General features: G+C 44.3%; 1 protein-coding gene and 1 pseudogene across 6 annotated transcripts; both read right to left on the bottom strand.

Annotated features, from left to right (window-relative positions):
* Nucleotides 1-11353: 11353 nt before the first annotated feature.
* On the bottom strand, nucleotides 11354-15670 carry LOC311525660 (sulfate transporter pseudogene; annotated as a pseudogene). The gene is made up of 2 exons (XR_014714709.1): nucleotides 15053-15670; nucleotides 11354-14070 (listed from the first exon to the last, which is right to left on the bottom strand). The product of XR_014714709.1 is annotated as a sulfate transporter pseudogene (transcript).
* Nucleotides 15671-33469: 17799 nt separating this feature from the next.
* On the bottom strand, nucleotides 33470-69301 carry LOC311525695 (sulfate transporter-like). Of its 5 annotated transcripts, XM_084638008.1 has the most exons (5): nucleotides 59539-59600; nucleotides 55254-55379; nucleotides 45203-46393; nucleotides 39011-39667; nucleotides 33470-36124 (listed from the first exon to the last, which is right to left on the bottom strand). In XM_084638008.1, exons 3-5 carry the CDS (start codon nucleotides 45371-45373, stop codon nucleotides 34613-34615), a joined length of 2340 nt encoding a protein of 779 aa, XP_084494134.1. In that variant the 5' UTR covers nucleotides 45374-46393; nucleotides 55254-55379; nucleotides 59539-59600; the 3' UTR covers nucleotides 33470-34612. The 5 variants fall into 5 exon arrangements, with proteins under 5 accessions (XP_084494134.1, XP_084494135.1, XP_084494138.1 ...); XM_084638009.1 differs by lacking the exon at nucleotides 55254-55379 and having other exon boundaries at nucleotides 59539-59618; XM_084638012.1 differs by lacking the exon at nucleotides 45203-46393.
* Between the last annotated feature and the right edge of the window lie 2788 nt (nucleotides 69302-72089).

Here is a 72089-nt window from a genome sequence, read left to right as displayed (position 1 = left end):
ACTTCTTCAGGAGGGGGCATTGGAGCTCAAACAACCAAGCGGAGAAATTGCTTTACATAATAAACCCTTTGTACACACAGCAAACAGAAGCCACAGGTACAGGATTCTCTTTTAATTTGTTTCCTAGGAGCGTGCACACAAGCAATGTATTCTTTCATTTGGATGCAGACTTGATGGCTCAGGCCTACCTATATAACAGGCCAAAACCAGAACCCAAACGCTTCTGAAGTTTGAGGAAGCTTCTATTTTGATCATCCCAACTATGAATTTTGTGCTTCAGCTTTTTCTTTAACACCGTATAGATATGGCATCTTATATACATTATAAAGGCAGCTCTGTCTATTTCTTCAAGCTCTGTTCAATATTCTGGAGTAGAAACTAGGGAAGGGCTTTGTCTTGGTTGATTAGGAACATTTTTTAATGTGGCCACTGCATCAATCTGAACTTTTTGTGAATGGATTTTTAAACTGAATGGTATACGCACCTCATGCCTCGGATAGGATCTCTTTTTAAACTGAAATAAATACATGAGAGAGAAAAAGGTTATTCTTATAAACAGCAGTGTTAAAAAATTGCAGCATAAAAGTGAAACAATCGGATCAACAAGCTCCTTAATGAAGACATTAACACCCAGCTTTCCCTTAGTTTGGTTAAGCTGCATAAGGCATTCACTAGACCTGGTCTGAAACACACCCAGTTAGCTTTCCACCTGTAACTAGTCTTCATTATCCCAAACCAGGGTCCAATGATTCGCTAATCAAGTGCTAGGATTGGTCCCCACATCTTCCCCTCTTCCCTTCCCCCACCCCCTCCCTGGAAGGTATAAAACCATCGTATTCCAGCTCATGCTCTCCTAGTTGTTACTGAGCGTCAGCTCCTAGGAAAAGCTTCTATATAAGTGCGGGAGTAAATACTAGGTTTCTAGGAGGAAAACACTGAATATTTAATTGAAATTAGACACCGGGCTATAGATCCAACTTCTCACTGTGTTACAAAAACAAACCAGGGTGTAAATGCTGCAGGGAGAGGCTCTGAGCAAAAAGCCCTTAGGGGAGCAGCCACTTCCTGCTGCAACTGGTTTCTCATCTGCTTTACTGAGGGGGAAGCAAATACATATCATCCACTACGACCTTTGTTCCTTAAACTCCCTACAAGGGAAAACTTTAAAGTGCTTAAGGGATTTAAACTAACCCAGGTGCTGCCTGGGCATAGTTAGCAGTTGCACTATTATCAACCTGTTGTAGCTCAGAAAGCTTTAAAGGAGCAGCTTCCCCCGTTTAACATATCCCTAGAGTGTTCATATAATTTTTTTAGGGTAAGTCAGGGAAGAGAGAGACTAGTGACAGGCTGAGCAGCAGCAGAAAGAGTAAAGCTTTGTTCTGATCCGAATCCCAGGGGTCTGATCTGCACGACAGTTCAGCAGGACCACAGGCCTGATCCAGTATGGCAATTCCTATGTAAAGCTTCAGAGAAAGGGCCCTGATGAAATACCCCACAGCCCTGTTGGTGTCCTTCGTGGTAGATCAAGGCAGGGCTCTGTTATAATAGAAATAAAACACATTGCTTTTCGATGCTACTGGACACAGACAGGCCCTGGATCTCTACCTGCCAAGTTAGTGACATAGTCAACTAGCGCCACGTGGGGTTTTCCTAAATCCTGGTCTTGGCTCCCCAACCGTGGAAGGGTCTGCTGACTATACCACGCTACCTGTCGTGTTTGACGCAGTATCTAAGGCTTTACAGAAAGTTCTCCATGAAGGGTTCCTGCCTACCACTTTACCCAGATGCTCCATCAGTCCTAGCAGAGAAAGAGGCTGCCTGGAGCTGACTGTCACACAGGTTCGGTCAGGACTAATGTTCCGGCAGGATGAGTGCAAAGTAACCTTTACACTCTCCCTTGTATCTGCCAAGAAATGCAGGAAGCGAGGGAAGCCTGATTGATTTCCTAGGGCACTGATAATAAGCTAATCCTTGATCATTCCAGTTCAGCCCATCCTCCCAGTGTGTGCGTCCTCTCCTCTGGGATGTTTCCAGCACAGAAGCATCCAGACAGGGAAGGGACTTACGTAGTAACTGATGTCAAAATGGCCAATGCCCTAGAGCTACTTTAAATGCACAACTAAGAGACCCTGAGGGACAGCGAGTAATGTCAGAGCCAAACTACCACAGCATTCAGTACCCACAGCACTTTCCCCGGGATGCCTTACAGCTAATAGGCCACGCGATTTGGGATCATAGCCCAGATGGCAAGTGTCAGAGAGACCCCAGGGACTCCAGTAATTGGCCACTGGGGCACGGCCGCTGTGCCACTCTTACACACATTTGCTGTGAATGGAGATCATTTCCAGGCTCCTCTCTCAGAGATGGAATAAATCACTTCCCAGCTGAGAGAGGCCTGCTCACCCGATAACTCCTGGGGCCAGCCCCCTCTGCGTAATGAGGTTTGTTTCTGAATGGTCTGTCTCTGCATGCAGAGGTGATTCACTGTTCACTTATTAATGTGATAGAGCACCAACAGCAGACTGTTCCCTTAGAAAGGGGCGGGCAGCCCCGCGGGCCGGAAAGGTGGGGGCTGTTCCTCTCAGACACCAAACCAAGGTGAATCTGTCCCCCACCAACATCTAAGGCCTGTGCCATCTCCTTTGTGACCTTGGACTATGACCCGGTCTGTAATTATCATGGAGATTTTCTAAATGGAGCTGAAGCTACCATGCCGTTGTGAGCTATTTAGTCCTTTCCAGGGTCAGTGTGCTGCAGTTCCAAATTAGGATGACCCCTGCTTTAAATTGGCTTCCTCTTGTGTCCAGAGGGATTCTTTTGTTCAGTTTGTCCCCCACCCATGCCAGTGTTACCAGCCTGAGCCTGCTGTTTGTCTGCTTCTCCAAAGCTCCCTGGGTGCCTTCTTCCATGCCACCCCCCCAGTACATAGCACACCCTTCGCAAGAGAAGTCTGCAAGATCAGTCCCCCCTCTGCCTTCAAATTCCTGCTGAAGACCCACCTCTGGCGTGATCCCTACAGCAAGCTGGCCAATTAATAGTAGCTAGGCTGGGTTTAATCTTAACAAAACAATACTCCATCAAGATACAAAAATGTGGGTGCTCATGGCCTTCACCACTTTACCCCTTCATCTGCCCTTCAGCCGCCTACATCCAGCCTCTTTTAGATTGATCTCTTCAGGGCAAGGCTCAGATCACCTGTTCTATTTGCAGAGCTTACACTGTCTGAGCTACTAGAAACAAATCAGTATCATGAGTAAGTTGGGGCTCTCTTTCTCATCACATCATCAGGGACAGGTAGAAATGGAGGATTAACAATAGGGGCATTCCCAGCAGACATAGGCTTAAGCAGTGGTCCCCAAACTTTTTACCTCATGCCCCCCTTTACTGCTGTCCATGCCTGCCCCCAGCCAGGGCCAGGAGCGGAAACACAGCTGCCGGTGGGGGCGGGGCATAGACAGAGATAAGGGGGCTGAGGCTGGAGCCATAGCTGGGAGTGGGGAAGGGGGCAGGGCCAGGGCCAGGAATGGAGCCTTGGCTGGGGGCCAAGGCTGGCAGCCAGGACCATCAGCAAAGCTGAGTGGAGCTCCCTCCCCACCCGCCATGGGGGCTGGCATGGGCCCCAGCCATGCCCCCCTTGAATGTTCCTCCATGCCCCCATAGGGGGTGCGCCCCACAGTTTGGGGACCTCTGGCTTAAAGCCAGTGAGGGACTGGACTAGTGCCAAGCTCAGTTTCCCAAACTTCCCACAGTGAAATCTCATAGCCAGCTCATCTGCCATTTCCCTGACTGTGCAGAGACTTCTTCTTTCTAAGGGCAGCTGTTGGCGCATCGCTGTGAAATACGCATTCAGACAAGTATATTGGACTCTCTGCTTAGGTAAACATCCATTTCCTAAAACAAACCCCTATGTGAACCCCTAGGCTGACAACCAATTCATCTGTATTATACTGCACCAAGCTAGTATTCATGAGCTGTTAGGGCTGTTTGTTTCCTGCTGTGGTTTTATGATCCCAGTGGGTCATAAATGCATTTAAAGTCTAACTAGGAAAATTAGTTTCCCCCATAAAGTGGTCATGTAAGGAAGTAATGGCAGTGCTGTTCCAAAGGGGAAAAGGCTGTGTTCTTGTTACAAGAGACAAGATGCCACTAGTCTAAAGACTTGCTGACTCTTACCCCTCCGCCCCCCCCAGATGCATGGAAGAGCGACCTCATTAGCTGATGTAACCTCATTGGAAGAACTACTCGGTGTTCCTGCTGGGAAAAAACTGGAGAAAAACAGCCCCCTCTGCCAACGAGCCATCCCAGATTTTATGTTGGACCCAGGACACATTGACCAGGGTTCTGGGAGAAGCAGTTAGGATCGTGCAGATCCCCCACTGGTGTGGAAGTGTTCAGTCAAGTTAATTTAATACTGACAGTGCATTACTTCAAGTAGCTGGCTACAGGACAGCTGTGTGTGTGCGGGGGAGTGGGGGGGGAGGACTTTATCAAATTCAGGGGAGGCAATAGACCACACAAACACATTATTCTAATAGAACAGCTAACTGGTCTCCTTTTCTGATGCCTTTCACCCAAGACAGTTTCCTGCCAACCTAGCACCTGGGAGATTGTGTTGAGTTCCTCTGGGCTGGATCTTTCCCAAGTTTCATTCTCCTGTCTCTGATTAAATAAGGCGAGGAAAATGATTGCATGTTGAATGAATGGAAGGTGTTAGACAATTTTTCACAGACATCTCATTAAAGGAAAACTATCATGGTTCCTGACAATATCAGGCCTCACAGCATGTATCATAAGAACATAAGTACTGCCATATTGGAACAGACCAAAGGTCCATCTAGCCCAGTATCCTGTCTTCTGACAGTGGCAAATGCCAGGTGCTCCAGAGGGAATGAACAGAACAGGTCATTAGTCTCTAAGGTGCCTCAAGTACTCCTTTTCTTTTTAAGTCATCATCAAGTAATCCATCCCCTGTCGCCCATTCCCAACTTCTGGCAAACAGAGGCTAGGGACACCATCCATGCCCATCCTGGCTAATAGCCATTGATGGACCTATCCTCCATGAATTTATCTAGTTCTTTTTTGAACCCTGTTATAGTCTGGGCCTTCACATCATCCTCTGGCAAGGAGTTCCACAGGTTGACTGTGCATTGTGTGAAGAAATACTTGCTTTTGTTTATTTTAAATCTGCTGCCTATTAATTTCATTGGGTGACCCCAAGTTCTTGTGTTATGAGAAGGAGTAAATAACACTTCCTTATTTACTTTCTCCACACCAGTCATGATTTTATAGACCATCAGGAGCATCTTAGCTCTCCCAAAACTAAGCACCAGCTGCTAGACCTGTGTCTTCTTTCCCAAGGCAGGAAAGCAGTTTACCCAGGATGCTGCTCACCGCTGTGGTACAGATAAGAAGGAGGGTTTCACTACAGCCTCCCAGCTGTCCCTTGTCTTATTCTGGATTTACGTTAGCCCTCTGTGCTCTTTGACCCTCACATCTCCCAGACACCATGTGAACAGAACACTCCCTTCTCTTTGTGCCGAGGAGAGCAAGATGCTGGGCCATCCTCTGGTCTACTTAAAAGTGTACGCATACTCCGCAGCATTTGTTGGTGTCATACTGGAGGGCCACATACTTTCCTTGCTCTGAGGAAAGATGGGTACCCAGGATTCTGGTGCTATTGCCCAGATCCACCCCATGGTATCTGAAAAGGGCATATATTTGAAAAGCAGCATGATGCTATTCACACCTGAGGAACCCAGACAAGCTGTGGTTTGTGTTGGTTATGGGTAAGGCTACATTTATGTCACAGAGGTCATGGAATTCACAGAATCTGTGACTTCCAGAGACCTCCATGACATTCTCTGCTTCAGCCCCTGGAGCTGCGGAATTCCAGCTCGGGATTCCAGCTCGCAGCCAGTGGGGCCCTGGCAGGGTTCCAGCAACAGGCGACAGCAGAGACAGGTGGCCCCCTGCAAGGTTCCAGTGACAGGTGACAGATGCCTGAGGGGGCCCTCCTCAGAGTTCCAGGGATGGGCCACAGCTTTGTGCCTGGCGGTGGGGGGAGAGGGGAGGGGGACGTCTTGGGCAAGCAGCTGGGGGTGTCCCATTTTCTCTTTGAGAAACATGGCCACCCTGCAGCTCTCAGCTGCTGTGGGCAGAGGGTCCCCCCCTAAAGCTTCCAGCTGCCCTGAGCAGAGAGGGAACCCCACAGCTCCCAGCCACCACAGTGATGGGGGAAACCACGGAGCGGCAGCAGCAAAAGTCACGGACAGATCACGGCTTCCTTGAATTTTTGTTTATTGCCTGTGACCTGTCCATGATTTTTATTAAAAATGACAAAGTCTTAGCCTTAGTTATGGTACAAGTGCTCCTGATTAAGATCTTCACCATGCAGGGAAGGTCAGCTCCCTAGGAGCCTCTGACTTCTTTTCCTGCTGCTCCTTGTGGTAGGTACCCGCCAATCACTTTGTATCGTCATCCATGAAGGGCTTTGTCTCTCCTCATGTGTATGATGACAGGCCTCAGCAGCTGAAGCTTGAAGGCATTTGTTTCCCGAAGAAGTGGCAAGCCCTAAGCAACACTTACAGTATAAACAAGATCTAGCAATTGAGCAAACTCAGGTTTCTAGCTATTGCTTTTGTTTATTTAAAGGAAGGGAATCAACTTGGCAGTCTGGGGTTTTGTTGTTTGGCTTTGGTTGCTGTCAAGGAACTGACCAAGGGGATAGATTAGTGTGTTGGGAAGAGAGACAGGACCACGCCACTCTATTAAATACACCTCCACACACCCCACACACTGTCCTTATCTGCTATTTTTATTTTAGTCTGTCATTTTCTCCCTCACTTTCACTCTGTGTGTCAGCCTGTGAATAAAGCCACCCCGGGCTGTGTGTGGCACTTTACAGCTAGTACAATGGACTGTCCTTTATGACCCATCACTCCGTGCTGTGAAAGAGGGAATAAACAACACAACTTGTACCAAGAATGAACAAACCAACCTTTGACCTCTGAAAAGCCCATCAGCAGCTGGTCCAACCCCTGACAGCCTACCTCCTCTTATCTCTCATTTTGACAGATTGTCTAAAGTGGTGAAAGGAACTAGTACACTCCGTGCATAACCCTACCTTTTTATCTGACTTTCAGGAGGCAGTTCTTGGCTGGTTAGTACCTTTGGAATTTTGTTTCTTTCCCTGATACATTCAGAGCTCATTGACTGTGAGCCAAGGACATTTTGGGTTGTGTGTTTCTCTTTAAGACCCATTTTTTGTGGAACTTCAGTGAATGGCAACATCCTTGAAGGGGATTTTGCCCATAGCTGTGCCTTCATCATGACTAATACATCTGTACTGGTCTTGTTGTCCTATTTGAGAACCCAGAAGGAAATTCTTCTCTCAACTAGCTCAGAATTACTGCACAATCCTCTAGTGTTCACTAAGGAGACGGGGCGTTTCCATGGACCTGGGTGGGAGGCAGGGATTTTCTGCAGACCCTGGCAGGAGCTGGGGCCTTTCCTCTGATTTGTTGTTTAGACCAGTCTGTCCTTCTTAAATTCAATCCTATACATGTTCCTATCATCATCACCCAATAACAGATGCTCCAGGATGTGGGGGAGCTGAATCTATGCAGGGACCACTAACCCCATCCCCTATGCTGTTCTCCAGATCTGCCTGCTTTCTTTGGGCAGGTTTCACCAGGAAATGTCTCCTCAGCCCTCTGGCAACTAGGTAACCCTAGACAAGGGCAGGAGAAACAAAGGAGGTAACTGAAGGCAAACAACCTGACCTCACAGGTGCTCAGGAGGAATGTAGTACTGAGTTCATGCAGACACACTCCCTCTAGCTGCACACCCAGCAAGAGGAGGGAAGGGGAGGGAGTGTTTGAGGTGGGAGGGGCCCTCTTTCCTTTCTAGCCTCTTAACATTATATAAGCTATTACACAAAATATTCCCTGTTGTAGCCAAGTCCCCTACTGATACTCGGGGTGCAGGTGGATCCACGGGGACACTGAGGATCTCCAGACATTTCTCATAAAAGCATGGAGGTTTGTCCCTGACCAGAATTTCCATCCCCCTAATGCCACGCTACTGTGCCTTGCTCTGTGCCCTGCCCGCTGAGGTGGTGAGTGAAGCGATTGCTCTCTGAGAACCATCCCTAGGGAAGGTTTTGTATCCATGAAATGCTGCCGCAGGGGAGGGACTCTGTTGAATTAATGGTGGGTCATTTAAAGGGTCTCCAACTGGATTTTGCCCTTCAGATCCTCCTCACATTGGGCCCTATCCAACTGCCATTGATGTCAGTAAAAAAAACACCCCCATTTGACTTCACTAGGAGTTGGATCCAGGCCCGGTGGGTACAGCATTTGCAAGGATTGTGCTGAACGTATCCATCTGGAAATGTAATAATTTCCCATGCTATTCTTGCTAATTATGATTAGAATTGGGCCCAGTTTTGACCCAAATCTGAACATCAACTAAGTGTATGAGGTGGGGGCGGTTAGATCTATGATTTTGGGCAAGGCCCATCTCCCCGTTTTGCTTACCCTGGCAGTGAAGTCACAATATAAAAATCTGTACAAATATAAATCAGCTAACAAAAGGGCTAATCAGATCTCTGATGTTGCTAAGGAACAATGTCCTGATTAGCCAATGACATCTTGTTCTGATGTTGTCGTGCCTCTGTCTTGTGTTTCATTGACTGAGTGTTGTATCAGTCAGTATCCAGCTGGGGAGCTTGGCTGAAATGTTTGCAGCTTGGAGAAGATTCCTGCTCCCCTACTCCTCTAGCTGAATGTAGCCTGTTAATAAAGCAGCAGCGATGTTTCTATTCTGCCTCTGGGCTCTAAACTCAAGAAAAGTTATACTGTGTTCGTAAAATTCTTTTCAAGTTTATCCCAGCATAAAATTCATTCCTTATGAGAGATCCTACATTTCAAGGTGCCTAAACAAACTATGTCCTGTCTGGTGGGAAATGTCCCCATTTTTCAGTACTTTAAACTCACTAAGTATTTGTTTCTTTAATACATTAAAGGGTCTTACTCTAGCAAAGCAAAACACCCCCACCAAATCAAAAATCCTTTATTTCCTCCCATGATAATAAAAGGAAATAAATTATTTGCAAATTTAACTCAAGAAGTGAATGCAATTAACGCAATTAATAAAGTAAAGGAGTACTTGTGGCACCTTAGAGACTAACCAATTTATTTGAGCGTAAGTTTTCGTGAGCTACAGCTCACTTCATCGGATGCATACCGTGGAAACTGCAGCAGACTTTATATATACACAGAGAATATGAAACAATACCTCCTCCCACCCCACTGTCCCGCTGGTAATAGCTTATCTAAAGTGATCATCAGGTGGGCCATTTCCAGCACAAATCCAGGTTTTCTCACCCTCCACCCCCCCACACAAATTCACTCTCCTGCTGGTGATAGCCCATCCAAAGTGACAACTCTTTACACAATGTGCATGACAATCAAGTTGGGCTATTTCCTGCACAAATCCAGGTTTTCTCACATCCCCCCCACCCCCATACACACACAAACTCACTCTCCTGCTGGTAATAGCTCATCCAAACTGACCACTCTCTAAGTTAGCAGGAGAGTGAGTTTGTGTGTGTATGGAGGTGGGGGGGATGTGAGAAAACCTGGATTTGTGCAGGAAATAGCCCAACTTGATTGTCATGCACATTGTGTAAAGAGTTGTCACTTTGGATGGGCTATCACCAGCAGGAGAGTGAATTTGTGTGGGGGGGTGGAGGGTGAGAAAACCTGGATTTGTGCTGGAAATGGCCCAACCTGATGATCACTTTAGATAAGCTATTACCAGCAGGACAGTGGGGTGGGAGGAGGTATTGTTTCATATTCTCTGTGTATATATAAAGTCTGCTGCAGTTTCCACGGTATGCATCCGATGAAGTGAGCTGTAGCTCACGAAAGCTTATGCTCAAATAAATTGGTTAGTCTCTAAGGTGCCACAAGTACTCCTTTTCTTTTTGCGAATACAGACTAACACGGCTGTTACTCTGAAACCTGTAATTAATAAAGTGTCACTCTAGCAAGATCCCGCATGACAGATTGCAGCTGATGAGAGAGAAGCACAATTCTCATGGCTCTCTACTTGTAATGCACTTATGCCCTCTGGTGACCAGCGTGCTGTTAATGTTAATCATGAACCAGGACCACAGAATAAAATACCCAGGCAGAGTGAGGTGAGGATGTATTTTATTTTATTTTTTCAAAGGAGATGACCAAAGAGGGAAAGAACAGAGGAGGCACTTAGCAGAGACATTATAAATAAATAGGATCCTTATCAATAACAGGATTTCTATGTCATTTTGCGCATTACACTGATCAGTTTACTGGCTCTTTTCAAACGTCCCTCATTATGAGACAGGAGTATCAGAATTGCCAGACTGGATCAGACCCAAGGGCCATCCTATCCAGTATCCTGTCTCTGATGGTGGCCAAGGAGATGCAATAGGAAGATGTGGGTCTGACATTAGGTCTCATCCTGATCACTGTACCCCTGAAGCATGAGGTTTCATTCAGATCCACCATTCAGATCCACTAGACCAGGCTCCCCCACTGGGGCCCGTTGTTCCCCAAAACAGTACCCGGAACCACATACTCACCTCCGTCATATAATTATGATATGTTTTGTACAAAGTATGCCTTGTGGGGTATCATTTTAAAAGTCTTGACCTGTTGAACATTAATATCCTCTTGGATTTTATATGCTATCATTGTATGGGAAGTTATGAAGTTTTGCTATGTGTGTGTTACTGAAATATGTTGCAAGGTTGGGAACACCCACAACCAGCCTTTCAAGTGCAACAATGGAGGAGCCAGATGTGCAGATGGCCCATTAAAGAAATCCACACACCCAAGGACTATCCCAGGAACCACGTACAATCGAGACTTCTCAGTGATAGCACATAGACAATGGAGACTGCTTGACCCACGTCATAGCAAAGGCTCTTTCCAGCAAGCTGGAAGAAGCTATAAAAGGCAGGAAGTGACATCATCCCCTGGCCTCACTCCTCCCTCCCCCCCACACACAAATAAACACCTGGAAGCACATCTGGAGGAAAAAGACTTAAGTGGGGAGGTGGTCCCAGGCTGGAAAGGAGCCTGTGTATTAAGGAACTATACCAACTACCAGAGTGAGAGACTGCTTGATTCAAATCCTGTCTAATTTATAGAACTCAGATTGCGATTTTACTTTTATTTCTGAGGTAACCTCATGCTTATTACTTATAATCACTTAAAATCTGCATGCTTATTACTTATAATCACTTAAAATCTATCTTTCTGTAGTTAATAAATCTGTTTTATATTTTACCTAAAACAGTGCACTTTGGTTCAAATGCTTGGGAAATCTGCTCAGGGCTGGTGTACATCCACTTTCCTTTGCAGAGGTGGTGGACTGGGTAATAAACTTACTTTGGTCAGGCTTCTGACCAAGGCAAGATGGTACAGCCTGGGGGTTCTAGGCTGGGGAGCTGGGATAATTGGCTGGAGCCTCTCTATTGTTGGTTCATAAGTGGCTGGCAAAAGCATTCATGTAACTCAGCTGCGTGTGTCCCTGTCTGTGAATGTTTGTGTAAGTACAGTACCTGACAGAGGTTTGTGGCTTAGCAACAGCATCACAGTATGAAAGGAAACCCAGGCTGGAGAGACAGAAAGCTCAGAGATACTCCAGTTCCAGGCTGCATCCCGGGAAACCCGTCACAATCATATCATCCCATCTTCCCACACCAATACAGTGCTATTCTACTGCTGATTACTGTGATCTCTCAACCCCAGAAATGCTAAATTCTATAGGATCAGCCAAGAAGAATAAAAGCAGAGGGAGGGGAAAGGGCTTAGGCTGCAGCTGAGAACATTCAGGCTCAACAGCAGAACAGATTGGGCCTGCAAGCAAACAGCCAAGGGAAGTTGTGGAGTCGCCCTTGCTGGAGATATTAAATGCCTGGATGCTTACTAGGGATAATCTGACCTCGATGCTGGAGAGATGGAGGAGGGGACCAACTACAGACCTTTCCAGCTCAAAAGCTTCTGTCCATGCTGGGGTCCCCAAGCCCCAAAGAGTGACAGTTTCTCCAGGCTTTAGCATAGACACTTGCTGTAGTGGTGGGAGGCGTTCTCCCATTGCTGTAGGTAATCCACCTCCATCCAACCTACCTACCGCCTCTCATGGTTACCTCCATGAGAGGCAGTAAGTAGGTTGACAGAAGCGCTGTTTACACCAGGGGTTAGGTCGGCTAAACTGCATCTCTCAGGGCCGTGGATTGTTCTCACCCCTGAGAGACGTAGCTATGCCGATGTAGATGTTCAGTCTAGCCCTGTCTTGCTGCTAATGTTCCCTTGGAATGTTCTGCTCGCTCTGAGTGTATGAAGATTTAAAAGGGTTCTGAGGCTCAAACTAGGCCCATCCCAATTTCAAGACAACCCCCATCCCTAACTGCTTATAGAGCTGTCTCAATGTTGGGGTCCTCTGAGATGTTCTGAACCTCATTGTCAAGGAAAGCAGCCCCTATCTCCTCACTGTCCTTCTGCTGCTCTTGGTATTGACTCTCCGCGAACTGCACAGCATCGTGGACACTGTGGAAGGCCAGCTCACTATTTCCTGTCTCACTCTCCCACCCCCCATCCTGGAGCAGGTGACGGATGGAAGGGTTGCAATTGGCCAATAGGACCTGGATGACAATCTCCTTGTAATCATGGCGCATCTCCTTCAGCACACTGAGGCCCACGGTGTCCAAGAACTGCATGGCCCCGCAGTCAATGACTAAGGTGTGCATATCTATTGGCGGAATGGCGGCTGCTGTTGGGTCCTTCTGGACTCCTTTCTCTGAAGGCTTGAGGAAGCTAAACCTGGAGGAGAAGCAGCTGTCACTGCTGCCCAAATTTGCTTTTGTCTTGGATTGAGCCTTATGTTGTTTGGCAGCCACCATGGCAGGATTCACCCCAGTTTTCTGGTAGAGCGAGCTCCTGAAGTAGCTCTTGTTGGGGTAGTAAAGGGAGGAATTGAACCTGAAGATCTTGACATTGGTTATACTGCTGAGCTGCTTATAACTGGTCCTCATAAATTTCGGTATCACTGACCTTGCCCAGAAGGGTGGCCCTGGGCCTCTGGATGCGGACGATGATGCAGAGGAGAGCGAAGCAGACTCCCACCAAGAGTCCAATGTCTGTCAAGATCAGTGAAGAGGCCAGCATGGTGACCCACCAAACCACCGTGTCCACCTTGCTGAGTCGCCACATGCTGGTGTGTCAGCAAACTTCCACAAGCCTCCCCAAAGGCTGGCGATGGTGATCACCCCAGGATGCTGATCTGCAGTGAGTAGAAGAGAGGGGCAATCCACAGCAGCACCAGCAGCAGCACCCCGGAGGTGATCAGCCCCAAGATTTGGGTGTGACATCCTGTGGATTCCTTAAGCAGGGTCTTGGCCAAGGCTGCAGAGTGGCAAAGCAGTGAAAGAAAGAGGGGACCAAATTGCACATGCCAATGGCAATCATCTCTTGGTTAGCCCAGACAGTTTAGCCATGCTTTTTGGCAAAGATTTCTGCTAGGGAGACTGTCGTAGCGAAGCCAATGATAGCCACGGGCACAGCATCAACTGTGAGACTGGAAAACAGGTGCAGGTCTGGTACGGTGGGTTTCTGGAAACCAGTGGGGATGCTCCCACAAATGGCAGATTTGTATTGCTTCTCAAACTTAAAATAATAGGAGAGCAAAGTGCCAGCAATGACCACCAGCAGCTCCACAGGAAATGGGGCCTTCATCTTGTCCTTGTACCGGACATTGATCTCCTTGCCTGGTACAATGACGGCCAAAGCAATCAGGCTGGTGACCAGGTCACAGATGTTGGTTTTCTGAATGTACCGGGAAGATCTCAATCCATGTCAGGATGAGGGATCCCACCCCCTCGTGGCGAGGGATTTTCAACCCAAGGAGATACTTCATCTGAGAGGTGAGGATGGTCAGAAAGGCTCTGGTCACGAAGCTACTCAGGAGGGGTTCTGACAGGTACACAGCTATGAAGCCCAGCTAGAAAACACCTAGAAGGATCTGAAAACAGAGCCAGTTGTACCCTTAGCATTGGTTTTAAAGTCAAGAGAGAGTGACTGAGGCAACGTTTCAATTTGCTGTCACTCTAAAGCTACTGGCTGTTTTATCTACTGGGCTTTCACAAGAGTAAACTGTTATAATACAGAGAATGTTATTTGACATCAGGCTGAGAGCTAGCTAGCCAGAGAGGATTATAGGGCCTGTCTGTGTCCAGTGGCTCCAGAAAGGCCTCCAGAGCCTCTGTCACCATCTCCTGATGGCAAATGACTGTGATCAGTAAACACCGTGGAATCCAAGGGTAGGGCCAGACCCTCAGCCCCTCTTCTGGCAGAACTGCACTGATTAAGTAGCCCAAGGTAGCACTCGGGAGTCCTTAGGTTGCAATAAACTCAATGTAGCCAACTCTACGTTCACTGTTTTCGGCCACCCTGGTGAAGGGGACATGTCAATATCAGGCCAAGGGCAGTAGCAGATATAGCTGGAGCACACTGCACTCCAGCAATCCCCTGCTGGCAAAATGGTCCTTGTGGGAGGAAGCAGGGTTACTGCTCGTGTAATTCAGAGCAACTCTAAAACTGCTCCAAGTTTATGCCAGGAGGCAACCCAGCTCCAGGACTTGGGCATGGAGAGAGGGCTTATAGCCCACTTTCTCCCCCATCTTAGCTTCTGCCCCAAATACAGCTCAAACAGATACAAGGATCTGGTCCATGATATGGGAGAGAAATAAACCGATGTCCCAAAATTCAAAATATTTGGATCAGGGTTTCTAAATCCCCCAAAGCATGAGGATGGTTGGCTCAAGCATTTTGGTTAGAACCTTTCTAACAATCAGCGCTAAGTATCACTGTCATTAATTGTGAAATTTAGTTGTGAATCAAGGCTTGGATTGTAAAGATCCTAAGTTTTGGGGTGTTTGGTTCAGGCCAGTTCCTAAGTGGGGGAGACCACAGTGAGGAATAGAATGATAATGAAAGAACCATACCTGGTAAAGCCCAACAAGGAAAGTTTAGGAAATTGCCACAGTGATTGCATAGCAGCTTCTGTCACAGATGGCTGTCCCGTTGCTGGGCAATGTGGAATTCATTAACGATGCAGAGCCGCTATTACCATCTCCATACCCTGCTAGGCGAAGCCGTCGGTTCACGGTTTCCCCAATCATCAGGCACAGGACACCAAAGGACCCGACAGCATTATGGCGCGAGGTGGCCATGACAAAGTAGATGATGGAGCAGAAGAAGTTGGTGTAGAGTCCATAGATGGGGTCCTGGCTTGATAAGGGGGAGTAGGAGATTGACTGTGGGATGGCAACTATCCTAACCAGTAATCCAGAGATGACATCCCCAAGCAACTGTTCCTTGATTCTGTATCGGGGAAGCCACTCCAGCACTGGGAGCAGTTTGAGGAAGAAAGTGATGACAGTTTGGCGATTCCACTTGCAAGCTTCTTTGGCTTTCTTCAGGATGAGCTCCTTGGTGCTAAGACTTGTGGGCTCATGCTCCTCTAATTTGATATGTATGTGATGAAAAGATGAATCTTGTGGTGCAGAGGAGCTCAGTGTTTCTATGCTCTGCTCAAACTTCTGTGTTGTGGCAGTCTCCATTGCTCCAGGAAGCTTAAGAGAGGACAGCAGGCATACTCATTAAGGTATTTATTTTGGAGTATATATAAGTATGCTCTGCCTGGACTCAGGGGCCATGCACAACACACAAGAAGAGAAATGCAAGTTGCAAGGCAACAATTTGACACAAATCAGTTAGAAAATCATCTTTCCCTGAAGCTGGTTGATCTGTTCATTCTGAATAATGGGCCTGATTTTCCACTGCACTTTGTGTAGTCATTTAAACCAGTGCAAAATGAGTGCAAAGTCAATCTGAAATGCAACCACATCAAAATAGTTGCATTTTACATCCAACAGACCAGGGGTCGGCAACCTATGGCACGCGTGCCAAACACAGCACACGAGCCAATTTTTAATGGCACGCTGCTGTCTGCCGGACCCGGGCAGACAGCAGCATGCCACTAAAAATCCTGCCCGGCCCACTCTTTCTGCCCCCTGCCCACCACTCTCTCCTTGCAGGGCAGGCAAACTCTCCCCTCCCTCCGCCTCTTCCCCCAGTGTGCTGGGTTCCTGCCCCTCCTTCTCTCTCCCTGCGGCCAATCAGCTGATGGCCCTTGCTACCGAGGGGGAGAGGTAAAAGCAGGGGAGAGGTAAAAGCAGAGCCGCAGTGCGCTCTCTGCTCCAGGGACCTTGGGGAAGCGGGGTGGAATCAGGATATATCCCCTCCAGCCCCCTGCCGTGAGCTGCTCTGGGCAGGGGGCTGGGAGCACCCCCATGACCCCAGCCCACCCCCCCAGCCCTCTGCCCTGACCCCTGCACCCCCCTCACACACACCCAGCCCTCTGCCCTCACCCCTGCACCCCCCCCATTCCAGTGTCCTGACCTCTGCACCACCCCCCACAACCCCAGCCCTGACTCCGGCACCCCCCACACATACCCAGCTTCCGCACACCCCATGCCCTGACTCTTGCACCCCCCACATCCGCACTCCCACCCTGAGCCCCAAATGGGAGCTCCTGCACCCCTCGCACCAAATGGGAGCTGCCCAGGTAAGCGCTCCGCACCCAAATCTCCTGCCCCAACCCTGAGCCCCCTCCCTCATTCTAGCTCCTGGCCAGACCCTACACCCCAACCCCAAGCCTGCTCCTTCACCCCAGCCCTGTTCTCAGCACACTCCCACCCTCATCTCAATGCAGAGAGAGAGGAAGAGAATAGGCTAGAACCAGGGAGAAGGCAGGTACCCACTCTATGTGGGCAGGGCCAGGACTCCAGACTGGCAGCGGGCTGAGTGGGGCCAGCAGCCGGGACCCTGGCTGGCAGGAGCCGGCGGACAGAACCCCAGAACGGCAGCGGGCTGAGTGGCAGCAGGCTGAGCCGCTCAACCCACTGCCAGTCTGGGGTCCCGGCCACCGGCCCCGCTCAGCCCGCTGCCGGTCTGGGGTCCCAGCCGCCAGCCCCTTGCTCAGCCCGCTGACGGCCTAGGTGAACGGAACCCCAGGCCGGCAACAGGCTGAGCGGGCCGGCGGCGTAAGATCAGCATTTTAATTTAATTTTAAATGACGCTTCTTAAACATTTTGAAAACCTTGTTTACATACAACAATAGTTTAGTTATATCATATAGAGACTTACAGAGAGAGACCTTCTAAAAAACGTTAAAATGTATGACTGGCCCGCGAAACCTTAATTTAAAGTGAATAAATGAAGACTCGGCCCACCCCTTCTGACAGGTTGCCGACCCCTGCAATAGCTGCTGGTGTAAATGACTATCCAAGGTGAAGGGCAATGGAGAATCAGGCCCAATTCTTGTTGCAAACGTAGCAACAGAGGTTGTACAACATTTTATTTTCCCATGAGAAAATGTCATTTCATTGCAACTGAAATTTCTCATAGGAACGTGTCGATTTTGAGGAAATTTAGTGGGGAGAGGGAGGGGGGAGTTGAAAAGAAGCATTTCAATAAGACCCAAACATAATGGCCAACAGTTTCAGAATGGAGCATCTTGATTTTTCATTTTGAAAGACTTCTCATCTAGAATTTTCTTTTATCAATGGCCAGTGACGGGACACTAGATGGGGTGGGCTCTGAATTACTACAGAGAATTACTTCCCAGGTGTCTGGCTGGTGGGTCTTGCCCTCATGCTCAGGGTCTAACGGATCACCATATTTGGGATTGGGAAGGAATTTTCCCTTGTGTCAGATTGACAGAGACCCTGGATGGTAGGGGCGGCATTGCAACCACCCCTTCAGGGAGGCTAGTCCCCGCAGCCCCACCCCTTCCACCCTAGGCCCCGCTCCTTCCACCACCTCGTTCACAAGAACCACTCCCCTCCCATCCACTGCAGCTGGAGGAGCCCCGGCCAAACTGGCCCAAGCCCCGGACTACACCAGCCGGCCCCAAGCGCTGGACCGACCCCCAGCCATGCCAGTTGGCCCCAAACCACCTCAGCCATGCCAGCCAGCCCCAAGCAGCCTCAGGTTGCCAGCCAGCCCTGAGCCACCCACTGGTCTGGGCTGCCTGCTGGTCACCAACCAAGTCCCAGCTCCAGGGTGCTGGCCAGAGTTGAGCCTCCCCTGGCTTTGGGTGAGAGGGAGGGGCCTCAGGACAGAGCATGGGCAGGGCCACAGGCTGGGTTAGAGGAGATTTAGCTCTCTCTGGCCTTTGATACCTGACACCCATGCAGGGAGAGTTTTGCTTTCCTCTGCAGCATGGGACATGGGTCATTTGCAGGTTTAAACTAGTGTAAATGATGGATTCTCGGTAACACTAAGTCTTTAAACCATGATTTGAGGACTTCAGCAACTCAGCCAGAGGTTAGGTGTCTATTATAGGTGTGGGTGAGTGAGGTTCTGTGGCCTGCAACATGCACGTCAGACTAGATGATCACAATGGTCCCTTCTGATCTTAAAGTCTATGAGTCTATTAAAATAAAATAAAAAAGTCAAAATCCAGACAAAATGTTTCAACTGTCCCAAAATGATTTTTTGGTCAAAAATTTTTGAAATTCTTTGTTTTTGTTTTGATTCGGAGCAGAACAAATCGGAAATTCCAGTTTCCACATGGCTCTATGCATTTCTTGGTTAGCAAATCATTTGTGAACCAGACCTGGTTTCTGTTGATGCTTATTACTTGTAGTATTAGTTTTGGCCAATAATTTACAGCCTGTTAGATGCTATATGGTATTTGTGCTATATGATTGGTTACCTAAATCATGGGCTATTGTGCTTCTCTTCCCTGATTGGGTAAGTGAGTTTTTAAAAAGGAGAATAATGAATAGTGAGTAAGATGTTTTGCTATGAATTGTGATAACATTAGTGAAATTTTTGAGATTTGTGAACATTGTCATGAATGTTCAGCAGTATCTGAATATTCATATATGATACATAATATGAACCCATGAATTGTACTGAGCTGGCCCTGGTGTTTTTATTTGCATAAATATTTGTAAATTGGGTTTTTTGTTAACCATGCAACCAGCTCCACTCTCCTGGCTGCTACTACCTGAGCACCAGAAAAACCAATTCGCAGCCAGCAAACCTCTACAACAGAGGAAGAGAGACCCCTTCTGTCCAAGCAGGTGAAATGAAGTGGTTGTGGTGTTTGATTATGAATCAGGAGTTCATCAAAACATGCCAAGTATTTTTGCTGGAAATTTTGAAAACTTTTTTTTTCATTTTTATCAAATTTTCCTAGGAAAATTTTTCCATTTTTTCCCTACAAAACACCAATACCCCCAAAACATTGAGTGTTCAAAAAAAACCCTTTTGGTTAAAAAAAAGATTTTTGGTTTTTAACTTATAAACAGGAGTAGATTTACATGAAACAAACTGTGTGGTGGCACAGGGGCAACGACAGGGCCCCCCCAAAATACAGGACAAATATCTGACAACCTGCCCCCAAGTCCTGGCCAGCAGCGCAGCAGGGCTCAGGCAGGCAGGCTGACTGCATGTGGTGGCCAGTGGCCCCGTGCCGCTCTCGGAGGCGGCTGGCTGCGGCAGGTCTCTGCATGCCCCTGGTGGTGGGAGGAAGGCAGTTCCGTGCACTGTCCCCACCCCCGGCAGCGCACAGAGACCCACTGCCCCCCTCGCTCCAAGGGGTGCGCAGAGACATGCCAGCAGCAGGGCGAAGGGGGCTCCCTGCCCGCTCTGCCTCCCTCCCTCCGCACCGCTTTTCTCCCAGAAGCAGCCGGCATGTCCCTGCGGCCTGTGGGGGGAGTGTATGTGTGTCTCCACGCGCTGCCCCCACCCCACGTGCCAACTCCGCAGCCCCTATTGGCCAGGAACTGCAGCCAATGGGAGCTGCAGGAGCGGCGCCTGTGGGCAGCGGCACATGGAGACTCCGTGCCCTCCCACCCCCTGCCTAGGAGCTGCTGCCGGAAGCATGTGTGTGCCGGTCACTTTGGGAGCCACCCCCCCACACACACCCCAACCCCCTGCCCCAGCCCAGAGCCTGCACCCCACACCCAAACTTGCTCCCAGAGCCCGCCCCCCACATTCCTCTCCTGCACCCCTACCCCCTGCCCTAATCAAGTTACCTCACTTTATTTTCATTTGTTTCCCAGTACTTATAATACAGGAGGAGGATGAAGAAAAAAAGAATGAAAAACGGGGGTGGGAGTAGAGATAAGAGAGAATGTTCTTCTTCTTGGCTGGGTCCCGAGGGGGGAGCCCCAAAAAATGAAGCTGCGCACAGGGCCCCACTAACTCTAAATCTGCCACTGCTTTTAAAGAAAGGAAAATTCCACCAAAAATGATTTTTTTTTCTGTGAAAATTTTCATTTTTCCAGAAGCTGCATTTCATTGAAAAATTTCATTTCTACAGAAAAATTCTAAGCAGTTCTAGGAAGCATGTACATTCATTCAATATCCTAAGGGCAGGAGGGGTATTCGTTGCACAGCTGCATAACCATCTGATGGGTAAACTCGAAGACTGAACCCTTTTAAATGCCTTTTCCAGTCTCCGAGTTTGTCTATAACAGAGGCGGGCAAACTACGGCCCGTGGGCCACATCCGGCCCGCGGGACTCTCCTGCCCGGCCACTGAGCTCTGGGCCCGGGAGGCTAGCCCCCTCCCCCACAGCCTCAGCTCACTGAGCTGCCGGAGCCATACTCTGGGCAGGAGGGCTGCGAGCTCCTGGGGCAGCGCAGCTGCAGAGCCCGGCTGACCCGGAGCACGGCTGGCTCTGGCCAGGGGGCGCGGCTGTAGGCCGCCAGCCACTGGTGCTCCAGGTAGCGCAGTAAGGGGGCAGGGAGCAGGAGGGGTTGAATAGAGGGCAGGGGAGTTCGGGGTGGTGGTCAGGGGGTGGAGGTGTGGATGAGCGTCGGGACGGTCAGAGGGCGGGGAGCAGGGAGATTTGGGGGCAGGGGTTACGGGGGGGCAGTCAGGAAGGGGGGGTTGGATGGGGCGGCGGGGGGCAGTCAGGGGCAGGGGAACTGGGGTGATCAGGGGACAGGGAGCGGGGGGGTGGATGGGGCAGGAGTCCCGGAGGGACCGTCAGGGAACAGGGGGGGTTAGATGGGGCAGGAGTCTGGGGGGCGCATCAGGGGGCAAGAAGCGGGGGGGGGGGAATAGGGGGCGGGAGCCAGGCCACACCTGACAGTTTGGGGAGGCACAGCCTCCCATAACCAGCCCTCCATACAATTTCCAAAACCCAATGCGGCCCTCAGGCCAAAAAGTTTGCCCGCCCCTGGTCTATAACATGGAAATGTGACAGGCTAGCCTAGCCCAAACCCCAAAGGGTTAATGCAGCAGCCAATTAGCCCTGACCTCTAGAGGCAGCCGAAGGGGGAACAGCTGAGTGTGAGCTGGAGTCCTGCCCAGGTCTGTGTGACTTGTGGTTGTAACTGCTGTGTGTGTTTTGTGACTGCTGTCCTGTTCTCTTTGGACTCTTTATAAATTCCCATAAAGGTGTCCCTGGAGAAAAGGGACTGAATGCTGTTTCCCTGATTTATTTTGCGGCTAGAAAAACAGTGTGCCAGCCCCCAGGGGGTTAGTCCCGAACAACTATTGCTAATTAACTCCATGTGTGGAAGCCCTTATTCCAGAATATAAATCCCTTATTATGAATTAGCTTAATCTATTTTAATCCACTTAGTAAATAAGACTCTCTTACTTCAGAATATGAGCAGCCACTCATGGAGTTAATCAGGAATAGTTAATTTGCTTTAAAGTCACATCTGACTCTTTTCTGGATTAACTTCCATATGTAGCCAAGCCCTAAATCCTGCTTTGTGGTGAGGTGGGTATTGCTGTCTGCTACTTTCCCAGCAGTCAGATATACTGCCTCACACTTGGTGTGGTAGTGGCAACAAGATTAGCAAACACCCTTTTGAGCAGTGTCACCAGGGGACAATGGTCCATGGCAGGCTCCAGTTTTAGAGGGGAGATGTATTTCGCTAACTGTCTCACTTGCTCAAATGGAAATACAACCGCTTTGTGGTTCCCTAAGGCATCTATCACTGCTGCATGCAGTAATGCTACTTTATATGAAAACACAGGCTTTCATATTTTCTAGTCGTTCAGCCGGTCTGACCCAATCAAAGCCAGGAAATTCAGAGCTAGGGCTCCTCAAATTACCCCACGGCACCCAGACATTGCAGGGCTGCACTTCTGAAACCAAATGACACTGTCCTCTAGCTCGCTTTCCCTCTACCCTGTTGCATTGTTTCAGTGCTCTGGCTTCCTTCTGTGGAACCCCATGACAACTTACGTCTGGTCTCATGAGGAGCAGGGGATGCCTTTGCGACAGCAGTGACAGTGTGTTTATATCTCTGTGACCATGAGCTACCTGAAGGGAGATCTTCTGCATCTCCCAAGCTGCTTCCCAACAGCCATCTTACCTCAAAACAGGAGCTAAGAGAAGAGAATGCATGAGGCAAAAAGTTTCAAACCTGTTTCCCGGTCCTCTTCCTGGATTGTATCTTGCTCCCATTGAGAAGAGACCTAGATAATCCACCCGTGCTGTTGGTCCTTTTTATCTGGCTCTGCCTGATCGAAATTATGAAGCCAGCCAAACAGTTTGTATTTTGAAAACAAATAACATTCAAGAGGGATATTTTAGTGAAAACTTGTTCTGCCCATTAGGATGATTGGAAAGGTTTAGACAAATACTCCTAGCGAATGGCAGCATTGCCGATATCAAAAGATTTTATTTGGTAAACAAGGGGAATTGTGCCAAAGGAATCTCTCTCCACCGCCTACTGTATCTTCCATCCAAGTGCTGAAGGAGTCCTCTTAGCTGGCTTTGCTGCTCATGAGCAGTCCTTTCATATACGGGCAGCTTTTGTCTGACTAGTTCCATGCTCACCTTTATTTCATCCTATAGGTACCTGTAAAAATGCCTAATATAGCAGTCACTGACTGTGCTATCCAGGCGTATGTACACCTCTGAGTACAGTATAGTGCCAGCCACCAATTATACAGAGCTAGTACAGTACACCCATGAGAATCCAGCAATGTACCAAACACCCATTGTAAAGTACACCTCTGCTGCTCCAGTAGCGAGTGTACCAGACCCCAGTTAGTCACCTGTACAGAGTCATTAATGCCACACCTTCAGATAGGGTTGTACAAGAAGATTTGCACCGAAAGCAAAGCTCTGGTGACTTGGAGTATTTTGTGAGCAGTTAGGGAGAAGAAGAATGTGTGGGTGGGGTGTGCATGAAAGAGAAGCTGCATTTGGCATGTGTATTTTAGTGACTGTATCATAAGCAACAAGGGATTTTGAAAGAAACATTTCAGTACTGCTCACATACAGGCTTCAGAGATCAGCATGTCCTTATACTTGAAGATGGCACCAGTAGGACAGAGACAGCTTTTCCTAGTGAATAAAAACACCAGCTTCATAAATATTAGCAATGTCCTTTCTCCTCTTGTGATCTGGGCCCACTGCTTAATTTATGTCACACCTTTCATTCCCTGCAGTACCCAACTCTATCCATGTTTTCCATGCCCCACTATTGCCTCTTTCCAGTCTTTCCTCACTGCAGCTAGTCTCTCATAATGCCCAGAGGGGAGGTAGCATGGTCCAGTAGATTAAGACAAAGGACTGGCAGTCTGGAGACTGGGTTTCTATGGCTATGTCACTAGCTTTGTTCTGTGCTTGGGCATGCCACATACAGCCTGATTCAAAATCACTGAACAGCCAAGCTGATATGGGGAAAAGCAGGGATATCAAGAGAGCAAGTATAAAGAGAAGGCTGTAAGGGTGAAAGAACAAAGACCAGTGGGATGCCCTCCACCCATCCAAGAGAGGATGAGAAGGAGGAAGATTACCATCCTAGGATGGAAGATGGATGCAGGTCATTCTCTGAAGGATGACTGTGAAACGTGCCTTGTCATGTGACCTAACCAATAGCCCAGTGCATGGACCCTCCTGTGCATGGCACACTTTTTTGGCCAATCACTGATTTGACTGTGGTTCCTCTCCGGAGAGGTTTTGTTTATGTTGAATTGGACACTTTAGGGAGGGGGCCTTTTTGCATTCTTGGTTGTGGGTGGCTTAATTTAATGTTTGTTTTTTAATTTGTCATGTGTCCCGGTGCCCCATCAATGGGCTTATTAACATTGTTCCATAAAGATGACTGTGTATAAAACAAATAATGGTTTCTTATTATGTAAGAAGTGAAAGGTGCAGACTGGTGAATTTCTCCCACCAGCAAAAGCTTCCCCAGCCCCTTCCTTCCCCTCCATCTCTGAAGTAAATAGAAAACAAAAAGGATCACAAGCTGGTCCTAACCCCTTTCCCCTGTAAATGGCAGGTTTGGAATCCAGCAGTAATTGCAAGCAGTTTCCCCCTGAACAGCTAGTGGTTTTATTCCACAGATAAAGGGCCAATGGAGCTATGATAATTCATACCTACTAAGGAGCTAGCTCAAAGTGTTCACACATGTACATCTCTGTCTTAGGCTCCAGGGAAGCAGGTAGATGAAGGGCTCAAGAGATGTAGAGACTGAATCCCTGTTTCATTGGCTCTATGACAAGAGCAATAAAAGAACTTAAAAAAGAAACCCACAACAAAACGTCATGTGACTTAGGGGTACTCAGCTGACCGAGACGGTAAACACAACCTGAGGAAAGGTCACCAAAATTGGCCGGTTCAAATGACATGTTTATTTTCAGATCCATCTTTTAAAGTTGTTCTCTATTGACACCATAAACTCATTCAATTCCCCATTCTGGGACAGGTTTAAGTGGAGAAGCAGCCAGTACCAACTTGACCAATGCAAGAGAAGACAGGATATTGCCTGTTTGATAGATGGAGTTGTCTTGGTTGAGATACTTGAGTCCACTGTTTTTAAAACAAATGGATAAGACTGAGTTTTCTAAATTTTTTGGTTTTGTTCTAGTTTGTGAGGATGTAACACCAAAATGACGAGCAGTCATTGCAGTTAAAATGCAGCCGTACGGTGCATGTCTCAGGATATATCTACACTTCGGGCTGGGGGTATAATTCCCAGCTGTAGGTATATCTCCTCTAATAGCTTTGATTCAGCTACCATGCTAAAAATAGTGGAGCTGCACTGGCGGGAGGGTCTAGCCACCCTGAGTACGTACCCATCCGCAATGCTAGGCACATACTTGGAGCAGTTAGCCCCTCCTGCTGCTCATGCCCCTGAGGCTATATGCTATTTTTAGCATGTTAGCTTAATCAGAGCTAGTGTGGGTATGTCTCCTCAAGCTGGGACTCAAACCCCCAGTTTGAAGTGTAGACATACCTTAAAATGTATGTTCAGTAGAGAGCCAATACCAGTCTATTTCAGTCTCATGATGGTTTACTTATGATACCAAAACTACACCAGAAAAAGCCATGGTGAGTAGCACTGTGCCTATTACTGATATTTTTTTCAGCTCACTGGCAATTCCAAGAAAATCAAGGAAAAAAATATTTCAGGTTGACCCAAAACCAAAAATTTGCAAAGTTCTTGGGGAATAAAAAAGTTAAAAAAAAAATGTTTGAAGCAGGAGGTCACTTAGTTAATTATGTACCCAGGAGATCTCCCCATTAGCTCCAGGTAAAAAATTTTCATTCAAAAATTTTTCAGCAAAAAATGCCCCTCATATGATTAGTTCCTAGCCAGGCATTTTAAGGTAAAGGTTGTGTCAGTTAAGGTCAAATACTCTGTTAATGTGTATAACTACAAGGTGTGGTTCTATAGACAATGCTTACAGAAAATATACTTGGAATATATACAGAGTTGGGAGTGGCACTGACCAAATCGCTTAATCCCCTCTGTCTCAGTTTCCCCATTTGTAAAACAGGAGCTATGTCTACACAGCAGTAAAACACCATTGGCTGGCCTGTGTCAGCTGACTAGTCACTAGTGCTCACAGGGGTCAGACTGCAAGTCTATAAAACTCCAGCCAGCACTGCAATTTTATAGCCCCACAGCCCAAGCCAGCTGACGCGGGCCACCCAAGGTGGGTTTTGCAAGGTAGACAGACCCCGAGATACCAATTACATCACAGTAACATTGTGAGAATTAAATACTTAGTGTTTGCAAAGCACTATACCCTATAAGTGAGTATACGTTTGTATTCAGAAATTTGGATAACACTATTCCACTCGCTCCTCAGGGGCCATGGATCAGCATTCACGTCCCACGCCCCGACAGTACCCAGCCCAGGCTGGGGAAGCTAATGATCCAACCAGTGGACCAAATTGGGTGATGAATGCACCTGAGGCACCTTGCACATATGCTAAAACAACTCCTCACTCATCTCTTGCAGTGAATTATGGTCCAGTTTGGAGATCTGAGCCTGGTCACATTGCAAAACAACCACCCCATGTGTCATAAATGACCATATCTGCAGAGGAGATGCATAGTGGCATTGCAACATGGAGCACTGAAGGCTGGACTGAGGGGAAAGCTTGCTTCTGTCCATGCAGCATTAGCCAGCCACCTTCAATGAGCTCTTTCTAATACACCATGATTCATGTTCATATCGAACTGTGTGTACATGTTTATATATACAATTAAACATAGGTGATTGTGCTATTACAGTCTGAGTATGAAAATGTTACTTTGTTACTAAATTTTTAAATAATTTAGGAAAAAATTAGCTGCACATGTCATCGCTGACAAATTTGTTTGGGTGGAAATTGTTGTCTAAAGAATAAGGGACCAGTGCTTCATGTAACATTTGTCTCTGTACTTGCTTAATACCCAGATGAAAAGAGCTTAAACATCAAGAACAGAAAAATTATAAACATCCTCTTTTTAAATGTGGACAAAAAAGTTTACTAAACCAGATACAATTCTTGTGTTCATGGTTTCTCCACAGCTACTTTTTCATAAGGCACATTGGCATTAAAACAATATTATCAGTACTGTTTAACAGCTGGAGATAATAGAAAGAGTTTGACACTCTAAAAAACAAACACAAACATTTTTTCTATAGTAAGACAATACTGACGAAATACAACTGACGAAATACAACCTGCCTTATACAAACTGGTATACAAATTGGTAAATTAGTACAGCTTTTTGGTGAAAAGAAAGATGTTCAAACACCAGGTCTTTTCTCTCTTTTGAGAGAACTATGCACAGGCATAGTTTATGTTAACAAGTTACATGTGCAGAATGCAGTCAGACTAGATCACTTAATGGCTCTCCCCAGCTATCTAAATTCTTCTAACCTTGATTTCTGGTAAATGTTGTAGATCATCAGGTCAGTATCAAAACATCCATTGTGCAAATAGTTCATGGTAAAAAAAAAAAGTTATTTGGTTCATAGTTCAGTACAGTTCAAAACCTTCTTGTTAAACATAAAATATTTTTGTAAAGTGGGAAGATCTACTTCCTAAAGAGAAATATTTGGCTACTTGAGGTTTTGTTTACTTAAATTTATCCCAAAATTTGAAAAGGGTAATGATAAACCTTGTCATTTCCACTTAGGAAAACGTGGCTTTGATTTGTTGTGTGATACAAAATTCCAAAAGATGAGTCCAATGAACCAAGAAGCTGGTAAGCTTTTCAGTCTCCACAATGAAGCTTTAGCTACCTTTGACCATTTCCCAGCCCATATTCCCCCCATAAAAGTTTTTCTTCCTAAAGCTAGGAGTTAGCTAATTAAAAAAAAAAAGAGAGAGATAATTTTGGCAGTAAATCTACTTAATACAAGCCTCTTAAATGCACTAACATTTTATATACCCCCAGTTTAGAGAGGCAGGCATCTGTCTGACATTATCTATAGAATACGAAGTGCAAAGATACTAACCACATCATGTCATTAAACAGTATATCTTTGTTTTAAAGAGCAGTTATTTTACCTGACTTCAGGCCCAGTTTTCTATTATTTAATGGCATCAAAAGTATAACTGAGTCAAAAAATTAGTTTCCTGCTCAGGTTGGAGTTTGATTGGAACAGAGAACTGTTCACAGTGTATAAAGTAAAGCACATGCATAATGCCTTGTCTACACTTTAAAGTTTTGCTGCTTTAACTATGCCAATGTAGTTGAAGGTGGCAAAACTCCCCTAGTGTGGATGCAAGTATACCATTATAAAAGCATTTATACCAGTACAGCATATTCTATACTGATATAAAAGGGCCTTACACCAGAATATCTGTGTCTACAGTAGGGCATAACTAGATCAGTATAAGAAAATGACCCCCCCTCATGTTACCTCACATAGATATGCCAGTAAAACCTTTTAAGTGCAGGTTCTCCCACAGTAGTTAATCCACCTCCCAAAGAGGCAGTAGCTAGCGCTGTCTACACGAGGGATTCGCTCAGCTTGACTATGTCACACAGGGATGTGGATTTTTCAAACTTCTGAGCTGAGTCGACCTAACTTTTTAGAGTAGACCTGGCCTTAGTCATCATTTCATTGCCTCTCCAAAAGCAGAGAGGAAAAAAGCTCTAGGAAATGCATTGAAAGGAACAAGCCTACATTGCCTGAGAGGATTCACTCGATGACCTAATGCAGGGGTAGTCAGTAGGTGGACCACAGGCCAAATCCAGACCACCAGACACTCTTGAACAGACCCCAAAATCTTTTTACTTAGTGCTATTTATTTATTTATTTATTTTAATTATTTTCTTGGAGTCTGGACCTCAACTATACCTTGACAAAAAATAATTGACTACCCCTGACCTAAGGGATCTTTTCTTGCTTTAAATTTCTATGGTCTTTTTCTAGCACTAAAAACAATGGAGATCTAGGATCCAAGGCAACCAGAATTCACAGTGGAGTTCAGCACAAGTGAAAGGCAAAAGGGGATTTTTACTGAATTATAGTCCTTGGGTTCCAAACCCTTTTAGAGGTACCTTGCCACCTGTGATGTCTTGATTGAGCATGTTAGACTCACCAGCGTCATATGATGAGTTCTAAACCGTTTGTTAGTAACTCAGACAGCAGCAACAAGTAGATATGGAGGCACCACTGGACGCTTTGGCAGGCTTGGAGTATAACTTTCCATTAGTTGCTGAAACCTGACAGAGAGTGCAGGAGAAATGCAAGCCCAGCAGTCTAGGCTGGTAGAGCTGAGGGTACAGAATTATACACAAATAAATAAGCCTGAAAACAAACAAACCCTACTGTACATAGCACGTATGTAATGAGACACAGTGACCCACAGCAACTACTCGGGACCCTGCATTGTTCCTACACTGACTGTGGAATAAGGCACAGCGCTATGCACACATGGAGAAGCCAATTTCATAATAGACCCCATAATAAAGACACTTATGATTTGACTTTCCTGGGTAACATATTATTTGTGATATTCTACAAAATTTCTCAAATCCTTATGCTGCCGTGTGAGGGTACAAAGTGTTCCCTCTGATCTAAAGATAGGGAGAAATTATGAATAATGGTATGTTTAGAGCTTTGAACTCCCAAACACCCAATAATTTCCTCCCCCTTTTCTTCAGGTGTCATTCATTTCTTCTTTTAAACTCTTCATCCGGCTGCTTTGGATCACAGTATCTAAAGATTTAGCACTGAAAATAAGAACGTAAGAATGGCCATAATGGGTCAGACCAAAGGTCCATCTAGCCCAGTATCCTGTCTACCAACAGTGGCAAATGCCAGGTGCCCCAGAGGGAATGAACAGAACAGGTCATCATCAAGTGCCAGCTTCTGGCAAACAGGGTAAAACGGGTAAAAGCCGTATCTCCAAAGACAATGGGTCTCCTATTCACAGTTAGTCATATGCTACGTCTTTTTACAATAAAACATGGGAAACAAATGCCAGAATGGCTTACGGCCCACATCTTGCAATGAATTAGAAAAAAAAATGGACGGAGCTGCAGTGATTTACAAGGAAATTATTCCACAGGGGGTCATTACAAAGCACAAGACCAGGGTTAACGATGTGGCCATAAATCCAGGATTAAAATTAGTGCCATGTAACTCACTGCAGTACATTTGTCTTTGTTATTAATGAGTAGATTTTATTAATAAGTAGACTGTTTGAGTTTCAAAACATTTTAAACAACTAAAGCATTTATTAGTGCAATACCTACATTAAGAGTAATTGAAACTGCTATAAATAGCAGCTCTAAGTAAAAGCAGAGATTAAGTCTCTTGGCAGGTATATAACTGAGACTATGTGAATATTAATTTCCATAATGCCATATCATTAAAATTAATGTGCTAATGATCTCATAATCCATCATTCATATTGATGATTGCTGTATTAAGGATTTCTGGTATCAGAGTACTAAATTCTCAGTGGGTGTAGCTCAGCCTTGCTCTGTTCAAATGAATATAGGCCAATTCACACCAAATGAGGATCTGACCCACAGTTCTGGAGGTATTATTTACAATTATTGCTACAATCTGGAGTGGAGGATGCATTCCAATATGCTAACTCAAATGATTTCCTCTTTTCTTTTATGTATCACTAAAGTACTAAAAGTCCAACACACACACATATAAGTGGACTTTAGTGCATTAGACCTTCTTCCTCATCAGTAGTGCAACAAGTACAGTAAATACCCTGGTAATTGTGTTTCACAAAACATGTGAAATGGTAAACTCTAATCTTTATTTAGTGCCCATGTACATTTAAATGTATTATTTGTAGTGTTCTAGTTCTCTACCTTTTTTGACATTTATCTATGAACACTTCTGAGTGGGGTTGTGTGTATTAATATACAACCTGCACATAAGCTATGGCATTCAGGACACTTTTGTATTACACAGAATTGTTCAGAAGGGTGTTTTTCTGCTTAGCTATTGTTTTTTGTTTTGTCTCTAATGGTATTTGGGTATACCAAGAGGAAAAACCCATTGTTGTCCATTTAGAAGAATAGCACTTATTGTGTCCAAATAATATGCATTTTAGCTGAACATAAATTAGTTCTAGATGTGTCTTAATCACACTGCATTAACAGCTCTAAACTGTATTTCCTGAGGGTTTTTATGGTTCTGTTATGAAAGTGAATATGGAACAGCTTTGAACAAGTGTTCTGCAATTTTGTGGGAAGCCCACACTTACTAGGAAGTGAAAGTATAGCAAAGGACAATGTTTCTCCAATATCAGCCTGTTCTCCTGAAATATGTTGCTAATCAGTATTTAAAACTAAACAGTTTAACGTTTAACAGTTTAATGGGGGGAGGGGGAGGAATAAAATCAATGTTCCAGTCACACTTTATGGTCCCATGAACAATCATATTGAAAGCAATTCAGCCAAGACTCTGCGTTGGCTGATATTGGGCTCATTCATTTCATTTACTCTCATGCTTAGTTCTTCCTCTAGTGCTTAACCTCTACATTTCTCAATATATGCTGTTTTTTCTTCCTATAATATGTGAACATGCAGAGCCCCCTGCTGGAATGTACAGGCTTTTACACTTAGACATAGTCCTGTCAGTCTCAAGTCTTCAAGTGTCACTGTGCATACGATAAAATTGTTGTCTCTTGACATTAGCCTAAATGTTGTGAGTTATAGAAGCATGCTTAGGTACTAAGCGCTCTGGAGGCTTAACATTTTCCTACTGATGTTCAGACAAGACCTACTGTTTCTTGTTGCAAAACTGATGCTTTATACTGCCAAGGAAGTTTTTCCTGGAGCTTCATGAAAAACTGACTTGAGGAGAGCATGGCCATGGAAACTACGGTGGGACAGCAGGATCTGGTCAATTGCAATTTCTTATCTAAACAGCCACAGGCTCAAGCCTTTAGAACAGATGAATTTTGGTTGTATTTCGCTCTCTTAAAGCTGTGCAGGATTGTAAACTTTGTGGGAAGATCACAAATTGTATTCTACTTAAATCCTCTGAAAAAAGGAACTTGCTTAGTGTAGTTTATTTTGGAATGCATTTTTATACTCTTAGCATTATAAAATAATTATAATCTAATGTTTCATGTATTCCTGAACTTACCTATAGCATTTTATGTTCTGGTCAATCAAGTACATTTCTCTGAAAAAATATTTTTTTTTAAAAAAAACTTTAAACAGTTCTAAAGCTCTTAACTCAGGAACCTGAAAAATCCTCATCCGATCACACCTTGTCTAAATGCCTGTATGCTACTGCAGAAGATTTGAGGATTCTGAGTTCCAGCATTGCCAAGTTTTGTGAGTCTATCACAAGTCTTGTGATATTTGGTGTTTTCTTAAAACTCCTGCTCTTAGAGTCAAGTGATTACACGATCATCTCACTTTCATGTTAAAAAAAAGAAGTTTCAACCCCTCATGGTTGCAGAGAAAAGTTTGAAAATATGGTCCAAGTATACCCTAGCAGCTCAGAAACCAGAAGACAAAATGTATTTTTATGTAACCTCCTAATTTTTAAGCCAATGTCATGATTTTTTTTTTTTTTTTAAGGCATGACTCTTGATTTTTGAATGTCTGGAGTTGGCGATCCTGTGTGTAAACAGAACTCAGCTGAAGATCTGTTAACTGGTTTCCATTTCTTTTGTATTACCCCTTCCCTGTTACATAAACACAGTTACTTTGCATGTGTGAAGGACAAGTTACTCGTTTCTACTGAACAGTACATGAAGTTTTCATTAAAGTTGCAAAATTAGGGATTGGATGGATAATTTAAAAGGCCTTCTTCATTTCTGCTTCCAATATTGTGGTAGCTATGTTGGTCTCAGGCTATTAGAGAGACAAGGTAAAGAAAAGCTGTGGTGGCTTGTCTCTCAAGTTGGGTCAATAAAAGATATTACCTCACCCACCTTTTCTATTTCTAACGTATATGATTCAATCTGCATGACACACAATATTGACTGCAGGGGACAGTCCTTTACTGAAAATAATAGATTAGGTCTAATTCCTATGATTCTGTAGTATAGCATGCTATTGCTCTTAAGTGCTAGGCAAATAACTGAATATAAGCAAATAATTAAATACAAGCATGAGTCAGGCTATACTTAGCCTGCCTTACAGCTTCCAATCTATAATACATTCCTGGTACTGTGCTCTAAAAATCTTTAAATAAAAATCTGTCAAGATTGTCCAAAGGAACTCAACATAAAAAGACAAACTTTCCCAACAAATATACAACCATGTGTGTAAATAAGAAAACCATTGCTCCAATCCTTATCTACTAGATAAGAATAATAGGTGGCAAGGTCAGAGAGTAGGTGGCAAGGCATCTTTGATTAGAAGTGATTATGAGGAGTTACTTATTAAAGCATTTCATTCTGAACTGCCTGTATTGTATATACCCAACCCATGCAAGCTAGAAAGGCATCAAGTTGTATTTCTGAAAACACTTAAACTCTGTGCAATCAGAGGTGTAATCAAAGGCGTATGAACCTACAGAAAGAAAAGGAGTACTTCTGGCACCTTAGAGATTAACCAATTTATTTGAGCATAAGCTTTCGTGAGCTACAGTTCACTTCATTGGATCACTGCATCCGATGAAGTGAGCTGTAGCTCACGAAAGCTTATGCTCAAATAAATTGGCTAGTCTCTAAGGTGCCACAAGTACTTCTTTTCTTTTTGCGAATACAGACTAACAGGGTTGTTACTCTGAAACCTGAACTTACAGAGTACCTGCTCTGCAGATCCCTCTGATAACAGCAATAGAATGTGACAGTGAGATAAACTGTAATGCTTTCCCATTAGGGATGAAAACGCACACCCTCAGGGTCATGCACTCAGCCTGAACTCAAACAAATCAAGGCAGCAAGTCTCAGAGCCTGACTCTATAGATTTGGGTTGTGCTAAAACGCTAAAAATAGCTATGTAGACGTTCCCGCTCAGGCTGGAGCTTGGGCTCTGAAATCCGAGGCAAGGGGGTTCCAGAGCCTGAGCTCCAGCCCCAACTCGAACATCTATACTGCTGGTTTTAGCACCATAGTGTGAGCCCAAATCTGCAGACCTGGGCTCTGAGACTTGTTGCCTTGATTTCAAATCACTCCGATTCCTGAAGTTCTTTCAGTACCTGACCTGCTGCATATGTAACATGCACAAGTCACATACATCAAGGAATCTAATTGTCACTTCCCTTTTCTCAGAGTGAAATTGTAACTCTTTGTGAAAGTCAGGCCCAGGTCCTCATCCAGCAGAAAACTCTCTCCATTGTCATGTCAGAGAACAACCCAACAGAGCTGGGTATCTGTTCCCGCTCACTCATTCCTTGGCCAGCACAAGGACTAAGTGATATGAAGGCAGCATGCCCAGTCCGGGAACTGGGGAGGAAAAGCGTAGTTGCCTCAAACTATTCACTAAGGGGAAGTACTGACAGCTGTCAAAGGAAGTTCAATCCAGAAAGATGGTGGCAGTAATAAGGGCATCAGGGGTGCAGATCTAAATGTTGGGTTATTACTAGGATATGGAGAGCCGAACAGGGAATACACAGGAGGATCATGAAAAACATTGGTTTACCAAGTTAATCATGATCACATTGAGGATGCCTATATTCAGCACTACTTACCTAATCACCCTATCCAGTTGGACAAGATTAAAGCACACTATGTGCTCTACACTACAGTTTTTGAACAATATCCCTGTACTTTGGTGCATTTTACCTGTGTGAGAGCACGCACATTACATATACATCCACAATTTCCCCCTCTGATCCTACACATAGTTGTTACCTTTCCAGCACCCATTTTGCTTATGTGCAGCCAATGCAAAGTCCACAGCCTGGTGCACACTGTGGAAGAGGAGGTTCTGTTCCTCTTTTTTAAAGTATTCTCCCCGGTGCAGGGAACTCCTCACAGAGGCATTACACTGGGCCAGCAGCACTTGGATGCCTATCTCCCCATAATCTTTGCAGATCTCTTTAAGCGTGTGGATCCCAGCTGTGTCCAAGAACTGTATTGCACAGCAGTCAATCACTAGGGTGTGAAACACCAATGGTTCAGTGACAAGCTGCACTGCAACATCCACCTGGCTGCCACCAGAATTCACCATTTTCTCTTTAAGCATTCGCTTTGCTGCCCTTTTCTTGGCTGCCTGCACCCCGGCTGGGTTGACTCCAGTCTGCTTATACAGCATGGATTTAAAGCATTCTTTGTTGATATAGTAGAGAGGTGCTTCGAAACGGAAAACCACAATGCCTGGCTTAGTCTTCAGGTTTTTGTAGGCAGACAGGGATTCATACATTTCAGTCTCTACCACCCAGCCAAGCAATGGTGCCTCTGGTCTCTGAGTCCTCACAATGACGCACAGCATTGAGAAGCAGACACCAATCAGCAGGCCAATTTCAGTACTTAGCAGTGCCGAAGCGACCATCGTGACTAACCAGATCACTGTGTCCACTTTGCTCAGATGCCACATTTTGGGCAGATCCCTGAACTTCTGCAGGGCTCCTCTGAGGTTCACAATGGTTATGACCCCTAGGACACATTTCTGAAGGGAGTAGAAGAGAGGTGCAATCAAAAGCAGAACTAATAGGATGACCAATGCGGTCACCACCCCGGAGATCTGAGTTCTGCAGCCCGTTGACTCTTTGACAAGAGTCTTGGCAAGAGCTGCACTAGTTGTGAAGCAGTGGAAGAAAGAGGGAATAATGTTGCAAAAGCCAATGGCGTACATTTCCTGATTGGCCTTAACTGTGTAACCATGCTTCTTGGCGAACATCTCGGAGAGGGACACAGTGATAGCAAAGCCAATAATGGCTATGGCAACAGCATCCATCGCCACACTAGAAATCAGATCCCATTTGGGTGGCTGGGGTGGCAGGAACCCAGTTGGAATGTGTCCAGCAACACTGGAGCCATAATTCTCCTTCAGCTTCCCAAAATGGGATGCCAGCGTAGCTGCAACAACCACGACCAGTTCAATGGGTATGGGGGCCTTGAGCCTGGATTTAAAGTGATCATTCAGCTCTTTGGTTGGGACGAGGACAAGGAGACACAAGAAGCTGGTGATGAGGTCGCAGATGTTGGTCTTGTGGATGTTTCTGAAGATGTTTATCCAAGTGGTTATGAGGGAGCCAGTGCCATTGCTGCGTGGAATGTCCAGGCCCAGAAGATACTTCACTTGGGACGTTAGGATAGTAAAGGAGGCACCTGTGACAAATCCGCCGAGTAAGGAATCAGAGAGGTACACTGAGACAAAGCCCACCTGAAAGAAGCCCATAGCAACCTAAAGGAATCAACCACACACAATAGATTAGAGTACAAATCTTAGCGTTATGGAATTTAGCAGGAAAGTTAGATAACATAGGTAATACGGCACAATATGTCACTTTGCAGGATATTGCACCATCTGATGAGTGAAGTGAAATGCAAGCCAGAATCCCTACCCACTCAAGATGCATCAGCCTTAAATGGGATGCATAATTGCTAATCAGGCATTGGCTTTCAGACAAGGTCTTCATTTTTTGAACTATTTTTATATTTTTGTTCATTGTTTCTTTCAACTCTCAGTAACAGCTTACAGCATCCTTAAAGGATAAGAGGGGAAGCACAGGAAAAAAGCTTTTTTACATTTTTGGTAAATTTTGTTGCTTCTCCCCCAAATTTTTGAAATCCCCTTGCCTTCAGGCGTTACAGAAGCCCAGCACCAATGCCCTAGTCTCTCTTGCATTTCTCCTCGTAGCCTGCAATAAGTTATCACCCCAGTCAAATACCAGCTTGCTCTTTTCACTAACAACTAACCCATGGCATGTCTAATTCAGCAAAAGAGTACAGAAACTCCCACTATGCCCAGGTTACACAAGTAAAAGCAAATTTTTAAATGTATATTTTTTATTCATATTTATGAATTCTAGTTCCAATTAAATCTTCAGTGCTGTCTACAGTTAGCGCATGATGGAAAGGGCTGGATAGATGTACAGATTCCTGCAGTCCCCTGTATTTACACAGCCACAGTGGTGGTGGCTAAGTGTCTCTGCTTCCCCATTAAACTTTCTGTAAGTTAAACACAGGCCTCCCTTACAACCAAGTTCAGTTATTTCTCCCTTTGAACCCCGCACTAAAAGCCCTTTTCACTGGCCAAACTGGCCTTTTCCCTGCTGTCATCTTAGAAACTGCCATGCCAGGATCCCACAAGCTGCCAGCTATGGTACTTTTACACCTCTTGGCTCAAACAAACTAGTCCCACTTGGTCACACGTGTCATCAGCTAGCGGTGGCAACACAAAGAAAATACAGGCATAGCTGAAAACTGGTCTAACGCATAAGAACTGCATACATTTACTGAGAAGAAGGATGGTCTTGAGGTTAGACACTGGACTGGGACTTGAGAGCTGAGTTCAGTTCCTGACTCTACCACTGACTCCACCACTGACTCCCTGTGTAACCCTGGAAAAGTCACTTGACTCCTCCTTCAGTTTCTTGTCTATAAAATGAGGATAATAATACTTCCTCTCCCTCACTCTTTCTCTCTCTTGCGTACTTAGACTGCAAGCAACCTTGGGGCAGAGCTTGTCTTTTACTATGTGTCTGTATACAATAGAACCTCAGAGTTGCAAACACCAGAGTTACAAACTGATCAGTCAACCATACACCTCATTTGGAACCGGAAGTACACAATCCGGCAGCAGCAGAGACCAAAACAAAAAAAAAGCAAATACAATATAGTACTGAGTTTAAACGTAAACTACTAAAAAATAAAGAGAAAGTTTTAAACAAAGATTTGACAAAGTAAGGAAACTGTTTCTGTACTTGTTTTATTTACATTAAGATGGTTAAATGCAGCATTTTCTTCTGCATAGTACAGTTTCAAAGCTGTATTAAGTCAATGTTCAGTTATAAAATTTTGAAAGAACCACCATAATGTTTTGTTCAGAGTTACGAACAACCTCCATTCCTGAGGTGTTCGTAACTCTGAGGTTCTACTGTAGTTCCTAGCACAAAGGGACCCTGTTCTTGGTTGGGGCTTTGAAGAGCAAACATAACATAAGTAATATTTTAGTTTAAGTGAGGTTCTATTGGCTGGTAAGCAGAGACACCCCAGGCAAAACACAGCTAATTGCTGTTCTATGTATAACATCTAAATCAGGTAAAGTAACTTGACTTGTTTATGTAAAGAAGCCAGAGAGAGTGTTTTGCCAAATACCAAACAGCAATCCACAACTCCACAACCCCACTGCCTCACAGAAACCCAACCCACCACCACCACTCTATCTCAATTACTCAACACTGCCAGGTAGTACAAGATGACATCTTAGGTTTTATATCAAGAGGATTGTCTAGAATGTCAGAAAAATGTTTTCTCTTTCTCTCCCCCACGTTCTGTTAGATGCTACAGTTGTGGGCATTCCAGAAATGAGGGTGTATGATTTTGGATGTATGCCTTCCTCTACAACGCTATGGAACCCAAAACAACAGCATTTTGCTAATGCACAAGAACCAGAAATTAAGCTTGCTGATCTAATTTCAGTAGCTAAACAGTGAAATACAAGCATAACGGTTAAAAAATATTATATTTTTAAATGTTTCCATTTTAATAAATTAAGGTATTAAGGAACAGATTTTTTTCAATTATGATTTTTATCTTTGTAGCATCCCTTTAAAATAATGGTAGGGTTCTGGCTTTGAACAAAAAGTCTTCAAGTTTTACAAGCACCAAATAAAAGCATCAAATACCATGTAAATTATTTTACAATTTGTATTAACTTTCAGTGGAAAAAAAGCCAGCTGATCACACGTGAAATAAACAAAAAGTGGTCTGGATTTGAAAGCTGATGCTGCAAATTTTGTCCCAGTGAAAATTAAAGCCCAAATACAAATCAATGAAAAGAAGTGTTTAGGGCCAGACTGTAAGAAGTGTTGAGTACCTGATAATGTGAAATCAATGGGAGGTGAGCCTTTGGCAATGCTTAGAATCAGGTCCTTATAAAGGGAAATGTTGGTGGACCCTTAACCAGAACAGCAATATGGGACACTACTGCTATAAACAACACTACCACTGTCTCTCAGGCTGGTCTCAGAAGGCTTCAGTAAAGAGTTGAACTATAGCTAAGAGAGGAGAGGAAGAGAATTAGAAGCATTTTCACAGAACACCCATTTACCCTGCCCCCTCTTACCTGATAAACTCCAGCTATGAAGGTCACCGTGGCTCCCACAGTAATTGCATAGCAACTTCTATCACATAACAGCGGTTGTGATGTCTGGTTCACAGCCAAAGTGGTGGTATTTACATAAATAACCATATCTCTCTGAAGGCCACTATGAACACTGGGCTCTACGTCATACCCAGCTCTCTGTACCTCACGATCCACCACCTGTCCCACCATAAGGCAAAGCACACCAAAAATGCCAACTGATATATGACGAGAGGTACCAAATAGGAAATAAATAATGCTGGCAAAAAAGGATGTGTAAAGACCATATATAGGTTCCTGGCCAGCCAACAGGGAATAGGCAATGGACTGTGGGACCAGCAGGATGCCCACTATCACACCAGACATTATATCTCCCAGGAGGTACTCTCTCAGTTTATATTTGGGGACCCACTGCAAGACAGGGAGAAAACTGAAAATCAGGTCTTTAACTTCGGTTGGGGTGCAGCTGCAAGTTTTCGTCACTTTCTTGACCAGAAGTGCCTTCATATCAATGCTCGTCTCTTGAGGCTCCAGGAACACCGTGGGTTGAAAAATGTGTGTGTCATTCTCTCCCTCTGCCATTTCAGATGCTGATTGGACATGGCTGAGTTCCACTTCTGCCGCCATCCTGAAGGCTCCCTACCAACACAAAGATTATCAGGTAAGTTAGTTAACCTTGTGAAGCAAGGAGATTCTTTTCCCTAAGAATCAGGCAGGCACAGGCAATTCTGAAGGGGTTTATTCACGGCACTGGGAAGACTGATAAACAGCTTCGAAAGTATAGTGTTACAGTGATCAATTATATATCTTTTCTTATCAATCCATTTGCATTTACCTTGTACTTACAGAGACAAACATTATTTCAGAGAGAGAGAGAGAGAGAGAGAGAGAGAGAACATTTAACATGATAATGCCAGGAGCAGGACGTACGCATAGAAACTATTCTAGTTACATCATTTATCTGTGACTATCCTTAAGACGAAGGGTGGGGTGGGGGTGAGTGTTCACAGATATCCGGAAAGCTGTGCGAGGGAAACTGTTCTTTCTTACCGAGAGGCTGAGTTACTAGGCAGACATCTGACCATATAAGTTTATCAAGTGTTTACAGCTGCCACTGCCCTTGTATTTCTGGTATTTCTGCTTGTTAGTTACGTGGGTTTCTGTTTCAGCTGCTAACTGAATTTTTAACTCTTGCCTAACAACCTTAAACTAATTTATAGATTATTCCAGACTTTTTTTTTTAATGGGAATTAATTTAATTCTCATGAAAGGCAAAGACTAATAGTACTAGCTTAAGTCAACAATTGTACAAGCAAGGTCTCTGCAAATGTTCCACACAAACCTGTTATGATACAACTCAATCTTGCCCAGCAACATGGGTGGGTGAGATTCTGTGGCCTGAGTTGTGCAGGAGGTCAGACTAGATGATCATAATGGTCCCTTCTGACCTTAGTATCTATGAATCTATAAACATCAGCTGTTATTCCTGTCCTCAACCAGGCATAGGCATGGGCTGCTGGTGCTATCCAACTATATTGTGAAATGGAACGGAAAAACATCCCCAAACTCATTTTCACTTATGACCTATGTCAAGATTTGAACCCATGTCTTCAGGAACTAAAAGCTAGCATAATGCACCCCCTAACTTCTCAGCTTTGTATCTTTGAAGCTACTGCTTTCTCATTACCACACAAGACAAATACCTTCCCTCTGTGGCTTTATAAACCTAATCTGTTTCCTTTTGTTGTCACTAAAATAAACTTTGTTTATGATCAGACAGAGCCTCTCCGTGAATATGACTCTGATTAAATCATAGCTACGCACATACTGCAAGAAGAGAACATACTTCTTTTCATGTAATCAGCCCAACTGTGATATACGCACACCACCCTAGCAACACTTTTTCTTGGAGCACCTTCCCTGATGAGTCCACTCACTGTTGCTGGTCTATTCTATTCAGCAAAATAGAAAGAGTAGGCTGTACTAGCTGAACATGCATTATAATTCAGTTTGTGAAACACACCCCTTGCAACTCAATTTCTGGAATAGCAGTTGAGGTCTAAGGCCTTGTCTACACTACGAAATTAGGTCGAATTTATAGAAGTCGGTTTTGTAGAAAGCGGTTTTATACAGTCGATTATGTGTGTCCCCACACAAGTGCTCTAAGTGCATGTAGTCGGCAGAGTGTGTCCACAGTACCGGTGCAACCATCGACTTCCGAAGCGTTGCACTGTGGGTGGCTATCCCACAGTTCCCGCAGTCTCCGCCACCCATCTGAATTCTGGGTAGAAATCCCAATGCCTGATGGGGCTAAAACACTGTCGCGGGTGGTTCTGGGTACATATCATCAGGCCCCCCCCTTCCCTCCCTCCCTCCGCGAAAGCAAGGGCAGACAATCATTGTGCGCCTTTTTTCTTGAGTTACCTGTGCAAACGCCATACCACGGCAAGCATGGAGTCCGCTCAGCTAACCGTCTCCGTATGTCTCCTGGGTGCTAGCAGACGCGGTACTGCATTGCTACACAGCAACAGTTTATTGCTTTTGGCAGCAGACAGTGCAGTATGACTGGTAGCCGTCATTGACATAGTCCAGGGTGCTCTTTTAACCGACCTCAATGAGGTCAGGGCACCTGGGCAAACATGGGAGTGACTCAGCCAGGTCATTCCCTTTTAAGTTTCGTCTCATGGCAATTCAGTCCTACTGGCAGTGCACTGTCTTTTAATCACCAGCCAGCAGAAGACGATGGCCAACAGTTATACTGCACCATCTTCTGCAGAGCATCTAGGAGATGACAATGGCTAGCGGTCATACTGCACAGTCTGCTGCCAGCAAGATGTATAAAGATAGATGAAGTGGATCAAAACAAGAAATAGACCAGATTTGTTTTGTATTCATTTTCTCCTCCCTCCCTCCGTGAAATCAACAGCCTGCTAAACCCAGTTTTGAGTTCTATCCTTCAGGGGGCCATTCTGTTTCTCGCAAAGCCACCCCCTTTGTTGATTTTAATTTCCTATAAGCCAAACCTGTAAGCCATGTTGTCAGTCACCCCTCCCTCCGCCAGAGCAACGGCAAACAATCGTTTTGCGCCCTTTTCCCTGGATTGCCTGAGCAGAAGCAGATACCATAGCACAGCAAGCATGGAGCCTGTTCAGCTCACCACAGCAGTTATGACCATTGTAAACACCTCGCGCATTATCATGCAGTGTATGCAGAACCAGCACCTGAAAAACCAGGTGAGGAGGCAACGGCAGCGCAGTGATGAGGACATGAACACACTTTTCTCTAAAACCGCGTTCCCCCGCAATTTGGAGATCACGGTGTTAATGGGGCAGGCTCATACCATGGAACGCCGATTCTGGGCCTGGAAAACAAGCACAGAGTGGTGGGACCGCATAGTGTTGCAGGTCTGGGATGACTCCCAGTGGCTCCGAAACTTTCACATGCGTAAGGGCACTTTCATGGAACTTTGTGACTTGCTTTCCCCTGCCCTGAAGCACAAGAATACCAAGATGAAAGCAGCCCTCACAGTTCACAAGCGAGTGCCAATAGCCCTGTGGAAGCTTGCAATGCCAGAAAGCTACCAGTCAGTCAGTAATCAATTTGGAGTGGGCAATTCTACTGTGGGGGTTGCTGTGATGCAAGTAGCCAACGCAATCATTGAGCTGCTGCTATCAAAGGTAGTGACTCTGGGAAATGTGCAGGTCATAGTGGATGGCTTTGCTGCAATGGGATTCCCTAACTGTGGTGGGGCTATAGACGGAACGCATATCCCTATACTGGGACCGGACCACCAGGGCAGCCAGTAAATAAACTCCAAGGGGTTACTTTTCAATGGTGCTGCAAGCACTGGTGGATCACAAGGGACGTTTCACCAACATCAACGTGGGATGGCTGGGAAAGGTTCATGACGCTCACGTCTTCAGGAACTCTGATATGTTTAAACGGCTGCAGGAAGGGATTTACTTCCCAGACCAGAAAATAACTGTTGGGGATGTTGAAATGCCTATAGTTATCCTTGGGGACCCAGCCTACCCCTTAATGCCCTGGCTCATGAAGCTGTACACAGGCACCCTGGACAGTAGTAAGGAGCTGTTCAACTACAGGCTGGGCAAGTGCAGAATGGTGGTAGAGTGTGCATTTGGACATTTAAAGGGTCGCTGGCGCAGTTTACTGACTTGCTCAGACCTCAGCGAAACCAATATTCCATTTGTTATTGTTGCTTCCTGTGTGCTCCACAATCTCTGTGAGAGTAAGGGGGAGACAATTATGGCAGGATGGGAGGTTGATGCAAATCACCTGGCCGCTGAATATGCGCAGCCAGACACCAGGGCAGTTAGAAGAACACAGCAGGAAGTGGTGCGCATCAGAGAAGCTTTGAAAACCAGTTTCATGACTGGCCAGGGTACTGTGTGACACTTCTGTTTGTTTCTCCTTGATGAAAACCCAACCCCTTGGTTGACTCTAATTCCCTGTAAGCCACCCGCCCTCCTGCCTCCGATCACAGCTTGCTTGCAAAGGAAATAAAGTCACTATCATTTAAAAACCATGTATTCTTTATTAATTGATTATAAAAATAGGGAGATAACTCACAAGGTAGCCGGGGTGGGGTGTGGGAGGAGGGTAAGAGGGAAGGAAAAGGACACTTTAAAACTTGTTGAATGCCAGCCTTCTGTTGCTTGGGCTGTCCACTGGGGTGGAGTGGTTGGGTGCCCAGAGCCTCCCACCCCGCGTTCTTGGGCGTCTGGGTGAGGAGGCTATGGAACTTGGGGAGGAGGGAGGGCGGTTAAACAGGGACTACAGCAGCAGTCTGTGATCCTGCTGCGGTTCTTGAACCTCCCCCAGACGCCGGAGCATGTCCATTTGATCCCGCAGTAGCCCCAGCATTTCCTCATGCTTCTCTGATCTTCTTGCCGCTACCTCTCCTCATGTTCATCGGCCACCGTCCTGTACTCTTCTACTGTATCCCTCCACACAGCTCTGTCAGTGCCGGATGACTGCATGAGCTCAGAGAATTAAGTATTTCTAGGATAGCTTAGTGGTTTGAGCCTAAAATTGGCCTGCTAAACCCAGGGTTGTGAGTTCAATCCTTAAGGGGGCCATTTAGGGAACTGGGGCAAAAATTGGGGATTGGTCCTGCTTTGAGCAGGGGGTTGGACTAGATGACCTCCTGAGGTCCCTACCAACCCTGATATTCTATGAAATCTACGAAAAACATTTCCTTGCGCGTGCTTTTTTTTCGCCGCCTTATCTGAGATAGCCTTTGGTAGGGAGGAGAGAGGTTTGAAACATTTGAAGCTGCTGGAGGAAAAAAAGGGAGTGAAGTATTTAAAAAGATACATTTTACAGAACAATGGCTATACTCTTTCACGGTGAACAACGCTATTCACATTACATAGCACATGTGATTTTGGTATAAGGTTGCATTTTGCATCTTATATTGAGTGCCTGAGGCTTTGGTGTTAGAAATCAAACACGCAGGGCTGGGCAACAGAATTCAGCTTGCAGGCTGTTTTCCTGTTAACGTGCAACAGCAGAAACCAAACTAACCCCCTCCCCCCATCCAATTCTCTGGGATGATCGCTTTTCCCGTCCCCCCACCGCCTGGCTGGTATCAGGGAAGATCCCTGGTAGCCAAACGCGAACAGCTCAACGCCAATGGCCCCTCTCCCCACCGCTTGGCTAACTGCAGGGAGGATTTCTTTTCAGCCACAGGCAAACAGCCCAGTAGGAACGGGCACCTCTGAATGTCCCTTTAATCAAATTCCCCTATTTCAACCAGGTTACCGTGACTATCACTCTCCCGAGGATAACACAGAGAGATAAAGAACGGATGTTGCTTGAATGCCAGCAAACACCGGGACCATACGCTGCCAGGCTTTGTCATGCAGTGATACCAGATTACTTGCTACTAGCATGGCGTGGTAAAGTGTCCTACCATGGAGGACGGAATAAGGTTGCTCTCCCCAGAAACCTTCTGCAAAGGCTTTTAGAGTATCTCCAGGAGAGCTTCATGAAGATGTCCCTGGAGGATTTCCGCGCCATCCCTAGACATGTTAACAGACTTTGCCAGTAGCAGTACTGGCCACGAATGCATCCCAAGTCCTCAGGGCTACTTAATCATTAAAAATTGCTTGCTTTTAAAACATGTATTATATTTTAAAAAGGTACACTCACCAGAGGTCCCTTCTCCGGCTTGGTTGGGTTAGGACGGTATGTCAGTGAGGGTAATAAAAAGATCCTGGCTGTCAGGGAGAATGGTGTGCTGTGTGCTCTCCCCAAGCTCCTCCTCCTCCTCATCTTCCCCATCTGCAAAATCCTCAGGCATGGCGGAGAGTACCCCATCATCGGAGTCCATGGACAGGGGTGGGGTAGTGGTGGCGGCCCCCCCTAGAATTGCATGCAGCTCAGCGTAGAAGCGGCATGTCTGGGGCTCTGTCCCAGAGCGTCCATTTGATTCTTTGGTTTTCTGGTATGCTCCTCTGAGCTCCTTAAGTTTCACGCGGCACTGTGTTGCATCCCTGATGTAGCCTCTGTCCCTCATGGCCTCGGAGATTTTTTGAAATGTTTTAGCATTTTGTCTTTTGGAACGTAGTTCTGATAGCACAGATTCCTCTCCCCATACAGCGATCAGATCCTGTACCTCCCGTTCAATCCATGCTGGAGCTCTTTTTCAATTCTGGGACTGTGTGGTCACCTGTGCTGATGAGCTCGCCTGGCCAAACAGGAAATGAGATTCAAAAGTTCCCGGGGTTTTTCATGTACACCTGGCCAGTGAATCAGAGTTCAGAGTGCTGTCCAGAGCGGTCACAATGGTACACTGTAGGATAGCTCCCGGAGGCCAATACCTTCAAATTGCATCCATACTAACCCGAATTTGAAACGGCAATGTCAATTTCAGGGTTAATCCCCTCGTTGGGGAGGAGTACAGAATCGGTTTTAAGAGCCCTTTATGTCGAAAAAATGGCTTCGTTGTGTGGACGGGTGCAGGGTTAATTCGGATTTAACGCTGCTAAATCCGACATAAACTCATAGTGTAGACCAGGCCTAAGTCTTTCATTAGTGTTTTCTTTCTAGTGCAGTTAGGATGCCAGCCAGTTATACTGGAGCTTACTTGTTATCAAAAAGCGGCAATCTTTATCCAAATGGTTCTGTTTCAGCACATGATATAGAACAGGAACACTTTGCATGCACTTTTCCATTATTTTTTTTAAAGAAGAAGAAAGTTTGGATTTCAAGCAAATTATATCCAACCAAAGGAACAGAAACAAGCATCTTAACTGGAAATATGGGTTCTAGATGACATGCTCCCACCAACAGGTTTCTCCTACTGTAGGTTGAACGGCAGATGATATATGAGCAAGGTGACTGTAATAAAAAACATTCTTATAATAAGAACTTACTTCCTCAACTTGTGAAAGCAAAATATCCAAGCAGACAAGCAAATCAAAAACAACCTGAAAGAGACATCTCTAACACGTGTACGCAATTTGGTGCTTACCCAGCAGTCTTCTGCTTCAGAGTCTTTTGCAAACATTACTTCCTTTGCAGATGGCTAGCAAGGATGAATTAAATATTATCGCTCATGTCAAGGTTCCTTCCCTACTCTGAACGCTAGGGTACAGATGTGGGGACCTGCATAAAAACCTCCTAAGCTTACTTTTACCAGCTTAGGTTAAAACTTCCCCAAGGTACAAACTATTTTACCTTTTGCCCGCTGCCACCACCGAACGTCTAACCGGTATTATTTTATTAGGAAAGAGTCCATTTGGAAATGTCTTTCCCCCCCAAACATTACCCCCCCCTTTCCTGGGGAAGGTTTCATAAAAATCCTCACCAATTTTCATAGGTGACCACAGACCCAAACCCTTGGATCTTAAGAACAATGAAAAAGCATTCAGTTTCTTAAAAGAAGAATTTTAATAGAAGAAAAAGTAAAAAGAATCACCTCTGTAAAATCAGGATGGTAAATACCTTACAGGGTAATTAGATTCAAAACACAGAGAATCCCTCTAGGCAAAACCTTAAGTTACAAAAAGACACAAAAACAGGAATTCCCAGCACAGCTTATTTCCTCAGCCATTTAAAGAAATCAGAATCTAATGCATATCTAGCTAGATTACTTACTAAGTTCTAAGACTCCATTCCTGTTCTGTCCCCGGCAAAAGCATCACACAGACAGAGAGAGAGGTTTTGTTTCTCCCTCCCCTGCAGCTTTTGAAAGTATCTTGTCTTCTCATTGGCCATTTTGGTCAGGTGCCAGCGAGGTTATCCTAGCTTCTTCACCCTTTACAGGTGAAAGAGTTTTTCCTCTGGCCAGGAGGGATTTTAAAGGTGTTTACCCTTCCCTTTATATTTATGACAGCTCATATTTTACATAGGGTGAAACTCAGCCAGAAACTGACTTGCTCAAGGCCACAAAGGAGTCAAAGTCAGAGGTGGTATTAGAACTTCGAAGCTTGTAGTTCCCAGTCCTCCACCTTCAAAACCAGATCTCACCTCTTTACCAGGTCAGCTCTACTAATAACAAAAATATTTATCATTTATATAGCAATTTGCACTTTCAATGTGCAGTTCAAACATTAATGAATGCAGAATGCATATTCTACGTAATGTCAACTTCTGAATTAATTAGCAGAAGCATATTTGAGCTAGGCTTGCTGAGAATATACTGCAAGATTCTCACTGGGAATTCTTTCACCTAATTAACACTTTGCACAGAGCTATAAATTGTTTATTACTACTACTACTACTTCAGGATCTCTTAGAAACTGTGTACACGTGGGTGAAGCGGGAGTCAGACTTCGGAGTTTAGACAGCTTGCTTCTCCTATGGTCTGTTACAAGACACCACTCTTTGGAGTTGTGGAGATGGTTCAAGCTGTGGAACTAATTTCAGTTTACAGGGTGCATTATCTACACCTCTCCATTCTGTGTAGGAAGGCTCTTAAGCAGGGGAGGCAGTCCACTGGCCTCTAATGTCATGGTCATTATCATCCATGTCCATAGTTGTGTTTAATAGTCTGTTAATGCAGAAAAACAACTCAGACTAATTGTCTCTAGGATCTTCAGGCAGGATTAGGGTGATAATTTTGACAATGCAAAGAAATTTAAATGGTAAAGTATCTGCTTTCTTGAACTGCCGAAACCTGCCCATCACACCAGAACCCATGATAGCATTTAATCTTCAAAGTGGCCTCCATTTCCAACTAGCAGTATTCAATGCACATCTAAAGTGAAGTTCCAATTAAGAATCAATACATTCTTATTAGTTCAGTTACTCCATATTACATTGCAACATATTTCACTTTGGAACCTCTGTTTTGTATTAACCTCCAGCAATTGCACCACCAAACTTGAGCTATTCCATTGTTCAATAGCAATTGAAGGTTATAATATTTTGATCAATTATATTGAACTGGGTCATTCTCCCTTCCCTTCAAGTATACATTCAAGTTCTTAGAGAGCAGAGTATTTTAGCCACCTGACACCCACTGAAACCAATGAACTAATCCGCTCAGAGTCCAATGCAATTCTAATTTTAGGGGTATATCTTCAAAGTACCAGATTTTTTTTCTGTACATAAAAACAAAGACAAAAGGATGAATAAAAGCCAAGGCCATACTAAAAAGGGTGTGAGGGAAAGGCCTCAGCCAGCTAAATCCTCACAGAGAGATTTGGAATTATTGAGAAACTGAAATAGCTATTTGGTAAATTTCCTCTCTGCATATAAAGAGTACTGGTTGGGTTTCTGCATGAAGTGTCTGTATGGTGGTTTGGGCAGAGGGACAGAGTGGAGGGGGTAGGGAGACGAAGGAGAAACACACACACAGAAAAACCACAAATACTTCATTGAAAGAAGGAACCCAGGTCACTGACAGACTGGGCTAGTCACACTTCTGAATGGAACATCCCACACACACTTATGACAGTGAATACCACAATGTATTCAGCCTGCAGCTCAGCCCAATTTGAGCTTACTTACTCCAATTAGTCTGACTGTGAAGTTAAACTGAAAAGATTTCACAAACTCCACAGCCTACAAACTTACAACAAAAAAACTTCAAAAACAGACTCCAAAGAGAGACTGCTGAATTGGAATTAATTTGCAAACTGGACACCATTAAATTAGGCTTGAATAAAGACTGGGAGTGGATGTGTCATTACACAAAGTAAAACTATTTCCCCATGTTTATTTTCCCCCGCTACTGTTCCTCACCCGTTCTTTTCAACTGCTGGAAATGGCCCACCTTGATTATCACTACAAAAGGTTTTTTTTCTCTCCTGCTGGTAATAGCTCACCTTACCTGATCACTCCCATTACAGTGTGTATGGTAACACCCATTGTTTCATGTTCTCTGTGTATATAAAATCCCCCTACTGTATTTTCCACTGCATGCATCCGATAAAGTGATCTGTAGCTTATGAAAGCTTATACTCAGATAAATTTGTTCGACTCTAAGGTGCCACAAGTCCTCCTTTTCTTTTTGCGGATACAGATTAATACGGCTGCTACTCTTAAATGGTGTTTCCTGCAATGCTAGGTGCATGAGAAATATAACAGAGAAGGAAGACAGAAGAGACTATAGTAAGCATAGCATAAATATTAGGAATAGAAAGACAGACTCATCAGTGTGGTCATTACTGCAACTGGTTAAAAAAATTATTTCACGACCATTTTATGTAAAGAGTCATCTATCCAAGCACTTCCTTGTGTAAGCTTGCTGAACATCTAGTACTTGCTGATACACCCCAGGGAACAAAGACATTATTACATGGAACTAACTGCCTGCAAAAGTCAAACAGACCTAAATAATGTCCATCACCAGTGATTTCATTTTACATCTATTATTATAAAATTGAAACAAAAACAAAAACAAAAAAAACCCACAGACATCTCAGAAAAACCCAACAACCCTTAGCTAAAGCAATGTTAAGTTTGCAATTTTAAACACAAAAATGTATAGAAATGAAAAAATATGGTTCTGGGAGCAACATTAATCTATCTGCATTGCACATGCTGTATTTTAAGGTATACACTGAACAGTGTAATTATCCCAAAGTGCTTCTGTGCAGTGTGGATGAGTTAATGTTGCTGTCAGAATGCTAATTTTTGCATTTCCTGACTGTGTTTAAATATGCAGCCTTAATGATTCATTAATATTGATTTAGTTTGTTTCTGTTTTGTTTTTTCTTTTTTTAAAAAGGGAAAGGGGAGAACAACAACTTCAAGAAAAAGAAATACAAAGTACCAGATGACTGGTAGGTAGCTAATGTAATACTGACTTTTTTTAAAAAGGCTCCAGAGGCAATCCTGGCAATGACAGGCCAGTAAGCCTAACTTCAGTATCAGGCAAATTGACTGAAAGAGCACAGAGCAGAATTATCAGACACACAGGTGAACACAATATGTTGTGGAAGAGTCAACATAGCTTTTATAAAGGGAGATCATGCCTCACCAATCTATTAAAATTCTTTGAAGGGGTCATCAAGTGGATAGAATATACTTGGATTTTGTGAAAGCTTTTGACAAGGTTCCTCACAAAAGACTCTTAAGCAAAATAGGCAGACACAGGATAAGAGGGAAGGTCCTCTAATGGATCAGTAACTAGTTAAAAGATAGGAAACAAAGGGTAGGAATAAATGGTCAGTTTTCCCAGTGGAGAGGTAAATAGTGGGGTCCCCCAAGGATCTGCACTGGGACTAGTGCTGTTCAACATATTCAATAATGATCTAGAAAAAGGGGTAAACAGAGAGGTGGCAAAGTTTGCAGATGAGACAAAATTACTCAAGATAAGTCCAAAGCTGACTGCGAAGAGTTACATAGGGATCTCACAAAACTGGGTGACTGGGCAACAAAATATCGGATGAAACTGAATGTTGATAATTGGAAAATAAGGTACATTGGAAAATATAATCCCAACTATACATACAAAATAAAGGGGTCTAAATTAGCTGTTTCCACCCAAGAAAGAGATCTTGGAGTCACTTGGGCTAGTTCTTTGAAAATATCTGCTCAATGTGCAGCAGCAGTCAAAAAAGCTAATAGGATGTTAGGAACTATTAGGAAGGGATAGATAATAAAACAGAAAATATCATAATGCCACTTGTGATGGGGTGGACTAGGCCCAAAGGCCCCCTGCTGGAGGCCTCAGGGTTCTGCTACACCCATCCTAGGGAAGCAGCAGTGGAGAGGTTTTCCAAGCAGCCTACAGTGGCTGCAGGGGAAGCAGTCAATCAGGGCCCAGGAGGGCCATATAAAAGGAGTTGCAGCGCAGAGCAATAGTTTAGTTGCTGCTAGGAGCAGGAGAAGAAAGGACTGCAGTCCTGAAAAAGCAGTAGGGCCATGGATGGTTTGCTAGCAGGGACCGGGGGAGCATTGAGGGAGCTTCTAGCTGGTTGCTGAGTCTGGGGAGAGCTGCAGGAAGATAGTGTCTCCAGGGAGGAAGCCCTAGGGATACAGCTCCATACCAAGGCTGGACTACTTAAAGACCAAAGCCCAGGGAGGGCTAGAGAGAGACACCACCAGAGGGGCACTGAGATGTACAGTCCACCGGGGCCTATCCTGGAAGGTGTTTGTGTTGGTTAATAGGCAGACAGTGTGACTGAGCCAGAGCGCTGTCACTGACAAACCCACCTGAGAACCACCAAAGGGGGTCACCAGAACTAAAGAACACAGACATGCCCAACCAGAAGGAAACACTTGCGAGAGGTGGGTGCCAACCCTGTTACACCACTATATAAATCCATGCTATAACCTACCTTGAACGGCATGCAGTTCTGGTCACCCCATTTCAAAAAAAGATATATTAGAATTGGGAAAAAGTACAGGCAAGGGCAACAAAAATGATTAGGGGTATAGAACAGCTTCTCTATGAGGAGAGATTAAAAAGACTTGGGACTGTTCAGCTTAGAAAAGAGACAACTAAACAGGGGATATGATAGAGGTCTATAAAATCATGAATGGTGTGGAGAAAGTGAATAAGAAAGTGTTATTTACCCCTTCACATAACACAATAACCAAGGGTCACCCAATGAAATTACTAGACGGCAGGTTTAAAACAAACACAAGGAAATACTTCACATCATGCACAGTCAACCTGTGGACCTTGTTCTGAAGGCCAAAATTTAACTGCGTTCAAAATAGAATTAGATAAATTCCTGAAGGATAGGTCCATAAATATCTATTAACCAAGATGGCCAGGAACACGACCCCATGCTCTGGGTGTGTCTAAACCTCTGACTGCCAGAAGCTGGGACTGGAATATAGGCGATGGATCACTCGATAAATTGCCTTGTTCCGTTCATTCCTTTTGAAGCATCTGGCACCAGCCACTATCAGAAGACAGGATACTGGGCTAGATGGACCACTGGTGTGACCCAGTATGGCCATTCTTATGTTGTGAGCATCAGAGCCACTAGCAGGAGCTTCTTCCACATGGGAGCATGTCAATCAACAAACGTTTTATGTAGCACCAAAGGCAATGCTGTAAGTAACTTGTTTTCCTGTCTCCACCTATCAGCAGGAGGCATAAATCATTCGCTGTTTGGGCAGGCACAGAAAGACAATAGTGGAAGTATGTTTTCTCTCATTTATACGCATACTCAAATGGCTGAATGGATTTTAATTCAAGCTTTCAAGAGACTCTCACCTTTGGACTGAGGCCAAGAATGGAAAGTTTCAACCCAAAAAGGTATATGAAAAAGCTGTGAGTGAAAAGAGGATTACTGTGGAAGGTGAGCTGTAGCCTTTACTAATGTTCGCAGCTGTATAAAATACCTGTATTTGTTTAAATCCTCTGAACAATACTACTGAAGATAAACATGATAATTAGAAGTTAATGTAATATGGTAACCATGTGACTCATTATTATTGCAGATTTAAGCATTAGTCACATGAGATGACAAATTAAATAACTCTTGGCCTCTTGCAAATTACATGAGTAGCAAAGCTGGTTTGCTAACCACTAGTCAAACAGAATATAGGTTTTTGTGCATCCGAAAGCACACATGACCCTTTCTTTGGCAACAGAATTGGGGGAAACTGTCTCCAATTATATTTTTCTTCAAATCTTCCACTTAGCACTGATGCAGCAGTGAGGAGGTTAGAAACAATGGTAAAAACACCAAAAGCTGGTCTACACTAGCCAGCCACAATTCTACCACCAGTAGAGCTTACCAGGGCTAGTGCAATGGTGGGTAATTTTAAGAAAAATGCCTAGGAAGACACAGACAATTCACCACAAATACTATTATTATTATAGTCAATCAAATCTGTGTCAGCCAGTTAGATTAGTAGATGAATTTCGGTCAATCAGAAATGAATGGATTCATGAAAGTGCAGCTTACAAAAAAGCCTGATCTTTTATGAACAATCACTGCATCCAGAAATAGAAAATACCTATTAGGTCCTGTGACCCACTGAGGCACAATGTCCTGTCTAGGTCACATCCCTACCATTTCAGGATTGTTCTCTATTTTTTAACATTTTGCCCAGTCTAGTTTCAAAATGTTCCAAGTAATGAGACAAAGAGGAAAACAATAGCTCATTTATGACTAAATGAAACCCAATACAAGTCCATTTCTGAAGAAGACTACAGTGCAACTTTTTTATGTTTGTTACAAAGGCTTTCTTTTCAATTAACTATTATAAAAACAAACACCTGCCCAGCACAGTGTCCAGTGACAGCACTATATGCTCTAACACGGGGAATCCAAATTTAGGTTCCACATTCACAGCTGTTGGAACTAGAGGTGCTGGGGGTGCTGCTCCACTCCCTGGCTTGAAGTGGTTTCCATCAAATAGAGGGTTTACACTTTGGTTCAATGGCTCTCAGCATCCCCACTATACAAACGGTTCCAGCAGCCCTACCCACATTAGCTGGCTGGGGTGTGCTTCATTTTAGACCCAAATATACATCCATCTTACACTTAACATGAGGGCGTCCCCTCTTAATCACTCTAGAAGTGTAAATCCACAAACCAGAGTCTATTAACTCTCCATCTAAACTATAGTATCACTACTGTACAGATCTAATAAATCCCTAACGATTCTGAACTTCTCTCTTATGCTAGTCTCATATCTGGCAGGATACAACTAAGATTATGTCATTACCATATAGAACTATAACACTTTATAAACATTGATTAATTAAGCCTCACAACAGCTCTGTGAAGAATGTATTCTGATCCCTATTTTTCAACAGGGAAATTTACAGAGTAAGTTACCCATGGTCACACAGCAAGTCAGTTCCAAAAGAGATCTTCGAATTCATGACCCTTGCCTCTTCCAGCACTCACTTGATGATGTGCTCTCCCACATGGTATTGCAAAATTCTAGTTGGCTGTTATTTATAGCGTGTGCGTATAAAACAAATACTTCAAGTCAATACTTCAAGGATAAAGGGTGCACGTATCTACAGTATGCACTATAAGCGCACGCTGTATTTATGATTTAAGCCTTTTTTTTTCAATTTATCTGTCCACGATTATGAACCAAGAATCATTCTACCAAAACCCTTGCGTGAATGAGTACAGTAAAATGCTGACATTTTGTTTTTCAATTTAATCTCCAAACTACTTGTAACTGTTACAAACTTCTTAAACAGGTTCACTATTTTCCTACATTACAGTAATCTAAATCTTTCTGACCCCATCTTCTCCAAAAATCACAGAGGGCTCGCAGCAACCTTGGAGTTATTCTTAATTTCTGTCAGAAAATTCTGAAATGACAGCCAGCTATATTATTTATTCCTGTCTGGTATTCTTGGATTCAGATGTCCTAAGTGAATGTCTAGACAGCAGAATCATGGTCTAAGGGAAAATGATTTTGCTAGTAAGTTGTGGTCATACTAGTGGACTCACTTACACAAAGTCTTTATATGCATCTGTATAACAGCCTTCCTTATGTGGTGTGAAAAGGATCTTTCATCAAAAAGACAGGCATTGCCTGTAAGGGTGAAAGGACACTGGATAGTGGCAGAATTTTCATCCAGTTACACTCATTTCTGACCAAAAATGCCGCTTTGTCTTATTTCTGTAAGCAGACAACCCAAGCCAACTAGCATAAAACTTGGATTCTTTCCGTTCAGGGATAGAGGACAAAAAAACTTCAGTTAAGTACAGTGAGCACAGCATTTAATTTCAGAAAAGGAGTTTCCAAAGTCTGTTTACTTTTAGAAGACGTTATTTTTATACGACCAATTTCCATGCCCAGAATTCAGTCTTACCAGTTCCTTTCAGTCTGAATATGGTCTTTGAGGAGTGCTTAATTGCTTCAGCTCCATTACAAATGCTGTGAAGTAAGAGAAACGGTCACCGATATCCCTCTGTCATGAGACATTTACCACAAGGACCTGTCTTAAAATCAGATAAGGGGACGTATTCAAGTTATGCAAGCTTAAAATTTGTACAATATCCAGATTACATATAAGTCAGTTTAAAAAGACAGGGGATTCATTTTCCCTTTTACTGAACCATTAGCTGCAATCTGCCTAGTAGTCTAGCCTCATGGAACCAGGAACTGCAGCAAGAGGTCTCTGCTGGCATGGATTTCCGTGTAACCGTCCCAGAACATGGTCACTTGGACAGTGAGAGAACAGTAATGGGAATTTTAACACACTTATGTGCTCAAACAATTCATTACAACTTTAAACTCAAGTCAAGTTTGTACTTACAAGCAGAAAGAAAATCCTGCTTGCTTTCCAAAATACAGACTCCAGATGTCAAGATTGGCTACCTAAACTATATGTGCGCAAACACCCACGTAAATGTGCAAATACCCAGTTTTGTGCACCAACAGTTGTGTAGTTTTATGCAGCCACTTTTCAACACTAAAAGCTAATTTATACTTGAAAGTTCTTTCTGATTAATGCATGGTGTGAATTTAAAGTTCAGTAGCTATTCCTGTATAACTCTGTTTGTAGACACACTTATTCCAGAATAAGAGCCCTGAGTGCACAAGCAAACTTTCTAAAGAGAAGTTTGGATTTTCAAAGGCACCCAAGTCCTATTGAAATTAATTAGGAGTTACGGCCTAACAATTTTAGGCTCTCTGGAAAATCCAACCTAAATGTCTAAGTGTAAAAGCAATACTTTGGAAAACATGCCCTTTCACCTGTGGTTATTGGAGGCAAAAACTACCCTGTACCAAAGAGTCCATCCAGCCCCGCCGTCAGCAATTCCAGGCCCCAGGGCAGAACAGTCATTGGGCCCCCAGGCCCAGTGTGGAGTCACCACATGGGGGCAGAGCTGGACCACATGCGGCGGCTGGAGCACGCACACATGCACAAGCCACGCCTACGCCCACACGGTCCGCCTGACGTTTGGGTGGTGCTGTGCCTGCACTACTGGTGCCCAGCGAGCTGCTGGCTGCGCTGCTGAGAGTGCTCTTCCAGCATGGCCAGGGCTTCCAAATGCCCGCCCAGCTGCCTTCACCGCCTCCGGTACCACCCTGCACGTGCCTAGGAGCCCTGCAGCCCACCCAGGTGATTTAAAAGGGTCCGGGAGCCTTGGCTTGGGCCCCTGGGCAATTGTCCCCTTTGCCCCCCGCATCAGCGGGCCTGAGTCCATCCACAACTGTAGAGGGACTGGGGGAATCCAGTGTCACTGAAATAATGAGACAGCTACTGCAGTAACATTCCAGAACCAATATAAAGATCACATGTGGATAAGATTGAGCTCAAATTCTTGCAAAAAATCAAACAAACATGACATTCTCCTATGAAGTATGCCAGTTATTTTTTTGATCAGTAACCCTAATTCTGTGCTAGTTAGACCACTCAGAAGAGATAATAGGCTCAGATTCAGCAACATACTTAAACATATGTCTAACTTTAGGCAAATGTGTAGTTCTATTGAATTCTGAATTAGGGCCATAAATAGGCATCTCTGTGTTGTCCCAGTAACAATATCACATTTCAGCAATAAATTTGGGAGCTGAATTCAGGCAATGTTTCACTACGTCCATGATGCTCACAGACACTTATCCATGACAGCAAAAAAAGCTCTAAATTAGCACCGAGCATGAGAGTGAGTGGGGTGTGTGTGTCTGGTCTTTTGTCTATTTCAAATGTAATATTAAAGGGTGATCTGGGTGAACAGTGTCTTCCTCTGTATCTTATACAGTAACCGGATGGCTCATCTGTGAGAACATGGCAGTACATATAGCATGGACAGAGATGACTGCCCTGTCAGACCTGAGCTGGATTTATTCCGCAGATGTTGCAGTTTAGTCTACAGGATTGTCAGTCTAGATCTTTTAATCACCAAGCTTGCTATGATCTAAAAGAAACATTTCTAACTAAAACAAAAGTTTTTGTATGGACCAGGGAAGGAAAAGCGGCAATTCATCCCTTAAATAGGGCCTCTCTCTCTGGCCCACTGTTAGTCAGGCAAGTTAAACAGATACACAGTGCTACAGTCATGTGCAGATTCTGCATAAAACACCAGCAGGGGAGGTTCTCCCCAAAGAAATTTCCTAGAGCGTTTAAGGCCAGCTCACATCACATGGCCCCCTCTGACTAAATGCCGGGAACTTCCCAGCTCCACCAGAAAAAGAGAAACTGTTTGGTTTTCACATGAACAGAAGACATCTCTAAATGAATCCTGCAGACATTGAACTGAACAGACGAGCACACAGAAAGCCAGCATTTACCTTGGATAAAGGTTAAGTGAGGGCGGGGGGGGGGAGGGAGGGTAGGAGGGAGGGAGAATAAACATGGTGAGAAGTGAAACAGATCAAACAAAAAATCCAACCCCTTTTTTTCTTAAGCTTAAAAGTCTTCTCTCCACGGTCACAGTCATACTCTCTTTGAGACAGTGTCTCATCCTAATACACTAGGGCTGCGGGACATTTTAGAAGCCAACACAAATTTATCACTAGATTATTTATATTTTTCAAGATGACAGTAAATAACAATTAGGTTATAATACCACCTAGTTCTTATAAAGCACTCTTCCTCAGCAGATCTCAAAGCATTTAAACAAGGAAGTCAGTATCATTATCCTCACTTTACAGATGGGGGAAACTTTGGCTGAAAGGGAAGTGACCCAGGTCCAGCAAGCTGTGGCAGAGCTGGAAATAAAACCCAGGTCTCATTAAACTCAGACCACATTGCCTCCTACAGAATATATCTGCAGAATTCAGTTTAATACTCCCTTTTAAAAAAGGAATGTTTTTTATAATGCATGTACAGCAGAAAAAACAAATCCCATGTTTATTTACAGGGTTGGACAATTTTGCAGCAATTTTATCAAGAGCCTCAGCCCTACTTTTTTATATCAGGTATGACATTGCAGTTCCTACCAACAGTGAAGTTATTTCTTTTTAAATCACCACTTTGATCTTTTCCCACTTAAATATCAGAATTTAACTGACCAGGGTCTAAAACAGGAAGGGACTGGTGCCTTCTGCATCTTCCCTTCTCTCCAAATCCAGTAATTATCAGTCCCACTATAGCTCCAGGCACTCAGTCTGCCTCTGTGATACTCCCATCTATTTTCAAGTCTCACCTATAAATTTATTCTCTCTTGCCTGTCTCTCTCAAACTGAGATGTTTCTGCTGTTATTTCTTATTTAGCTCTGGAAGGTGTTTTGGGATAAAGTCTTTAATAAAGATGCACTAACCAGATGAGTCAAGTTCTATTCAAAACTAGTGATGAGTCAGCACCAATATCATAAATTTCAACAATCTTAAACTCCAGATTTCATCTCTCTAAGAAAAACTGGTCTGTTTGGTTTACTCATGTGAGTTTAAATCTTTAATAATAATCTTTAAATACTACTGTCCCTCCTAATTTCACCCCAGCCTGGAGCTGACCAATCAAAATGGTGCTGAGAGGGGGAAAACCACCATTCAGGATTATTATCAGTTATTTAATGTGATACAGGCAGAGTAAGACACCTGGCAGAAGTTTGTAAGTGGGTTAGACAACGCAGGGATGAGACGAGCTGGGACAGCAAGCAGTTCTGGTAGTGGAGGGAGGCTCTGTGTATACGGCACAGGGAGGCTGAAGGAGAACAAGGCAGGGAGGATTTTTCGACAGAGCAGATTTGGAGGCTTAGTTATAGAAGCGCTGACAAAGTTAACTGAGAAGTCTGAAAATAACTGAGAGTGAGCCCAGCTCTCCCCGGAGTGCATCGCCCACATCCCCAACAGGACCCCCAGCCCGCTCTCCTTGGGGTGCGCCACCGCACCCTCCTCACCAGCAGCCCCCTTCTCAGAGTGTTTCCCCATTACCAGGGGGATCCCTGGCCCCACATTCCCCCCGGGGGCGTCTCCCTTTCCCACTCCCCAGGACTCCCCCTCCCGCTGCTCTCCCGGGGGCTCACGCATCCCCCCAGGATCCCTGTCCTGACGCTCTCCCCGGGGCGCCCACCCCTGCACCGAGTCTCCCCGCTCCACCGGAGCACGACCCACCCCTCCGGGACCCCCGCTCTCCCGCGGGGCGGCCCCCACCGGAGCGCCCTCGCTAGGCCGCCCGCGCACCCCGCTCCCAGCAGAGGTCACTCACCCGTCCGCCCCGCTCCCACCGCCGAGAGATAAACTCGGATCCCGGCCACGCTGAGCTCAACGGCCGGCCCGGAGCTGAGGGGACGGGCCCGGCCGCAAGCCCCGCCTCCTCCTGCCCGCCCCCGCCGGCGCAGCGCCCTGCGCGAGGGCGGGGAGGGAAGAGGAAGAAAGAAGAGGGGCAGGGGGCAGGGCAGAAGAGGAGAGGAAGGGGGGGCAGGGAGGATGAGGGGGGCAGAGCGGGGGGGGGGAGTAAAAGGGGCAGGGCAGAAGAGGGCAGAGGAGGAGAAGAAGGGGGCAGGGCAGAGCGGGGAGGAGGAGCGGTTGTTCCCCTTTAGGGAACCCTTCCTGGCCCGATGGGGTCAGGGGGAGCAGTTTCTCCTGGGCATAGCCAAAGCACACACCCCTTCCTTCCCCCGTGACAGGCAGGGAAGTGGCACCTTGGGAGAAGGGAAGGGATCACACAGTGCCACGGGCAGGGGCACCAAGAGGGCCCATGGTGAGAAACCCCTGTCACAACCCCAGCCCCAGGCCTGGCTTTCAGGCCCCCTGGATTGACCTAGCCACACTCGTCATGTGCCACTTTGTCACTCACAACGGAAGGAGTGGTGGGGAGGGGGAGATAGGCCTGTCTGTCTGTCATTACACTGGGGAGCCCTATCCTGTACAAAAAGAAAAGGAGGACTTGTGGCACCTTAGAGACTAACCAATTTATTTGAGCATAAGCTTTCGTGAGCTACAGCTCACTTCATCGGATGCATTCAGTGGGTGCATTCAGTTTTTCCACTGAATGCATCCGATGAAGTGAGCTGTAGCTCACGAAAGCTCATGCTCAGATAAATTGGTTAGTCTCTAAGGTGCCACAAGTACTCCTTTTCTATTTGCGAATACAGACTAACACGGCTGCTACTCTGAAATCTAACCTGTACATAACACTAAGGCCAGGGCTGCAGCAGAAACGTATTGCTGGTGTAGCCATACTGGTATAGCCTGACCGGCAAACCCTCCTAGTGGAAACACATCTTATACTGGCAAAAGAGTGCTTCTGCACCTGTTCCCCACGTGAAATAATCTGTGCCAGCAAAATAACTTGTATGTTACTATAACTGTTAATATAGAAATGTTGTTTAAAAAAATCACACCCCTAAACTGGCAAAAGTTTCTTGTGTAGACCTAGCCTAAGGGTGAGATACAAACCAACACCTCTTGCCATCAAATTCAGTGTTTGGGCCCAAGCTGAATCTTTAGTCCCAGCACACACAAACCCTTTGGCATTAGTTCTAGGGTGCACACCAGAGAATCAGAGGATGTGTTGTATTAGATTAGACCATTGCTGGTTTGCTTCATGGTACGCTTCATGCCGTGTGTGTAAAAAAACTGGACACTGTGTCATCATACGGTCTTTTGAACTACATCACGTCATTCTAACTATCCTCCTTGTCCCAAATGCAATATGGACAGGAAGAAACCTTGTTCACCTCAAATAAGTAACAATTAATGGAGTGCTAAAGTAGAGCAATACAGATTATAATGGTAACTAACCCCAAATCGTGTCAAATGAGAGAATTTCTGGGGAATGGTTGGGACTCTGAAATCACATGCCCATTGTCTCCTAGGGTATGTCTATATTACAAAGCACTGCTGCAGCTATGCAACTGCTGTACTGTAGACACTTGCTTCATGGACAGAAGGGGGTTTTCCATTGCTGTAGTAAATCCGCCTCATTAAGAGGCAGTAGCTGGGTCAACAGAAGAATTCTTCCATCAACCTAGTGGTTGGTTTAACTACATGTCTTAGGGGTGTGAGCAACATAGCTAGTTTGACATAAGTTTTAGGTGTAGGACCGGAACAGAGTGTAACAGAATTTATGACAAAGTTCTGCCTCATGCAGATGGTTTCTTAACTGCCAACAGACATTGCAGAAGAATGACCAGTGGACCAGAATAAAAGAGGAAGACAAGAGACCAGAGGATTACAAAGGAAACAATTACTAGGTTTGCAGAAGAAGGAGTAGGCAAAAAACTGAAAACCAACACTGCAGAGTAACACACTACTGCTTGGGTGAGACATGGGCTGACAAAAAACATCTCAGCTTCCAATAAACCAGCCATGGTATGCAAGAAGAATTGGCACATGGAGCTGATCACAACATTTCATAAGTCTGGGCCAAATCCTGAAAACAAGTGAGTATCTGCAAAGCACTAGCATCCCTCACTGATATCAAAAGGAATTGAGAGTGCTCAAGATTTGGCCCACTGCAGAGGTAATAATAATACTTTCAGCTTTAACTTTCAAGTATGATTACTTCCTTAACATGTCCCGGACTCCCATGAGGGCTGAAAAATTCTCATACAAAGAGTTAGATTGGTACTAATCTTTCTGAACTGATTAATTCAAATTTGAGAACCAATTAAATCATCCCAATTCTTTTAATTTATAAGTTTAATCTTTGTTGCTAACAAACAGACAAAAGAATCTAAAATTTTCCCATATCTCTCACATTTAAAGATACTTCAGTAATTCCTTAAAGAGAAAATTGTCTCATTTTGCACTAGGATAGCACAAATATTCAGAAATGTCAAATGCCTTTTGAAATCTTAGAAAGCTATTTGCCTCAGTGTCATTGAACTATCTTGAAAACATTCTATTTTTTCTCCTTGTCCCTCCTAACCATGAACCAGAGATAGGCATGGCATAATTCAATTATTATTTTTTTATAATTTAAATAGGTAATATCAATGTTAGTTTTTAAGCATTCTTTTTATTTTTAACACTTTAAATGTTCACAGTTGCACAAAATTATGGAAGGGGGGATCCAACAGTAATTATTTAATAATAGTAGACACTGAGATTAAAAAGTTAAAACTTTATAAGTGCTAACACAAACTATCGACATCACATGTCAAAATATAAAAACTAAATATTTTTAAATCAAACTTATACGTTCTCAGGCAGCATTTTTCTTACTTTGCCTGTCTATAAATTTCTATTATTATAGATGGAAATACTTTTTCATCAGTTTGTGTGAAATTGACATTAACCAATAAAAATCAAATGCTTCCAAGCCAAATCACAGAGAATCTTTGACATTTTACACATTCAAAACCACTAGTCTTCTAGTATTCTGTGGTTTACAATGTTTGGGCTGAATTCAGCCCCAGTTACCTTTTTGGCTGGGTTTGCATTGAAAGGTGGGAATGCAATCCCTGAAACTGAATGTTGCCTAATATTTGTTTTTCAGATGCAGCCTTGAACTGACAAAGATCAGTCGCATTCAATGTGCAAGAATAAGGAAGGTGCCAACAACTCTAGGTCTACTGACTCACCGCCCATGTCTTGTTTTGTGATATTATACATGGGCTGAAAGATCTACTTTTGCTTAACTGTACAGATTAAAATGATACATTTAATATTATCCTTTTCTAAGGCTCTAAACATGCATAATGGTAATTGATAGTTGTGTTGCAGTGGCAGAGAAAAAGGTGTCTGACCAGATTTTTCACTCTTGACCAAAAATAAATAAAGATGAAATGTGCTGATTATTTCTTTGAGTGATAGATGTTTAATATACTGCCTTGATTGTTTACTGTACAATGTTGATAAAGTCTCAGCTGGAGTACTGTGTCCAGTTCTGGGCGCCACATTTCAGGAAAGATATAAACAATTTGGAGAAAGTCTAGATAAGAGCAACAAAAATGATTAAAGGTCTAGAAAATATGACCTATGAGGAAAGATTGAAAAATCTGGGTTTGTTTAGTCTGGAGAAGAGAAGACAAGACTGAGGGGCAACATGATAACAGTTTTCAAGTACATAAAAGGTTGTTACAAGGAGGAGGGTGAAAATTGTTCTCATTAACCTTTGAAGATAGGACAAGAAGCAAGGGGGTAAAATGCAGCAAGGGCGGTTTAAGTTGGACAATCGGAAAAACTTCCTATCAGGGTAGTTAAACACTGGAATAAATTACTTGGGGGCATTGTGGAATCTCCGTCACTGGAGGTTTTTAAGACCAGGTTAGAAAACACTGTCAGGAATGAACTAGTTCATTACTTAGTCCTGCTTTGAGTGAAGGAGACTGGACTAGATGACCCATTGAGGTTCCTTTCAGTCCTACACTTCTATGATTAGGTAATAAAGGACAGTTCATTGAAGAGCCCTCTAGACACACCTTTCACATGAAAAGGTCAGAGCCTAAGTCCACTTGCGGTAGAGGAAAATTGAGCACTGAGTTAGTGGCTACCATTACATTAGACCAATGCTTAATTGGTATTGAAAGAGGTGTTGGGGCTCAAGCAATTAGGTGCTGGAGCTCAAGCAATTTTTTTACTTTCATAACTGACACAGCAGGCCCAGAGGTGCCGGGGTATGAACTACCAAGCCTAGAGGTGCCAGGGCTCAGCCTTGGGAAGTCCTGGCACAAATTAAGCACTGCACTAGACCCCAATGCTGAAAAAGCCAATAAAAGGGATAATGAACTGGAAAATGAGGGGATTAAAATAGATTTGGGAAAATGCTACCTGTTAGGTATAAGGAAATACAGCTATGGGAAATGATGTGGCTATACAGATTAGAAATGATGCCAGAAAGACCTGCTACCATAAGTTGGACACACCTGTTTTGTGCACTTATTAATGCAATGTTATGGCTGAGCCCTTAAATTCTGGCTTGAATAGTTATGGCTGAGCCCTAAAAATCAGGAAAACACCTGCCACCACTATCATTTGGCCACATTGCAGTAAGATTTAATACTCAACACTGCATACAGTAATACAAACTGTTACATCAGATCTACGGGGGAAAACTATCTTTGAATTTCCTGACTTCAGTGCATGTAAAAGCTGTAATGTTGCATCCCCCACTTCCCTCCCCACCCCCATTTAATGGCAGCAGCAGCAGCACTATTGCTGGTTCCTCCTGGAGACTGGTCCTGCTGGTGATTTTCATCTGGGTTTTAACTGAACATGAAGTGTATGGGGACTCCAAGACTAGAGCTGTGAGAATAAGAGATTTTTTGGTTTGGTGGCAGGTCTGAAAAATTAGAAAAAAAGTTCATTTTAGACCAACCCCAAACAATTTATTTTAAATATTCAGCAAATCAAAAAGTTAAAAAATGTTTTCAGTTCCATGAAATATTATGTTTCATTTTGTTTTGACTTTTTAAATAAAACTGAAAGAAATTTCAAACCAATTCATTTCAAATGGAAAAATCACAATATTTCATTTCTAAAAGGAAAAAATGAAACATTGCAGTTATTTCAGAACTTTTTTTTTTTAGTTGGTTTGTTTTTTTCAACTGAAACAATTTGGCAAAATTGACACAAATTCGCAAAATGATGTGTTGGTCGACCCATAATTTGAATGTTTCACCAAAAAATGTTTCAACCAGAACATTTTGCCCAGCTCTATCCAAGACTGGTAGATCAATCCCAGTAAAGAGTGGCAGCTATTATAAAAGCACTAGAGAGACAGATCTTTATGGAAAAAAGAAAAGGAGTACTTTGTGGCACCTTAGAGACTACCAAATTTATGTTAACAATCCGATGAAGTGAGCTGTAGCTCACGAAAGCTTATGCTTTCAAATAAATTGGTTAGTCTCTAAGGTGCCACAAGTACTCCTTTTCTTTTTGCGAATACAGACTAACACGGCTGCTACTCTGAAACCTGTCGTTATGGAGTAACTCTACAAAACCCAAATGAGAAACAACAAAGCAAAGAAACAATTACTACAGCATTTTCATCTTCTCCCTCGAGAGGTTAACTATAGAGGAATTTGGCATATTAACCAAATTGTGTCAGCTAAAGAGGAATACGGAAATAATATTTGCTGGAATTTCAAAGCAAACAAACAAACAAAAAATTCTCCAGACTGAATGTTTTGAATTCTGGTTGTTTTTCCTTTCTGCTGTACGTGCTTTTATATTTGGTGAAAAACACAAAGTAAATCTTTAAAGATTAGGCAATTAGCCTCCATCTGTTTTTCCTTCAGCAGCACTGTATGGTATCAGGTTCTATAGTTAATGTACCTGTGTGTTAACAGGACTTTTGTCCCAGGATAGATCTGGTTACTTTTCTTACATTTTAGTGCCATGCAGCTGTAGTCTTCAGTATTTGATCCAGGGTATGCTGATGTGTAACCCACACACCTCTTGAGTGTGGTGGTCTGTCCCATCTAGTGGCACTGAGGCCACTTAAAGAGAGAGATAAAATGAGTCTGCTGTACAGCCTTAGCTAGCAGCCAGTTGGCTTTTCGTTCATGCAGTAGAAGCTCGTGCATTAAGCTGCAGAGGTCCCCAGTTCGATCATGTCTGATGATGACTGGGGTCTGTCAGCGTTACAGATGCACAGGTCCCTTCTCTCTCCCCCATGCTCTTCTCCTATAATACTGTTTGTGCACTCTTTTTGGGAACACTTACTATTAAATAGCATCTGTCATGCCCAAACTATTGGGGCTTATTGTGTTTACACCATTGTGGGATTTTGGGGAGGCAAAATCGGGAGAGGAGAAACCCCATTTAACAGCATGTATTAATTGCCTCTTAAATATCAGCTAGGCCATACCAAAATGTTCCTAAAAGACAGAAGTTCCAGGCTATTAGTGTACCTGGTTTCATCCAGTGACCCCATGACAATCATCACCCTTTACAAGATCACCTTTGTGTGACACTCAAAATGCCTATTTCCCATCTGTTTTGCCAACCCAGCATGGTGGGTGTTTTAGGTGGTCCAGAGATTCATTTTGGATGCCTATTCAAAGCTAATGTATCAGAACCTCTTGGCTCTGGATCTTGGCTCATTCTGATGCGAACTCCTGGTTTTGGCTGCAGCCCAGGTACTTTGGGAATCACCTTTCTTATAGTATTTCTGTTTGCAGTAACTGCAACTGCAGAAAGGGAAGAGGTACATATGCATTTTAAAACAGAATGAAAATATTGCTTGAACCCACAGGAAAACTGCAGGGTTGGGCTCTATTCAATTTTAATTGGGGGTGAATGTTCAGCTTGTTTTATCTGAAGCAGCTCCCTCATCCCTAGATATCATTAGGGTGGAACAAAATGAGCCTTGCTGTAAAATGAGGGAAGATATTTCAAAAGGTTGAAGTTCCAATTTGTGTCAGTCACCCATCTTAGGAAGTACATCAGCCAATGCTACAAGATGGGGCATCAGCTGATATGTAGGGCTGGAGGCTAGGAACTGCATGCACAAGGGCATGCGTGGCTTGCTGTTCACTGAATCAAGTACACAGGTTGTGTTTATAGCAGGTGCAAACATGCATGCTCATTCTATACGAACTGGTTTTGGTTTTTTCACTCAAAAAATAGAGGGGAGGGGAAGTAGGATGGGGGAGGCCACAAATGATGGTTCATTAGTAGTATTGTCGAAGAAAATGATGTGCTGTTGTAACATGTGGTGTAACATGGATTTATATAAGGGCAATAAGATATTCTCCATCTTATCCTCTATCTTTTTAAATGATTCCTAACATCCTGTTTGCTTTTTTGACTGCCACTGCACACTGTGTGGATGTCTTCAGAGAACTATCCACAATGACTCCAAGATCTTTCTCCTGATTAGTTGTAGCTAAATTAGCCCCCATCATATTGAATGTATAGTTGGGGTTATTTTTTCCAATGTGCATTACTTTACATTTATCCACATTAAATTTCATTGCCATTTTGTTGCCCAATCACTTAGTTTTGTGAAAGGAGTCACTTTGCGCCCAATGACTTCGCTGCCCAGGAATGTAAATGCAAACAGGGTCAGTGCCCTGGCTTCTTAAAAGCATCTTATTTATGCCTCTCGTTAGTGTAACTGCAGCCACACCTCACTCTTGATGCAACTCCAGGTGGAAGCAGCAAAATTGCCTTCTCCTCTCTCCACCCTACTAAAGATTTCAATCAAAGATAGGAAAAACAGCAAACAGAAACGAAGTGAATGGAGGGAAGAGGGCATAACAATGAACACAGCCCCAGTAACTCAGAGCCATGGAACTATCAACATTAAATAACACTGAGCATGCATTGGGAACGCATAACTCACACATCAGTTCCTATCAGGCCTCACAGACAGACAGCTCAGTCCACAAATAGCTATCCAAAATTGTTATATTCTGAGTATACAGTATGGTGCACTATTGGGTCCTTCTAGAGTCAATAGCTAAACTGGTATTAAAATTCTCATAGGATTGAATTCTTAAAAAATCACTGGGCTCAGGCATATTTCCTCATAAATCTTCATCTAATCACCTTTGTCCTTTCCCTCCTCCCCCAAGGCACAAGTAGGCGGCATTAAAAATAGAAGTAGTCTCAAACTCATATTTTTTCATTTTATAACAGACAAAATGTGACCTGGAAATAAAACTGCAGTGTCAACTTAGTATCCACGTTAGAAAAATCTGCCTTCCTAGATATTAATTTTCACCTGCAAGCCTCTTTCACCTTAGGCAGTATTAGGAGATCTGTGTATCTAGTTCACCTGCCATACAGCAGGAATGACAAAATCCTTTTCTCCCACCATCACAGCTAAATTAGCCAACAATGTGGATACCGCACCCCACTCCCCCTCCACACACACAGTTTGGCAACGTATTGCATCCCCAACAAATTCTACTAGAATAAGGAAGGTTGTACCAATGTAGAGAAATGTTCATCTTTTCTTCTAGATTATAGTCTAGCAAAGATGGGAAGGCCCCACCTAGGTAATTATCCTCTCAATTTTGCTCATTATAGCCCAGTAATTTCAGGTTTCAGTTCTTTGCAATACTGTCAAGTGTTTTAATTGTGCAACGGGATGTTGTATTGTCTTTGGTCATATTTCAGAGAGGGCTTTAGAACTGTCTAGTTAGGGCTATAGAGGTCTCCATCACAGCAGGGACGCCTATACCCAGCCTGCTTAAAGAGTGCTTCCAAATGGCTAAAGGAGGCATTGCTTCCATTGCTTCCAAATGGCTAAAGGAGGCAAATAAGAATCAGACTGCCACCTATCTGAGTGGTGTCAGGGGAAATCTTCTCTAACCCAGTTTCAGACGTTTCTACCAGGGGTTCAGAGATGCGGGGAACTGTGGTGGAGCCAAATGCTATTGCATGTTGGCATTAAGCAGGACATAAACTCCCTAAATCCCTCATCCCAAACCCCCTCATCTTGGGAAGAAAAGTTTGCTGCCACTTCTCTGGCACTGACACCAACAGAGGTTAAGAAAAGAAGCTGCCAAATACAGGGCCTACACCTGCAATATGCAGAACAAGGTCATATGCCTGTGAAAGCAGAAGAATAGACCTCAGCACCTTGCTGCATAGGGCTCAGAGTCCCTTGCAAGGGAGCTTTCAGTGAAACCAAACCTTAGACAACAGACAGGTTGGGCATTTTCATAGCACAGGGTGGTGCAACAATACATCTTCCCCAAGCGGCCACATAACTGCTCACCCCTTCCCAGGGCCCAGAATTAGCACAGCCATTTGTGATGCTGGGGCTGTTCCAGTGCTGGAGAAAGAAGAAAATAGATCCTCATTCTCCTACAACGTCCTGCTGCCGCTGGAGGTGAAGGAAACGTGTTGTGAATTACCAAGTGCTGTCGGGATAGAGTGACAAATTAGCACTTCAGTGGAATATGTAGAAATGCTGATTCATCGCAAAGATTCACCCTTGCTCCACCTAGGAGAACATAGTGGCATTTAAAGTAGCACTCTGAGAAAACACCTTACCATCTGAACTGGTTTGCAGTAAAGTTGCTGCCTGCGATTGTGGCACCAGATTGCATCTGCTGGCCATAGCTTCTTTGCTTTGGGTGAAAACAACAAGCTATTTTACAATCAGAAAACACACTGGGGAATAAAAGTGAACAAGGCCAGGCTGGTTTCTTTTGAGCGGTTGAAAGCAGCTGTTATCCATATCCTGCTGGCTTGGACCCAAAGTTAGAGTGGTGATAAGGAGAGTAGGTAGATTACCTTGACCGACTCCTGAACTCCCAAGCCTAGCTGCAAAGTGTGTTATACTGAAGACTGATAGGCGCAGCAGAGCAAAGGCTGGGGATCTATCAGACTTTGGCTTGTCAGTTTATGCTGAGAAGGGAGATATTTTTTGAAATCTCAAAGACAGTTCTGTTGAGGTTACTGGTTTGAATCCTCACTCTAGGTGCATATTGATTCCTACAAGTGATAAAAGAGAGGTGATTCCTACAAGTGATAAAAGAGAGGTGCACCGTCTCTCCCTTCCAAAGACACTCCCAATACACAGTGTTTAAAACCCCCACTAAAAGAGAACCAGTAATGCTATGTCTGTAATAGCAGCTCACCAAGAAGACCAGATGCATTTACCGGTTTCTTTCCCCTCGGCCTTCTGCAGTGCAGAGTGAGTTTTATTTCTGATGTGCCTCACTGCATTTTCTTTATGCTAAAGGGTTTTATTACAAATAATTCGTACCCTGCCAGCTTGCTGGGCAGATCCTGTCTGCTCTTCCGGGAGTTTGCCACTCCCTTTTTCCTCTTTGTTGCATATTTTGTTTGTTGGAAGATGGCATTTGTGGGTCCCTGGGCGTGCAGCTGAGGCTGGATCCTTGGTATCAGGCTAGGAATAGAGTAATTTGGAAGTGATCTTGGATCATCAAATTGAACATTAAACCTCGCTACAGTTACTCCCCCCAATCACTCAGTGGAGAAGAGTGCATTGACCCTGGGATGGGAGATGCCCTGGGATGGCTGTCACTGAGAAGCTGCACTGAGGTGGTCTTAGATGGCACTTGAGTGACCCCTTCTGGCCACTTTTTGCAGAGGCTTAGCAGAGTTCCGGAAGGAGACAAACCCAGCTTGTTTTAGGCAGAGAGAGGGCTCTGTGCTGCGAGCACAGCATGCAACAAGGGAACATAGGTTGGGAGATCCCATAGGACCTCCTTTTCCCCTTCCACGAGAAGAAAACGTGTGATGACGTGACCTATAGTCAGAGAATGAGTCAGAGGTGTTACTTCTGCTCTCAGTGGCCAAGCTTCCACATCACAGAATCCACCATCACACTGATACAAATTATTTCCTCTCAGTAGAGAAGCTAAGGACTGAATAGGCCAGAGACACATCTCCCTTTGAAGTGATGTTTCAAGGTCAAGTCTGAGTCATGTTGGGATAGTGTATGAGCTTGCAGTGCAGCTGCTGCTCTGTACCTGTTCCTAAGAGATGCCAGTTCTGCACCTTTTCCCAGCATTAAATTATCTGTTATTTTTAAAGGTTAAAAAACAAGGGACAAATAAGAGGAAGTAAGGGTGTGCTAAGGTTTTATGAATTTGCACCTTGGTAAAATCTGACTGAGCTACATGCTGTCAAAGAAACCCTTGCATTTTCCAGGGCTGCATTTGAGGCCACCTGTCCATTTTCTAGATTTGCAGTGATAGTTTGGATTTATGTAGGCCCTGCCTATTGCCACACAGGCACAAGGAGGATTATTACAAATGGGCAAGGAGGAGAGGGGGAGGGCAATAAACACACAGAGAAGTATCTGAAGAAAGGCAATATGTATGGCCTGAGCATAGGACAGGGAGTCAGGAACCGCAGAGTTCTTATCAGTGACTTCCTCTATCACCACAGGCAAACGCTTAACCTCCCTGCTCTGTAAAGTTGGGATAATCCCTATCACTTTTTAACCTGATGAGTAATATCGTCTCATTGTTTCCTTGTAATGCCCAGCCTGCCTGTCTGTCTGCCTCCATCTATTGTCTTATACTTTACTGTTAGCCCCTTGGGGCACAGACTGTGTTCTTTTTCTGGGTTTGTACAGCACCTAACGCAATGGAATCCTAGTCTATGACTAGGGCCCCTAAATATTATAGTACTACAAATAAATGAATAATGTCTGCCTCATAGAGATGTTATGAGGTTTATTTGTCTTTTGTAGAGCACTTTGACTATTAAAAAGCAGTCACTATTTTTAATGCTGCTAATGATCGTACTTAACACTGAGATCACTGGGCAGTACAAATATTCACCAGATAATTGTCACAACCTTGAGGGAGGTAAGACAGTATCCGTGACCCCATTTATAGATAGGGAAACTACTGCATGAGTTGTGGGGGCCTTTTCCCGACTTTGGGTTTTACAATCTCAGTTTAATTAAGGAAATTGCTGTAGTGATTCAGAGACACGCGGGGTCGCTGGAAAATCTGCAGCTTTGATTTCAACTGCTCAATACATTTCATGCCAAAGCGGTTACAAAACAAAGTTGACTTCATGAAGAGGGTGTGAAAAATGACTGGAATCTCTCTTTATAACTCTCTATTTACATTTTTGAGCATGTTCTATAAGGCATTATTCAGTTAATTTGCTTTCTGTATGGTAGTTTAGTCCCTGAACCCTAATTTAATGAGAATGGCACCAGGTTAATGTAAAGGCTGCAAACATCAACCCTAGAAACTAAATTCTGAACAATGTTCCATTGACAATCCTGAGGAATATTTCTTCACAATCTTGTTTTGGAGACGTTATTTTCTTTTGTTTTTCAACATGTCACTTGGCAGGTTTTGAGAAGAAGCAATACCCAGTTGTGAGCCTGCTTGTTATACAAACTTTCCAAAGAACGTG

This window comes from Lepidochelys olivacea (genome assembly GCF_965140295.1).
Source record: "Lepidochelys olivacea isolate rLepOli2 genome assembly, chromosome: 8".
Taxonomy (NCBI): Eukaryota; Metazoa; Chordata; order Testudines; family Cheloniidae; genus Lepidochelys; species Lepidochelys olivacea.
The sequence above is the reverse complement of the archived record's forward strand: the minus strand, read 5'-3'. Positions and strand labels throughout refer to the sequence as shown.

Excerpts from the sequence above, each read along its gene's own strand:
- LOC311525695 (XM_084638009.1), bottom strand. The coding sequence starts at position 45,373 with ATGATGGGGTACTCTCCGCCATGCCTGAGGATTTTGCAGATGGGGAAG. Across the intron at positions 39,668-45,202 it reads AGCCGGAGAAGGGACCTCTG|GGAGCCTTCAGGATGGCGGC; the intron begins GTGAGTGTACCT and ends TTGTGTTGGTAG. Across the intron at positions 36,125-39,010 it reads TCATAGCTGGAGTTTATCAG|GTTGCTATGGGCTTCTTTCA; the intron begins GTAAGAGGGGGC and ends TGATTCCTTTAG.